General features: G+C 39.0%; 3 non-coding genes across 3 annotated transcripts; all 3 read left to right on the top strand.

The window, feature by feature from the left end:
- The first annotated feature begins 2,851 nt into the window (after nucleotides 1–2,851).
- LOC112788272 (small nucleolar RNA R71) lies at nucleotides 2,852–2,958 on the top strand. Its single transcript, XR_003195643.1, has one exon. It is a non-coding gene; the product is annotated as a small nucleolar RNA R71 (small nucleolar RNA).
- Nucleotides 2,959–29,523: 26,565 nt separating this feature from the next.
- Nucleotides 29,524–29,630, top strand: LOC112788598 (small nucleolar RNA R71). The gene has a single exon (XR_003195957.1). It is a non-coding gene; the product is annotated as a small nucleolar RNA R71 (small nucleolar RNA).
- An 18,409-nt stretch (nucleotides 29,631–48,039) lies between these two features.
- On the top strand, nucleotides 48,040–48,147 carry LOC112787940 (small nucleolar RNA R71). The gene has a single exon (XR_003195326.1). It is a non-coding gene; the product is annotated as a small nucleolar RNA R71 (small nucleolar RNA).
- Nucleotides 48,148–72,089: the final 23,942 nt, after the last annotated feature.

The raw sequence follows: 72,089 nt of genomic DNA, 5'->3' as shown, positions 1-72,089 counted from the left end.
CTCATCCTTGGTAATTGTTTTTCTTTATTTTTCTTTTTCTGTGCACTTATTTCTCACTTGTAGCTTAGTGTCATGTGTTGTAGCAGCTTCTTAGCTTATTTTCACTTAACACATATTCACCACAGACACTTGGCTCACAAGTCTTCTTAAGATATTGGTGCCCAGTACCTCTTTGGGTTACTAAATGCCTTGTAACTAGGTTGCTCTTGATAATGGACTTTTGGTTGATAATTGATACACGAAAACTTGTCTCTCAACAATTTCCCTCGGCAAGTATACCGAATTGTCGTCAAGTAAAAACTCACAATAGAGTGAGGTCGAATCCCACAGGGATTGATTGGTCAATCAACTTTAATTAGAGGAATGATCTAGTTGAGCTAAGCAAAATTCAATGTGAGAGTTGCAGGAAATTAATTGGCGGGAAAATAAATAGCAGAAAATGTAAATATTGGAAATAAAGAGCTGAATGTAAATGGCGGAAAGTAAATTGCAGAATGTTAAATGGGGATTTGGGAGGATGAGCATAAAAGTAAATTGCAGAAATTAAAGAGAATGGGTGAGATCAGAAATGGGAAAGTCATTGGGTTTAGGAGATGTTACATTCTCCGGATCAAGTTCATTTTCATCTCTTCCTCAATCAATGCATTCATTTATCTCCTTGGCAATCTTAAGTGATTGAATTCCAATTCCTTGGTAATTCAATCTCTCAAATCTTGATCAATAGTCAATTCCTTGGTCTAATTACTCATGAGAAGAGATGAAGTATGATCACTGATTATACCACATGTATTTCCAAATCAAAGTATTGGTAGGATTAAATGTCACTATATCCATCCAAACCCCAATTTGGTCCAACATGAGAAAGCATTTCTAGCATGATCTCTTCATTCCTCTTCCAAGGTTCCGAAGAGATCCAAGTATGAATAGCTTCTTTTCCAAGATAACTACCCAATTGGATGAAGATTGAAAGCTTTCTAGTAAAATCAAGAGAAAAGAAAGAGGAAGAATAATGAAAACTATTATTGATCCATCAAATTACAACAAAGCTCCCTAACCCAATGAAAGGGGTTTAGTTGTTCATAGCTCTGGGAATAGAAGACAAAGATGGAGAATGCATTCTGAAAGTAAAACTAGAAGTTGCAAAGAAAGTAAAATTATATAGATATTAGTTCTCCCAATCCAAAAGCTGTTTTCTAGTTCAAAACTACTCCTATATATACTACTCTTCTGATCTTCTAGTTGGCTCTTCAAGTCTTGGATATGGGTCTTTGGATCTTGAGTTTGAAGCAGTTTGGAATCTTCAGTAGGCTCAGCTTTACTTGCAGAGAAAGTGTGAAGTAGGCATAAATTTTAGCTAGGACGTTAGTGGTGTTAACGTTTAAGTGAAAATGTGGGTTTGAGAACGTTAGTGGTGTCCATCAATTTCCTACGAAACAAGAAAAAGTGTAATTATTAATTGTGTGGATAGTGGCGGCAAAATAAAAATGGGAACAATTACCACTCTTTTTTTTGTTTTTGTTTATAACTAACTAAGTAGTATTCATGAATGCCAACCAACTGATTAACTGAATATCCATGTATGCAACATTGGCAACACCAAACTTAGTTTGGTGCCATGTGGTGTAAAAGATTTGTTCAAGGCCCCTAAGATTGACATGATGTGGGTTACATTCATGTTCTCTTAGTGTGCCTTGAACACCAAACTTGTTCCTCACTATATGTTGCACACAATGATTCATTCAAGTGCATATCAAGTTGATTTAAATTTCATGAACCTTGATTTATTAACTATTTTTAAAAGCATGTAAAACATGGGTTGCCTCCCATGAAGCACTTCTTTAGCGTCACTAGCTTGACGTTCTGCCTTTATCAAGGTGGTTGGTAGTGCTTCAAGTCCTCCCCCCTTGCAGTAAATCTATCTCCATTGGCTTCATCAAGGATCTCCACATGTTCTAAGGAGAGGACTCTGTTGATGGTAAAAACTTTAGGTAGCTGAGATGGGATGGTGGGGAGATCGAGGGGAATGACTGGGAAGTAAACTGAGATTACTTTATTCCTTGGAGAGAAGTCCTCTGTAGGGATCTTCTTGTTCCTCCACCTCCTTGGTACCTTCTTCTTTGTTCCTTTTGATGTTGCCTTGCTCTTTGTGACCTCCTCTTTGAACACCTTGTTATCTTGAATCTCTTTGCATATGCTTTCAAGTATATTCTCAATCCTTGAGAGTCTATCTTCAGATGATGATGAGTTGAGGTTGGATGGGTGAGTTGGGTTATTTTGGTTTTGGTATGGATGTGGAGAGGTGTTGTTAGGGTGGTGTTGATATGATCTCTGTGTGGAATGTTGGTGAGCTGCATGGTTGTTAGGGTTGTGACGTCTCTGATCTTGGCTTTGATCTTGTTGATTTTCTCACCCAAAGTTTGGGTGATTCCTCCAACCAGGGTTGTAGGTCTTGGAGTATGGATCATGGGTCTGCTTGGGTGAGTTTCCAATGTAGTTGGCTTGTTCTTGCTCATCCTCTGCCTCTGCATTCACTCCCTCTTGGGTTGCTGATGAGGTGGTGATTACTGCAACTTGGTTCCTCTCCATCTTCTTGGTGAGGTCAGCCAGCTGCTTGGTGATAAGTTTGTTTTGGGCCAATAGTGCATCCATATTGTTTAGCTCCATCACTCCTCTAGTGTTGCCTCTTTCAGAAGCATAGAAATAGTCATTCTCTGCTACAGTCTCAATGACATCTATGGCTTCTTCAATGGACTTCTTCTTGTTCAGAGATCCCCCTGATGAGTGGTCTACTGCCTTCTTTGATTCATAAGAAAGGCCTTCATAGAAAATGTGCAGCTGCACCCATTCATTGAACATATCTGGTGGACACCTTCTTGTCAGGTCCTTAAACCTCTCCCATGCTTCATATAGAGTCTCACCATCTTGCTGCCTGAAGGTTTGCACCTCAGCTCTCAGCCTGTTGATCTGTTGAGGAGGATAGAATCTTGCCAAGAACTTGTTCACCACCTCTTTCCAGGTTGCTAAACTCTCCTTTGGGAAGGATTCCAGCCATTTAGATGCCTTGTCCTTGAGTGAGAAAGAGAACAGAAGTAGTCTATAGGTGTCAGGATGAACACCATTAGACTTCACAGTATCACATATCCTCAGGAAGGTGGTTAGATATTGACTGGGGTCTTCTTGGACACCTCCTCTAAATGAACAATTATTCTGAACAAGGGTAATAAGCTGTGGCTTTAGTTCAAAGTTGTTGGCATGTATGGTTGGCCTTTGGATGCTACTTCTGCAATTTCCTGGGTTTGGATTGATGTACGAACCCAGAACTCTTCTCTCTTGCCCAGCATGATTTGCTAGACCTTCTCTGCCATGGTTGTGAGCCTCTTCTTCATGATGGTTCTCCATATTCTCGTCCATATCTGGTTCAAAGTACTCCTCTTCTTCCTCAGCACCAACTACTCTCTTTCCTCTTGCTTCCCTCCTTAATCTAAGGAAGGTCCTCTTAGGATCAGAATCAAAGGAAGTTGAAGCCCCGCTTCTTCTCTCTGTCATACAACCAACAAGGCACAAGCAAGAAAATAGATGCAGAAAGTAATTTCTATAGAAATGCTGTTAGTGTGAGTGATGCAATATATCAAACAGTTAGTGGGTTAGTGGACTGAATTGTAAACAACTAAGAAAATGGGTAGGGGGAAGGGAAGAAAATAACTGAACAGAAAGTAAATTACTCAAATGAACTTAAATCAAACAAAAGAAAAAAATGCTCAATCTAGTTATCCTCCAATTTAATCATTGTTGATACAAAATCAATCCCCGGCAACGATGCCATAAACTTGATACACGAAAACTTGTCTCTCAACAATTTTCCTTCGGCAAGTATACCGAATTGTCGTCAAGTAAAAACTCACAATAGAGTGAGGTCGAATCCCACAGGGATTGATTGGTCAAGAAACTTTAATTAGAGGAATGTTCTAGTTGAGCGAAGCAGAATTTGATTTGAGATTTGCAGAAAATTAAATAGCGGGAAAGTAAATAGCAGAAAATGTAAATTGCTGGAAATAAAGAGCTGAATGTAAATGGCGGAAAGTAAATTGCAGAATCTTAAATGGGAATGGGGAAGATGCTCATAAAAGTAAATTACAGAAATTAAAGAGAATGGGTAATATCAGAAATGGGGAATTCATTGGGCTTAGGAGATATTGCATTCTCCGGATCAAGTTCATTTTCATGTCTTCCTCAATCAATGCGTTCATTGATCTCCTTGGCAATCTTAAGTGATCGAATTACAATTCCTTGTAATTCAATCTCTCAAATCTTGATCAATAGCCAATTCCTTGGTCAATTGCTCATGAGAAGAGATGAAGTATGGTCACTGATTATACCACATGCATTCCCAAATCAAGTGTTGGTAGAATTATAGTCACCATATCCATCCAACCCCAATTTGGTCCAACATGAGAAAGCATTTCTAGCATGATCTCTTCATTCCTCTTCCAAGGTTCAGAAGAGATCCAAGTATGAATAGCTTCTTTTCCAAGATAACTACCCAATTGGATGAAGATTGAAAGCTTTCTAGTAAAATCAAGAGAAAAGATAGAAGAAGAATAATAAAAACTAATATTAATCCATCAAATTACAACAAAGCTCCCTAACCCAATGAAAGGGGTTTAGTTGTTCGTAGCTCTGGAAATCGAAAACAAAGATGGAAAATACATTATAAAAAGTAAAACTAGAAGTGCCGAGAAAGTAAAATTATACAGAGAGTAGTTCTCCAATTTCCAACTCCCCCAAAAGGCTTCTTTTTAATTCAAAACTACCCCTATATATACTACTCTTCTGATCTTCTAGTTGGTTCTTCAAGTCTTGGATATGGGCCTTTGGATCTTGAGTTTGAAGCAGTTATCCTTTTCAGTGGGCTTAGCTTTACTTGCAGAGAGAAAGTGTGAAGTAGGCAGGGTGTTTAGCTTAGGACGTTAGTGGCGTTAACGTTAAGTGAGAGTGTGGGTTCGAGAATGTTAGTGAAAATCACCTTTTTCACTAACGTTCCTAACCCAGGGATGATCCATGTTAACTTCAACGTTAGTGGCACCAACGTGACTACTAACATTGCCTCTTGGTCCTTCGCACACGTTATTGGGACTCACCTTTTCCAGTAACGTTGAGAGTCCTCCCTTCCCTCTACGTTAGAGTCCACGTTAACTTGGTTAATGTGGCTCTTAACGTAGGCTTGCCAATCCTTCGAGAACGTTAGTGACACTTACCTTTGTCACTAACGTTCCAAGATGCCCCTACTTCCCACGTTAGAGTCCACGTTAACTAGGTTAACGTGGCTTCTAACGTGGTGTTGATAGCCATCTCCAACGTTATTGACAAAGGTGAGTGTCACTAACGTTGGCTCATCATCTCCTTTATCCACGTTAGCTTCCACGTTAACTAAGTTAACGTGGGAGCTAACGTTGCTCATAGTGGCTTGTGGTGGTACATCCCAACGTTAGTGACAAAGGTAGGTGTCACTAACGTTGGCGATCACTTGCTTTCTCCACATTAGCTTCCACGTTAACTAAGTTAACGTGGCAACTAACGTGGCTCATTGTGGCTTGGCCAACGTTAGTGACAAAGGTGAGTGTCACTAACGTTGGCTTCTCTTTTGCTTCCCAACGTTAGAGTCCACGTTAGTTCATGGGGTTTCATGCAGATCAATAGTAGCTCATTTATTACCTGCTGTTAAACAAACAATGTTTCCTCAAGGGTTCACTAAGTTGCTGCTACAATGCCTTGCTTTTTGCTTACTTCCCTTGTTAACTTTTTCATTCTTTCTTTTGCTTAGAGAGCTTATTACTCATTGAAAGCTTGGTGACAAATGTTGCAGTGGCCTTTGGCTTAATTTCACTCAACATTGCTTCACCACAGACACATGGCTCACATTTTCTTCCTAAGATCATTGATGCCCAGCATCTCTTTGGATTACTAAATGTTTTGTAGCTAGGTTGCTCTTTATTGTGGACTTTCAGTTGGCAATCCCAAATCAGTTGATCTAAGTGGCCAAGTTTTGAAATACTCCTTAGAACTTACTTGTCCAAGCATATCCCAGTACAAAAACACCACAGGCATGTGTCCTAGGGTCCAAGCTATTGGTGTCTAGCCTTATTTTCTGTTTCTTTGCCACTTTCTTTGGCTTTTTCTATTTCTTTTTCTTTCTGTTTTGGTTTATTTTCAAGGGATTTCCATTAGTTGAAGGATCATAGCAGCAAACTAGCTTAAGCTTCAAGTAACATGTCATTTTACAGCAATTATTTTGTGAGCTAACAATTGAATCAAACACATACCACCACTAACTTTCATTCTAACTTTTGCAACATTGAACAATTACTTTTCTAATTCAAATATCTCTCTTTTATTCAAACAGCAAGGGGAACAAAACAAAATACTCAAGCTAATGAAGGATGACAAGATTATGCAGATAGCTTTCTTGACAAACAATTCCACTTGCAACCAAATAAACACTGTAGCAAGACATACAAGAATTCCCCAAATTAAAGCACTTCCCAGCAACAAGGATTGAGTGTAAATACAACCTGTTGTGTTGCAGCTTTTCATTCTTCCTTCTGTTGTGTCCCTTTTGAGTCATAATGCAGACTGTCTCCAAATGTTGGCTTCTTTCCTGCATAATTCTCAAAAGTGGCTTGCTTCTCAAGCCCTTATGTAAATGGTTAATATGCATGAATTTAAGATGGCTTTCAAACTTATTTTGGTGTGGGAACACCAAACTTAATTCCGTGCCAATGCCTCTGATGCAACTAGTTAACGAATTATGAATTCTCTTTGTTATGGAGCTAAAATTAGAAAGCAACTAAATGGTTACATGATTTGTCTGATTGCTTGGAGCTAGCATTATGCAGGAAGTGAGAGTATGCTTTTTAGATAGAATGTTGGTGGAACACCAAACTTAGAATCCTTCATTCTCCCTTAAATTATTTTGGTGTACAACACCAAACTTAGATCCTTGCAATACAGACAAAACCACTTAACCTTTGTATTGAAATAGCTATGAAAAGAAAACTACCTCAAGTTGGGTTGCCTCCCAACAAGCGCTTCTTTATTGTCATTAGCTTGACATTTCATCCTTTGATCATGGGGGTTGAAAATCATAGTGCCTTAGCTTTTCTCCTCTTACTGTGAACTTCCTTCTGGTCTCCTCTTTGATGATCTCTAGGTGTTCAAGTGAAAGGACCCGGTTCACAGTGTAGTATTCAGATGATTATGGGGACACCTTCATTGGTTAGGTGTTTAACACTACTTTATCCCCTGGTGAAAAGCCTTCAGTAGGGATCTTCTTGTTTCTCCACCCTCTTGGCCTCTTCTTCTTTTCTTTCTCAAAAGATACTCCCTGCCTTGGTGGTTCCTTATCTGAGATGTTGAATTTCTCATCTGGAGGTTTTGGATCTAGTTTCTCCTTGATTTCTTTGGTTTGTTGCACCATCTCTACTGCTTTCAAGCATGGATTTAGAAGTCTTGGAGCTAACTCATTGACTACCTCCTTCAAACTTTGATCTCTGGCCTTATCCTTCATAGAATCTTTTTCTTGAATGGGCTCATGCAAGGTTTTAAAAACATGGAATGCTAGGTGCTCATCATGCACTCTCAGCAACAATTCCCCTTTTTTAACATCTATCAATGCTCTGTCCATAGCTAGGAAAGGCCTCCCCAGGATGATAGGAATGTTAGGGTCCTCTTCTATATCTGAGATAACAAAGTCAGCTGGGAGAAAGAATTTTTCCACTTTTACCAACACATTCTCCACAACTCCCAGTGCTTGCTTAATGGATTTGTCAGTCATTTGGAGAACTATTCGTGTGGGCTTCAGCTTAGAAATTTGAAGTTTCCTCATTAGAGACAAAGGCATCAAGTTTATGCTTGCACCAAGGTCACAGAATGACTTTTCAATTGTTATGTCTCCTATGGTGCAAGGTATATAAAAACTCCCAGGATCATCTTTCTTCTCTGGCAACTCTCTTTGGAGAATAGCACTACATTCCATTGTCATCTCAATAATTTGTCCTTCTTTTAGGGACTTTTTCTTTGTCAGCACTTCCTTCATAAATTTGGCATACACTGGCATCTGTTCACGTGCTTCTATGAAAGTAATATTGATGCTGAGTGTCTTGAATATATCCAGGAACTTTGAGTATTGCTTATCCTCATTCTCTTTTTTGAACCTCTGAGGGTATGGAAGTTTGGGGATATATGGCTTCACCCCTTCCTTCTTCTCTTGTAGCTGTGTTTCAAGGATGTTCTTATCTCTCTTTGAGCTTTTTGCATTCTTGGTCTTTCTCTCCTCTTCATTTCTCTCTTCTGTCTCTTCTTGTGGAACTTCTTTGTTGTGTTCTTCTTGATTGATGGCTTCCTTCTCCCTAGTCTTCTCACTTTCCACTATGATTGCTTTGCACTCCCCCCACTTTGTAGATTTTCCTTTGTTCCTTGGGTGGTCTTGAGTAGCAATAGGGGATGCATTTGATTGCTTCTCACCCATCTCTGTAATTCGTTTAGCCATTTGTTCCATATGCCTCTCAAGATTTTTGATTGAAGCTTCTTGGTTTTTTATTGAAGCTTCTTGGTTTTTGATTGAGGCTTCTTGGTTTTTACTTGTTATGGCTTGATCCTTCCGTGTTGCTTCCTGATCTTGTCTTGCCATCTCTTAATTTTTCATGAGTTTCTCCATCATTATCTCTAGACTAGAGATTCTTTGAGAGTCTGGATTTGGTTGTGGTTGTGTAAAGTGAGATGGTTATTGCTGAAAGTTGTTTGAAATATTTGCAGGATTATTTTGTTGGTGGAATGTGGATGTAGAAAGGCTATTTTGGTGGTTTTGTGAGTTGTTATGGGGTTAGTGATATGTGTTTTGTGAATTTTTGAATTGGCTGGTATTATTGGATGAATGGTTATGGTTGTTTGTGTTGCTGAGGCTGCCAGAGTTGAAGTCCCTTTGTCCTTGATTATGATGCTCACCTCGCCTTGAATTAGAATGAGTCCTCCAGGGTGTCTTGGGTGCATCACCATGAAAATTGTGTTGAAATGAACTTGAAGTGTTATTCATGCATTGCACCTGCTCCGGGCTTTGTTGCTCATAATTGAATGTCCCAAAACTTTCTTCAGATTGCTTCCACCCATGTGAGGTTTGAGATTGGCTTTGTGTATTTACTGCAGCGATTTGCAGTCCATCAATTTTTTTAGCCATCTGTTCAAATTGTTGCTGAATTTGTTGATGCATCACTTTGAAGATGGTATCCACACCTTCCAGCTCTAATACTCCTTTCCTTTGAGCTGGTTGGTGTTGTCTTTGATGAGCATAGAAATATTAATTGTTTGCCACTGTGTCTATGAGGTTTTGGGCTTCTTCAGCTGTCTTCATGAGTTGCATTGAGCCTCCTGCTGAATAGTCAAGTGCCTCTTGAGCTTTCATTGTCAGTCCTTCATAGAAATTTTGGAGTTTATCCTATTCATTAAACATCTCAGGAGGTCACTTCCTGATTAGAGCCTTGTATCTCTCCCATGCCTCATAGAGAGGTTCAGCATCCATCTGTGTGAATGTTTGTACTTCGGTCTTCAATCTAATAAACCTATGAGGCGGGTAAAATTTAGCAAGGAATTCGCTCACTAGATCTTCCCAATTGTTGATGCTATCTCTTGGAAATGATTCCAACAAATGAGTGGCCTTGTCTTTGAGGGAAAATGGAAATAGCAGCAATTTGTAACTATCAGGATGCACACCATTGGTCTTCACTGTGTTACATATCCTCAGGAAGGTGGATATATGCTGGTTTGGATCTTCCAAGGGGCCTCCTTGATGAGAGGAACTTTTGCGTGGTCTGGAAATTTGCGGATAAATCCTCGTTGCAAGTATAGTTTCTAAACCTTCAAAAGTCCTTTCATACAAACGTTTTGGGTGTCACAAGTAACAAACCCCTTTAGAAATTGTTAACCAAGTATTCAAACCTCGGGTCGTCTTCTCAAGGAACTACGAGGAAGTATGTTCTTATTATTGGCTATAAAGGTTGTAATCGGGGTTTAGAAGATGAGATGCAAGTAATTTTGAATGACAAGTAAAGTAAATGGCAATTAAAATAAATAAATACTGTAAAGCAGACTTTTGGCAAGGTAAGAGAAGTTAGAGGTCCAACGTAGTTATCTCTCTCAACTATTTCTTAAGAGAAGTCAGGGGACTAATTAAATTGACCTTTGAATCTTAATTATTTCTTAAGAAAAGGTTGGGATTACTTAAGTTCAGCTCAATTAGCAAGATAACGATTATTAATTATGTTGAGTTTAATAACTGTTGAGTTACTAAATTCTTAACCAGGACCAAAAGGGGAAAAAGTAAAATTGCTGAAATAATAAGAATGTCCTTAGATGGGAAGCAATGGTAACTTAAATCAAGAGAACAATCATAAACTGAAAATACCTCAATTATCATTAATTCAAATAACAGTCTGTAACATGGAAGAATTCATAGATCCAATTATAAAGGTAAATAGCCAACTCAGATACTGAAATAAATAAATAAAGTGAAAGGGAAGTTTAAAACAAAGAAATATAAAACATGGATTGAGAGTCACTCTTAAAACAAGAAGAAATCCTAAATCCTAAGAGAGAGAGAGAGAGGATCTCCCTCTCAACTAAATCTAAATCATTGAAAAATAAAATATCCGAGCTCTCTTTGAATGGGTGCATTCCCACACTTTATAACCTCTGGTCTATGCTGTCTGTACTTGGATCTGGGCCAAAAAGGGCTTCAGAAATCGCTATGAGCGTTTTCTACAATTTCTGGTGCGTGGCCTCTGTCACGCGTCCGCGTGGGTCTCGCGGTCGCGTCATTTGGAGCTTTTCCTTTGCATGCGGTCACGTCAGTCATGCGACTGCGTCATGTGCGTTCTGCTTAAGGCGCGCGGTCGCGTCAGTCATGCGGCCGCGTCGCTGCTGATTTGTGCTTGGCACGCGATCGCGTCGTCCATGTGATCGCGTGAATACCAGTTTCCTTCAAAGCTCTGTTTTGCCTTCTCCTTCCATTTTTGTATGTTTCCTTTTTCATCCTTTAAGTCATTCTGCCTTAAAAAACCTGAAACTACTCAACACACTAATCACGGCATCGAATGGAAATAAAGGTAATTAAAAATAATTAATTTTTAAAGCTTAGGAAACATGTTTTTCACAATATGACATAATAAGGAAGGGAAAGTAAAACCATGCAGTTAATGTGAATAACTAAGTGAAGGATTGTATAAATCACTCAAATTAAGCACAAAAGAACTCATGAAATATGGGTTTATCAACCTCCCCACACTTAAACACTAGCATGTCCTCATGCTAAATCCAAGATAAATAATTAAAGTTAAAGTGATGGAATGTCATGCAATGCAACCTAGTTTAAATGCAACTACCTAAATGAATGATGCATCATGCAACTCTAAATTATTCACTCATATATAAAGCTTACATGTAATTAAGTTGATTCACATTCTCAAGGAGTCATGTATATATGTATAGCCAATCCCTTAAATAATAAAGCATTTTAGCAAATGAGATGGGAAAGAAAACATTGTATAAACTTGCAAAACAATTAGTAAATTTAAGCATAGATATATGTTGATGAGTTATTGAACCCTCACTGGATTTTGTGTTTACTCTCTAGTCACTCAGTATTTGTTGGGTTTATTCACTCTATTTTTCTTTTTATTCTTACTTTCTATAACTTTGTTCTTCATCTAACCAATCAACAATTATAGAATATAGTCACACCAAAAAGTCATGAGGTCTTTAATTGAGGTTGTAATGGGGTCAAGGTAAGGGTAAGGATTTATGTATAGGGTCAAGTGAGCTAATAAGTGAATCCTTAATTAGACTAAGATCTCACCTATCATACATATTTAGTAAAACAAAATCTCTTTACCTATTTTCCCATATTATCCCACTTATTGTTACATGCTCATGTTTCACTTTTTTTTTATTCCATGTGCATTGCTTTTATTTTGCATTGGGGAATTTCTTTTGTATCCCCCTTTTATTTTAAATGCTAAAAAATAAAAAAATTTTTTCAAGGCACATGGCAATTAAATCACTTTGATTTTCTCATGAGCATGCTTCCCAAATTTTATTTTCTTCCTTTTAACTTTTCTACCTTTTGTTTCTATCATCCATGTTCCCAAAAGGTTTCCCACATTTAACTCTATTCATGATTTTCTATCTTAAGCTAACCAAGGATTCACTTGGGATTTTCTTTTGTTTTTCTGCTTAAGGCTAGTAATTTGGCTAAAATAGAATAAAGGGGTTTTAAAAGGCTCAAGGGGGCTAACAAGGGTGATGTAAAAAGGTAGGCTAATATGGGGCAAGTGAGCTGAAATCAAATGATGGCCTCAATCATTCTCTTGGTATGTATCTACATTCTATATTCTATAATTGGACATATAGATTAAAGCAAAGTAAAGAACATCAGAATGAAAAGAAATGAAACACACAGAAATGAAATTATGGTTTGAATGCAACCATACAATTAAGCTCAAGACTCACATGCTGTGTGTTCTCTAACTCAAGCATCATATATCATTTATATGTTGTATGCAGGTTTAGTTAAAAATTTCCATTATTCTCATAAAAAAATTTATTTAGGGTAGCTTTTAAAGTTTTAATGTTCCTCCTTGATGAAATGTTGTAAGCTTAACTACATCATGTAATGCTATATATAAAGTTTGTGGATTTAAATCTGATATGTTCAATTTCCTAGCTTACTTCCGTTTTATATTTTTCTATTTAAACTATACTATCTTATGCTAAAAAGGGTAAACTATACTAATTAATCCACTAATAAATCAGAATTGCAAACTAAACTAAATAACTAAAATAAACTAAATGGCTAAAATATGAACTAAAGATGCAAAATGCAGAAAATAGAGTAAAAATACATAAAAGCAATGTATAAGTACTCAGAAAATAACAGTAAAAAGAAAAATATAGAATAATATCCAAAATAAAAGAAAAAAAAAGATGTAGTGGTCCACCAAAATAAACGCCAGAGATGGCGACCTCCCCACACTTAAAAGGAAGCATTGTCCCCGATGCTCAATCAAGCCGGGTGTGAAGGAGTGTCATCACTGGTAGGGATGGTAGCTGGAGTCTCAGTGGTGGTGGGCTGAGGGTCTGGCTGCTGTGGAGGAAGTGCTGACTGGATCGGGATCTCAAGATCCGCAGCCTCAATCTGATGTGGGATCGCTGCCTGTGGTGCGGCTAGTGCTGCCTCTCCCTGGGGATGGGTCTCTGCCTCGGGCGCATCTGCCTCCTCCTCAGATGCCTCGGATGGTGTGTCAGGCTCGGAGGAGATGTCACCGGATCGTATCATCAGCTATAGGTGCTCATAGCGCCGCTTGTTGCGACGCTCCATCTGGTCAAGTCGTCGAAACAAGCGATGCACCAGATGATAGACAGGCTCTGTGGCAGGTGGAGGTGCAGTAGTGGTAGCAGGGGTAGGTGGTGCAGCAGTGGAGGAAGAGGGTCCAGCAGACGGTGGGGCTGACTCATCGGTAGTAGTGAATGGTGGTGGTCTGTGGCCCAGGGCTAAGAGGTTCTGACTGTGCGGAATGATCTTCCTGCAATCCGCCGCTGGTGGTCTCTCATCGGCAGCCTCCCATGGCACGTCAGCTCGACGGCCAAGCTGTGTAACTATATATGGAAAAGGGAGGGTGCCTCGGACGTGGACCCTGGCCATATAGTGTCAAATGAAACGTGGTAGATAAAGGTCCTTACCCTCCAGCACACACCAAGGAAGGGTGATCATAGCAGCCGGGATCTCCGTCTCGTGAGTACTCGGCATCACACAATTACTCAAGATCTGATGCCATAACCGAGCCTCATCATTTAAGTACGCTCTCTTGATCCCTCTAGGCATGGTAGTATCCTGACCCATCTCCCAAGGAACTGTCGGGTCGAGAGCTATCCGTAACTTCACGGCATCCCAATCAAACTGCATCTGACGCATGTCCTCCTCAGCCTTTGAATAACCATCAGGCTGATCGAACTTGGCTGGAAGCCGGAGAATGTCCTCTAAAGCCTCTTCAGTGACCAGAATTTGTTTTCCTCTCAGGTTCACTGCATCTAGGGTGGTGAGGTAGTAGTTGCAGTAGAATTCCCGGACCCAAGATGCGTTGACCTCTGTCAGTGTTCTCTCCAGAAAGAACCAGCCCCTTTGTTTGATTTGCTCAGTAGTGTACTGCTGGAGTGCTTTTGGAATCTTCAGAGTTCGCTCCAGGTATAGATTCCTGGAGTTTGCAAAAGCCGGGTACTTCAGCTCACAGTACCGGTTCGCAAATTTTATTGGATCATTTGCAGGGAGCAGCTGGTCAGCTTTCTCCTGCTGTGTGAAGTTCTTCTCCCGCCATGAAGAATCGTGCATTAGAGCAATGATGGACTGGGAGGAATCTCCTCTCTTATGCTTGCCAGTAGCCTTGCCTTTACCTTTCCTCTGTGAGGCAGACATCCTGAAAAACAGAAAACCAGGATATGGATAAAAATAGTAAAGCAAATAGGCAATTAAACAAAGGAAGCTCAAAGCGGCAAAGGATAAGTAAAGTAAGGAAAATGAGTAAATAAAATATGATTGAATTTATGTTAAATGGAAAAATAATCAATATGCCATGGTTAGAAAGTTAGAGGAAAGTGAAAATAATCAGAAAAGAGATCAAAAGGGTTAGTCTGGTTAGAATTTGAAAAAGAAATTAGTAAATTAAAATTAGTGAGTTAGTAAAGTGCGGGTTAAAGTAAGTGGCATAGAAAAATTCCATATAACAAGGATTCACAGGTGAGAATAAAAGTACTCATAATCGAACAAGGAAAACAGGGTGATGCTGATTCGAATAGAAATAAAGAAAGTAAAAATTGGAATCAGTGAATCACAAATGTAGTTTATGAACCAGGAAATCAAAGAGGATAAGAAAGTCTGCCATAGCATTCATGAAATAGTTTGGGTAAAGCAGTGTAAAACAGAGTTCAGAAATGCCAAACCAAAACATGAATGAAAACAATTTACAAAAAATTTGGGCAGCATTCCGGCTAAAATTGGATTGTCCCGGAAAATAAACAGCAAACATAGCAGTTCATATGAATTAAAAACTTGCTGCAGTTACCAGTAATGAATAGAAACAGGAAAATTTAGAGTAACAAGCAGCAATTGCAAGAAATCACAGCATATGAACGAGGTCACAGGAATAGCAGAATCGCAGTTATGATAAAACATAAACAGGAACAGTGCAAGTAAACAGACCTAGATCCACTAACCACAGCCTAAGCTACCTAACAACCTAAAAAATTCCACTACAACATGCATATCTATCTATCCTAATTATGAACAGAAACGGAAAAAAATTACAGAAAAATGACAAACGGATAAAAGGGGTTGCGTTTTGCGAAACCTGGTAGGCGGGAGGGGTGGAATGGGGAAGAAGGTGGCTGCGGCGGTGTCTAGTGCGGTGGCAGGGCACGGCGTCGCGGTGGCGGCTGAGGGAGAAAGGGGATAGGGTCTTAGGGTTAGGGATAGATGAAGGGAGGGTTGTGGGTGGGTGGCGGAGGAGGGGGGTGCGGCTGGAAGGCCGGCGGTGGTGGGCAGTGGTTCGGAGGGCAGTGGTGGAGAGGGGAGGAGAGAGGAAGAAGGAAGAAGAAGGGAGGGGAGGGGGTTGCAGCGGCGGTGTCTTGGACGGCGGCGGCGTCTGGGTGGTGGCGCGGTGGCGGCTGGGTAGTGCTGGAGGGAGAAGGAGGAAGAAGGAGCAGAGAGGGAGAAGAGGGTTGGGGGTGGGGCTGCGTGACTGATAGGGTTCGCATGGCTGGGGGGGTTATATTTTCGAATCCACGTGGGCGCGTGGGGCACACGGTCGCGTGGTTGGGGTGAAAATGGGAGTGACGCGATCGTGTAGGGCACGCGATCGCATGAGAGGGGGAAAAGAAGGGTGATGCGATCGCGTGGGTCGCGCGATCGCGTCGCTGGAATTCGTGCTGAACGCACGACTCTAGCGCCATTTTGGCGCAACTTTCTGTCTCCTTTTGGGGTGATGTGCAATCCATGCAACGCGATCGCGTCGCTCACGCGGTCGCGTGGGATTGGTATTGTGCAAGTGACGCGATCGCATGGGGCATGCGATCGCGTGGGCCAATTTTTGCAAAACGCACAAGGGCCGCACGATTCCAGCCTAACTTTCTATTCGTTGGATCCTTACGCCGATATATATATCACGCGGCTGCGTGGGTCACGCGGTCGCGCGGGTGGTGTTTTTCGCAGTATGACGCGATCGCATGGGGCATGCGGTCGCGTCATGCACCCTTTTTTTTATATGCATGAAAAATGTAGAATGCAATGATTAACATGAATGCTATGCATGATTCCAGGTTTAATAAGTTAAAATAAAAAAGGAAAAAATGAAAGCAATTAACAAGAAATAAATTGAAAAAGAAGTGACCATACCATGGTGGGTTGTCTCCCACCTAGCACTTTTAGTTAAAGTCCTTAAGTTGGACATTGGAGGAGGATCCTGTTATGGTGGTTTATGTTTAAATTCGTCTAAAAATCTCCACCAGTGCTTGGAATGCCAATAGCCTCCGGGGTCCCAAACTAAGCATGTGAAGCTTCTGAGCAGCTTCAAACAGATTGTTAGGCTCACGGGGTGACAAATGTCAGAATAAACTCCAGGATTCCAAGCCTTGCTTTTAAATCCGCCTCTGTCTTGATCTACATGTCTCCATCTGGGCGGTTTAAAAAGTAGAATCTCACCGTGGTGACCAAACGTTCTCCGTGATCCATGTAATTGAGCATGATACCAATCCGTGTACTTCGAGGTGAAGCGTGGAACCTTATTGAACCTTGTGCACCAGCTCTGAGTACGAGCCATTTCCCTCTTACTCTTAAAGCCGCAGAGAGCTCTAAGCTGGCCATCTGTTTCAAGCAAACCGTATTCAAGTGAATAAGTAAAGTTATAAGTTAAGCATTGTACCCACTTGAAGCTTGTATTAGGTGGTAATGGCCTTGGGATAGGTGTTTTTGGTCGTTCTGCTAGTTCCATTTCCTTGTGCTCTTCTGTAAATTCCTCCACTTCTTTGCAAAGATCTTCAATTGTATCTGCGTCCTGGTCAAAGTCTTCTATGTCTTCCTCATCACTTGAGTCATAGATTAGAGGTTGAGAGAAATCTACCTCTGCATCATCTTCATATTCACTTGGGGAAGATTCTTCGATCTCAGAGAATTCACTTGCGGATGCAAGTTCATCACCAAGAGAGCTAGACTTGTGACTATTATCATCAAAGGAAATTGCTTCTTGGATTTTTCCGTCTGATTCTTCATAAACGACTTGCCTTGGAGATTGTACAGTATCCTCCTTAGCATCAACTGTAGCATCTTGGACGGAGTTTTACTCAATTCTGGATTCCCATGGAAGTTCAGCATCTCCTATGTCTTCAACCAACTCTTCTTCTTGAACAAAGACAGTTTCTTCTAATTGTTCTAGTACAAATTCATTCTCTGTCTTGTCTACTGGGGTTTCTGGTATCTCCTTCGTGCTACGCTCTTCATTGGGCTGTCCACATGGAGCTGTGGCTGATCCTTGTGTATTTGAGTGCCTAGAAGACCATTGAATTATCACTTGCTCCAGTTGTTGAATGGTTGTTTGAAATTTTCTTACTGTTTCCTTTAGGCGATCCTCTGCTTCTCGGGTTGCTGGACTTGGACACGATACAAAGGAAAGTGGTGGTGATTGGGAGTTATTGGATTGGTATTGGGGTAAGGAAGGATCATATGGTGGCGAATGGTGAAGAGAAGCTTGTGAGTGTGGTGGTTCGAGGTTATGTTGAAAGGTTGGTTTATATGCACGGGGTGGGGCTTGTTGGTAGTTACAAGGTTGTCCACCATGTCTTTCAGCTGGGTATGCACTGTAGAATGGTCTTTGTCCAGGATATCTCGGAGGGTGTTGCTGCCAAAAGGGTTGATTAGATCCTCTTGGTCCCATCCATCCTTGATTGGTCTGACCTTGATGCACATTCCTGCTGTAACTTCTATTTCCTTTAACAATATTAGAACCAAACTCAAAGCAAGAGGGGTGAGAGTTCATAGTAGAAAATAAAGATAAAAAGGAAAAACAAAAATAAATAAGCAAACAAAAGAAAAATATTTACAATAACCAATAATAAGGCACACGTTAGCAGTTCCCCGGCAACGGCGCCATTTTGATGAGAGGAACTTTTGCGTGGTCTAGAAATTTGCGGATAAATCCTCGTTGCAAGTATAGTTTCTAAACCTTCAAAAGTCCTTTCGTACAAACGTTTTCGGTGTCACAAGTAACAAACCCCTTTAGAAATTGTTAACCGAGTATTCAAACCTCGGGTCGTCTTCTCAAGGAACTGTGAGGAAGTATGTTCTTATTATTGGCTATAAAGGATGTAATCGGGGTTTAGAAGATGAGAAGTAAGTAATTTTGAATGACAAGTAAAGTAGATGGCAATTAAAATAAATAAATACTGTAAAGCAGACTTTTGGCAAGGTAAGAGAAGTTGGAGGTCCAACGTAGTTATCTCTCTCAACTATAATGAAAGTTGAATCTAAACTCCACTTGATCAACCTTTACTAGGGCAAAGGAAAGTCAGGGGACTAATTAAATTGACCTTTGAATCCTAATTATTTCTTAAGAAAAGGTTGGGATTACTTAAGTTCAGCTCAATTAGCAAGATAACGATTATTAATTATGTTGAGTTTAATAACTGTTGAGTTACTAAATTCTTAACCAGGACCAAAAGGGGAAAAAGTAAAATTGCTGAAATAATAAGAATGTCCTTAGATGGGAAGCAATGGTAACTTAAATCATGAGAACAATCATAAATTGAAAATACCTCAATTATCATTAATTCAAATAACAGTCTGTAACATGGAAGAATTCATAGATCCAATTATAAAGGTAAATAGCCAACTCACATACTGAAATAAATAAATAAAATGAAAGGGAAGTTTAAAACAAAGAAATATAAAACCTGGATTGAGAGTCACTCTTAAAAGAAGAAGAAATCCTAAATCCTAAGAGAGAGAGAGAGAAGATATCCCTCTCAACTAAATCTAAATCATTGAAAAATAAAATATGCGAGCTCTCTTTGAATGGGTGCATTCCCACACTTTATAACCTCTGGTCTATGCTGTCTGTACTTGGATCTGGGCCAAAAAGGGCTTCAGAAATTGCTATGAGCGTTTTCTGCAATTTCTGGTGCGTGGCCTCTGTCACGCGGTCGCGTCATTTGGAGCTTTTCCTTGCCACGCGGTCGCGTCAGTCATGCGACCGCGTCATGTGCGTTCTGCTTAAGGCGCGCGGTCGCGTCAAGCATGCGACCGCGTCGCTGCTGATTCGTGCATGGCACGCGATCGCGTCGTCCATGCGATCGCGTGAATACCAGTTTCCTTCAAAGCTCCGTTTAGCCTTCTCCTTCCATTTTTGTATGTTTCCTTTTTCATTCTTTAAGTCATTCTGCCTTAGAAAACCTGAAACTACTCAACACACTAATCACGGCATCGAATGGAAATAAAGGTAATTAAAAATAATTAATTTTTAAAGCCTAGGAAACATGTTTTTCACAATATGACATAATAAGGAAGGGAAAGTAAAACCATGCAGTTAATGTGAATAAGTTGGTGAAGGATTGTACAAATCACTCAAATTAAGCACAAAAGAACTCATGAAATATGGGTTTATCACTCCTCCATAGGAATAGTTGTTCTTCACCAAGGTGATGAGTTGGGGCTTCAATTCAAAGTTACTTGCATCGACATTTGGGGTCAGGATGCTACTCCCACAATGCCTTGGATTAGCAAATGTATATGAAGCCAATACTCTCTTTTGGGGCTGACCATTGTCGTTGGCCACTCCCACTTGTGGATTTGTTGGATTTTCCTCCATTTCTTGGTTCTCTTCTCAACCTCCAAAGTGTTTCAGGATCAAAAGGTGTGGATTCATTGCTTTTTTCTCCTGACATAAACACAGAACCAGAAACCAGAATTATACACTCTATTGTTAGTGTGCTTAGAAAAAAGAAAAAGAAAATGCTTAATCTAGACCACCACCTTACTTAATCATTGTCAATCTAATCAATCCCCGGCAACAGCACCAAAAACTTGATTTGTGAAAAACGATCCAACACAAAACTTGCCGGCAAGTGTACTGGGTCGCATCAAGTAATAATAACTCACATGAGTGAGGTCGATCCCACAGGGATTGAAGGATTGAGCAATTTTAGTTTAGTGGTTGATTTAGTCAAGCGAATCAAATATTGATTTGAGTGGTTTGTAATTGACAGAAGCTAAATGGCATGAAATGTAAAGGGAGAGGGAGAATTGCAGTAAATTAAGGAGAGCAGAAAGTAAAAGTGCCAAATCTTAAAGAACAAGTAAATTAAATTGTAGAAACTTAGATTGCAAGAAATGTAAATAACTGAATCTTAAAGTGCAAGAAATATAAATTGCTCGAATTATAAAAGGAATTGGGAGCTGGGATTTGCAGAAATTAAACAAGCAAAAGTAAATTGCAACAAACAGAAGAGCAAAATATGAATTGAATTGAAGTAGATCTCAAACAGAAGAGTAAAAATGCTTGAATAATAAAAACAGACAGTGACTGATGCTTAGTTGCAGCAATTTAAAAGAATGTTGAAGATCTCAGGAGTGGAAGAGACTAGAAAACAAGTCTAGATCTCAAATCCTTCCTTGATCCAACAAGAACAATTCCAAAATGAAAATAGAAAAGTAAATTGCAGAAGAAGTAGAAAGATGGAAGCAGGAAACAGAATTGGAATTCAAATCTCAAATTCTAGAATTATGTAGAAAGTAAACAAGAGATCTCAAGATGAGATTGAAACAGAAGTTCTTGAATTCTCCACCCAAGATCCAAGATGAAAAGTAAAGAGTGCTCAAGCAAGAACAAGGAAGAAGAGAGATCAATTCTCCTTCCAAATTCTCCAATATCCAAGTTCAAAGTAAAAGCTCCAAATTACCAAAATGAAAATTAAAAGAAGCAAAAAGGTAAAAGTTTAAAAAATGAAGTAAAGGTACATTCTAAATCAAACTACCTTCGATTTATACACTTTCTATTCTTGGATTTAAGAATTTGGGTGGGCTTTTTAATTTGGTGAAGAGTTGTATTTAATTGGATTTTTTTAATTAAATTTCTAGCCCAAGTGTTGCTCCCAGGAGGATGCTCTGCTCTTGTGGGGAGCGGAGCATTGAGGCTTGTGCTGGAGCCCTTTGTTGCGTGCCAAGGCTTGGGACAATCAGGATAGCGTTCCGCTCTTGTGGGGAGTGGAGCATTGTGGCTTGTGTTGGAGTCTTGTGCGCACCAAGCTCCCTCTGCCCATGTCATGTTGCACAAGTAATGAGGAGTGTGGGAAAGTAGCGCTCTGCTCTTGGCAAGAGCGGAGCATCCCTTGCTTGTGTTGGGCCTTGCCTTGGTCCCTTGAAATATTTCGCATGCCAAGTCTTGGTCATCATCAGGGTAGCGCTCAAGTGGTGCTAAGAGCGTAGCTTCCTTGCTTTGTTAGTGAATCCTCCGTGTTTGAGACTTGCTGGGAGCATTTTGGCCAATTTTGGCTTATTTTCCTTGCAAGGAGCACTCCTTCCTTCCCTTGGGTCATGGGTTCAAACCTTGTAGCCTTCATTATCAAAATTTTTCTTTGAATTTTTCTTAGATGAAGCCCGATAATGCTCTCAAGGGGAGCGGAGCATCATTCTTCCCTCCTTTGTTTCTTGACTCCAAATTGTGCTCCGCTCTGAAGGAGAGCGTAGCATCCAAGCTTGCTTCCTTAGTTCTTTGTTATGCTCCCAGTAGAGTGTTGTGGCTTGCCTCCTTCATTGTGCCACACTTCTTTGTTGCTTTTACTACATTCTTTTCTTCCTTGGGCCACGCTTCTTAGGCCACGCTTTCTTGTTTTCTTTTTTTCTTCACCTACAAGTAATCAAAACAACAAATCAAAGTATCACCAAATTCACAAGATTTATAAATCATTTAAAAATCATTTAAATTTAGCTTAAACCTCATGATTTAGTATCAATTAAATAGTGGTTGATTGATTCAAAGAAACCATGCAATTCCATTCCAAAATACTTACTTATAATGCAAGAAAGTGCATGAAACCTAATAAAACTAAAGAAAAAGACTAGTAAAACTAGGCTAAGATGACTTGTCATCACACACATGTGAGAAACGCAAGGAAAACAGTCATTAAATTCTAATGATTTAAACTAAAGAGTAACTATTAATCAAGGGCACATTCGGACTTCCAATTGTTTTGCATTCCAAGTATATGGAGTTATGTAATAATACAACCTTTGGGTGGTGGCTTCTAGCTATCCTTTTGTCATCATCCATAGTTTTTTGCATCCTTCTTCACCTTCTTGGATGATAGTGCACCATTTCTCCAGAAGATTCCTGCAAAGTTGTTGGAAGTTGCTTGTTCCCAAAGCACTTGAGAAATAGTTAGCATGCATGTATGGATTGTGAATTTTTGAACTAAGTTTGGTGTGTGCACACCAAACTTAGTTCCTTGCCTAGTATGGCAGATTGAGTACATGCGGAGAACCTCATGTGTTGTTATTAACGAAATAACTATAAACTAGAAACTAAACTACTGTTAAGTGGTTTCCCTGATTGGTTGGAGCTAGCAATTTGCCATTGAAGGAGTGTAGTGTGATTCTAACTGAAATCTTTGGTGGAACACCAAACCTAGAATTACACATTCACTCTTGTATTGTTTTGGTGTGTAACACCAAACTTAGCTCCTCACGATACAGGGGAAACTACTTGTGATTTTTATTGAAATGACAATGAAAAGAAAACTACCTTAGGTTAGGTTGCCTCCTAACGAAGCGCTCTTTTGGCGTCGCTAGCTCGATGATTCCTCCATTAATTGAGATGATACTTCATTTTGGGGTTTTCCCCCATGTTGCCCATGTAGTGCTTCAGCCTTTGTCCGTTCACAGTGAAAGTCCTCTTCGAACTTTCCTCCATGATTTCTATGTGTCCATATGGTGAGACTTTTGTGACAAGAAAGGGTCCTGACCACCTTGACTTGAGTTTTCTAGGAAAAGTCTCAATTTGGAGTTGTAGAGGAGCACTTGCTGTCCTTTTTCGAAGCTCTTGGGTGTCAGATTGAGGTCATGTCTTCTCTTTGCCTTTTCTTTATAGATTTTGCATTTTCATAGGCTTGAGATCTGAACTCCTCCATTTCTTGCAGCTGGAAGAATCTTTTTTCACCAGCAGCAATGCTATCAAAATTTAGTAGCTTGAGAGCCCAAAGGGCTTTATGTTCTAGCTCCAGTGGTAAATGACAAGCTTTTCCATACACCAGTTGGTATGGGTGATGGGATATTTTCGCAGAGAAACGAATTTCTCCAAAACACCCAAATCTAACCGGCAAGTGCACCGGGTCGCATCAAGTAATAATAACTCACGTGAGTGAGGTCGATCCCACAGGGATTGAAGGATTGAGCAATTTTAGTTTGGTGGTTGATTTAGTCAAGCGAATCAAGATTTGGTTGAGAGATTTGTGATTTGCAGAATTGAAATTGCATAGAAAGTAAAGGAAATGGGTAAATTGCATGAAATTAAAGAGAACTGGAATTTAAAGTGCTGAATCTTAAAGAGCAAGAAATTAAATGGCAGAAACTTAGAACGCAAGAAATATAAATTGCAGAATCTAAAAGTGCAAGAAATGTAAATGGCTTGAATTGTAAAGGGAATTTGGAATTGGATTTGCAGAAATTAAACAAGGAAATGAAAAATTGCAACAAGCAGAGAAATAGAAGAAGACTTGGATTGAACCGGATCTTAAAACAGAAATGTAAATAAGCATGAAAACAGTAAACAGGGAATGGGAAATGGGAAATCCGGATCTCAGGACCCAAGAGACTAGATAACCAAGTCTAGATCTCAATGCCTTCCTAGATCCAACAAGCACAATTGCAAAGGAAATTGTAAATTGCACAGAAAGTAGATGAAGAACAATTAACCAAAACTGAAATTCAATTAAGCAAAAAATTAAACAAGATCCCAAGGTGAGATTGAAACAGAAGTTCTTCAATTCTCCACCCAAGATCCAAGACAAGAAAAGTAAAGAGTGCTGGGCAAGAACAAGGAAGAAGAGAGATCAATTCTCCTCCCAAATTCTCTTGAATTAAAACAACAATGCTAGAATGTAAAAGTGAGCTCTCAATCAAACCAGAAAAGAAAGCTCTTCTGAAAACTCAAAAAAGAAGCTCCTCTAAAACTTAAATTCTAATCTATTTGTACACTTTCTTCAAATGGTCTTCAAGCCTTCAATTGGGCCTTTGCTCTTGGTGGAATTGGGTTGAGAGAGGCCTTGGTTGATTGCTCTTGGAGTTTGGAGAAGAACCGAATTGAACCGGGTTGGAATCATGAAAGCTTGAGTGAAAGTTGGAGTAAAAGTTAGGGTCTAACTTTTGCTCCAACTTTTCACATCAGCACCCTTGTTTTGCTGATACCAACGTTCCTAACTTTTGCCCCAACGTTGGCCTCCCCTTAGTTATTCATGGCGCCAACGTTAGCCAGAAAGTTAGGGGCTAACGTTGGCGCAAACTTTTGCTAGCCCAGGGAGAGTTTTCCAGGCGCCAACGTTAGCCAAAAAGTTAGGGGCTAACGTTGGCGCAAACTTTTGGTGCATCCAGGGAGTGTTTTTCATGCCAAAAGTTAGCCAAAAAGTTAGGGGCTAACTTTTAGTCCAGCTTTTGCCCAAAAGTTAGCCAAAAAGTTAGGGGCTAACTTTTGCTCCAACTTTTGCCTAAAAGTTAGCCAAAGAGTTAGGGGCTAACTTTTGCTCCAGCTTTTGCCCAAAAGTTAGCCAAAAAGTTAGGGGCTAACTTTTGCTCCAACTTTTGCTTCCTGGTTCATAATTAATTCAAGACTCAAGTCATTCCTCCTAGCCATTCCTTCTTGCATCAACCTTTCTCCGAGCTTTCTTCACCTATCATTAATCAACCAAACACATCAAAGCTATGCTCAAAATCATGAGATATTCATTCTTTCATAATATATGACAATTATAGCATAAAACCTCATGAAATAGCATGAATTCATACATGGTTGATTAAATCAAAGGAAACATGAAAATCTACCCAATTGGCTTGCTTTTGGCTCAAGAAAGTGCATAATTCAATTGAAAACAAAAGAAAAAGGCTAGTGAAACTATGCTAAGATGACTTGTCATCAATGGGGACATTCCAAGAGGTGTTTTGAATTCCGTTCTGTATGCCCAAAGAGCATCATCTAGCTTCTTCGCCCAGTCTTTTCTTGATGCTCCTATAGTCTTCTCCAGAATCTTTTTTAACTCTTTGTTAGATATCTCGGTTTGCCCACTTGTTTGGGAGTGGTATGGTGTGGCAACCTTATGTTTCACCCCATATCGTAGGAGAAGAGATTCTAGTGGTCTGTTACAGAAATGGCTTCCTCCATCACTGATGAGTGCTCGTGGGACTCTGAACCGGCTAAAGATATTCTTTCTGAGGAAGTTTATGACCACCTTGTTATCATTTGTTGGGGTTGGAACAGCCTCTACCCACTTGGAAACGTAATCCACTGCTACCAAGATGTACTTGTTTGAATATGAGGTTGAAAAAGGTCCCATGGAATCGATTCCCCATACGTCAAACAGTTCCAGCTCTAAAATAAAATTCTGTGCCATCTCATTTCTTTTGGGTAGGTTGCCAGCTCTTTGGCATTCATTGCAGTTCTTTGCTACTTCCTTGGCATCCTTGAAAATGTTAGGCCAAAAGAATCCACTCTGTAATACCTTGGCTGCAGTTCTTTTCCCTCCAAAGTGGCCTTCATAGCATGAGCCATGGCAGCTTCATAGGACCTCTCTTCCCTCTTCTGAAACACATCTTCTCAGGATTCTACCTGAACACTTCTTGAAGAGATATGGCTCATCCCAGACAAAATATTTTGCATCATTGATGAGCTTTTTTTTTTTTGATGTTTGTTGATCTCTGGAGGTAAAGCCCCAGTTGCCTTGAAATTGGCAATGTTTGCGAACTAGGGTGCTTTGTGAATCGTCATTAACTACTCATCTGGGAAACATTCATTCACGCTTGTATCATGTGTTCCACCTTTGTCATGAGGGATCCTGGATAGGTGATCGGCTACCTTGATCTCCACTCCTTTCTTGTCTCTAATCTCAATATTGAATTCCTGCAACAATAAGATCCATCTTATCAGTATTGGTTTTGATTCCAGCTTGGCAAACAAATATTTAAATGCTGTATGGTCTGTGAAAACAATCACTTTGGCACCAATGAGGTATGATCTAAACTTGTCAAATACAAAAACTATTGCCAGCAACTCCTTTTCAGTAGTGGTATAATTTCTTTGAGTGTCATTGAGGACTTTGCTGGCATAGTATATCACATGGACTAAGTTATCTTTCCTCTGTCCTAACACTGCCCCAACTGCAAAATCAGATGCATCACACATCAATTCAAATGGTAAGTTCCAGTCAAGTGGAGAGATGATAGGGGCAGAGGACAGCCTCTTCTTTAAATTTTTGAATGCTAGCATGCATTTTTCATCAAAGACAAATGGTGTATCAGATATAAGGAGATTGCTTAGGGGCTTGGCTATCTTTGAAAAATCTTTAATAAACCTTCTGTAAAAACCAGCATGCCCCAGAAAATCTCCTAATTGCCTTGACATCACTTGGTGGGGGTAATTTTTCAATGAGTTCCACCTTAACTCTGTCTACCTCAATGCCTTGGTTAGAAACTTTATGGCCAAGAACTATTCCTCCTGTCACCATAAAGTGACATTTCTCCCAGTTCAAGACCAAGTTGGTTTCTTGACATCTTTTTAATACCAGGGCCAGGTGATTTAGGCAATTAGGGAAGAAATCTTCGAATACCGAAAAGTCATCCATAAAGACTTCAATGAATTTTTCTATCATATCTGAGAAAATGGAGAGCATGCAGCGTTAGAAAGTTACAGGTGCATTACATAGCCCAAATGGCATGCGCCTGTAGGCAAACACTCCATATGGGCAAGTGAATAAGGTTTTCTCTTAGTCTCTCGGATCAATCACTATTTGGTTATATCCTGAATAACCATCGAGAAAACAGTAATATGCTTGTCCTGCAAGTCTTTCCAGCATCTGATCCATAAAAGGAAGGGGAAAATGTTCTTTTCTTGTAGCTTCATTGAGTTTTCTGTAGTCTATGCACATCCGCCATCCTGTGACGGTCCTTGTAGGGATTAGTTCGTTCCTCTCATTGGGGACTACAGTGATTCCTCCCTTTTTTGGGACAACTTGCATGGGGCTGACCCATGGACTGTCGGAGATCGGGTAGATTACCCCTCCCTGCCATAACTTCATAACTTCTTTCTGTACCACTTCCTTCATGACTGGATTCAGCCTCTTTTGGGGTTGAATGGATGGGTTGGCATCATCTTCCAACAGTATCTTATGCATGCATATGGCCGAACTGATTCCTTTCAGGTCAGCGAGGGTCCATCCAATGGCCTCCTTATGCTTTCGTAATACTTGGAGTAATTCATCCTCTTGATCTCGGCTGAGGGATGAGTTTATGATCACTGGGTAACTTTCACTTTCTCCTAAGTATGCATATTTGAGAGTGGGTGGCAGTGCTTTGAGTTCAAGTTTGGGTGCTTCTATCTTTTCATTCTCTTCCTTTGGCGTACCCTGTATATGAATCTCTGCTGTTGCAGCCTCTTCACTAGATGTTGATTCCTCCTCTGTTAACCCTTCAAGTTCTTCCTTTTAAAAAATTTCCTGTACTGCATCTTCCAGTGAATCCAACCTCATACATTCTCCCAATGGTTCTGGTGGGTAACTCATGGCCATGAACACATTGAATGTCATCTTTTCATTATGTAATCTCAGAGTGAGTTCACCTTTTTAAACGTCGATGACAGCTCTAGCAGTGGCCAAGAACGGTCTCCTCAGGATGATGGAGGCTTTGGCTTCCTCCTGCATGTCCAGCACTACAAAGTCTGCTGGGAAGATGAATTCTCCTACCTTGACCAGCAAATCTTCTACTATGCCATGAGGAAACTTGAATGATCGGTCTGCCAGTTGTAGGGCCATTTTTGTTGGCTTAGCCTCCTCAATCCTCATTTTTCTCATCCTAGCTACTGACATCAGATTTATGCTGGCTCCTGAGTCACACAGAGCTTTCTCCGCTGTGATTTTCCCTATAATACAAGGGATCTGGAAACTCCCAGGATCCTTCAATTTCTGGGGTAGTTTGTACTGAATGATGGCACTACATTCTTCGGTTAGTATCACAGTCTCATTGCTCTTCCAGCTTCTCTTCTTAGTCATTAATTCCTTTAAAAACTTGGCATAGAGCGGCATTTGCTCTATTGCTTCAGCAAAGGGTATGTTGATTTGTAATTTCTTGAAGATTTCCAAAAATCTTAAGAACTGGTTGTCGTCCCCCTTCTTCCTTAATTGCTGAGGGTTTGGAGCCTTTGGGACGTCTGGCTTCAGCATTTCTCCTTTTTGCTGTGAACTGGGAATGGGAATTTAGACTTCATCTCGCTCCTATTTCCTTTCGATTGAGTTCTTCTCTTTTGAATTCTTAGGAATTTCTTTCAATTCCTTCCCACTTCTGAGGGTGATGGCCTGACATTCCTCTCTTGGGTTTGGATCGGTGTTGCTGCACAGGTTATGGCTGGGAATTTGCTTGAATAGGTAGCCAATTTGTGTCTTAAGTTTCTTGATGGCAGCATCTTGATTCTCCATATTGGACCGCACTTCCTCTCGGAACACTTTACTGTCCTGGACTTCCTTACATAGACTTCAAGTAGAGTCTCAATCCTTGAGAGTCTGTCTTCGGATGATGGTGGGTTGGAGTTGGAGTGATGAGAAGGGCCAGTCTGGCTTTGGTATGGATGTTGAGGTGTGTTATTGGGTAGGTGCTGATATGATCTCTGTGTGGAATGTTGGTGAGCCGCATTGTTGTTGGGGTTGTGACGTCTCTAATCTTGGCCTTGATATTGTTGGTTCCCCCACCCAAAGTTTGGGTGGTTCCTCTAACTAGGATTGTAAGTCTTGGAGTATGGATCATGTGCCTGCCTAGGTGAGTTTCCAATGTAGTTGGCTTGTTCCTGATCACCCTCTGCCTCTGCATTTACTCCTTCTTGAGTTGCTAATGAGGTGGTGATTGCTGCTACTTGGTTCCTCTCCATCTTCTTGGTAAGGTCAGCCAGCTGCCTGGTAATCAGCTTGTTCTGGGCCAGCAGTGTATCCACATTATTTAGCTCCATTACTCCTCTAATGTTGCCCCTTTCAAAGGCATAGAAGTAGTCATTCTCGGCTACAGTCTCAATGACATCTATGGCTTCTTCAATGGTTTTCTTCTTGTTCAGAGATCCCCCGAATGAGAGGTCTACTGCCTTCTTTGATTCGTAAGAAAGGCCTTCATAAAAAATGTGTAGCTATACCCATTCATTGAACATATCTGGTGGGCACCTTGTTGTCAGATCCTTAAACCTCTCCCATGCTTCATAGAGAGTCTCACCATCTTGTTGCCTGAAAGTTTGAACCTCATCTCTCAACCTGTTGATTCTTTGAGGATGATAGAATCTCGCCAAGAATTTATTCACCACATCTTCCCAGGTTGTTAAGCTCTCGTTCGAAAAGAATTCCAGCTATTTAGATGCCTTGTCCTTGAGTGAGAAGGGGAATAGGAGCAGTCTATAGGTGTCAGGATGAACACCATTAGACTTCACAGTATCACAAATCCTCAGGAAGGTGGTTAGATGTTGATTGGGGTCTTCTTGGACACCCCCTCCGAACGAACAGTTGTTCTGAACAAGGGTGATGAGTTGTGGCTTAAGTTCAAAGTTATTGGCATGTATGGTTGGCTTTTGGATGCTACTTCCACAGTTTCCTGGGTTTGGATTTATATAAGATCCCGGAACTCTTCTTTCTTGCCCAGCATGATGCACTGGGCCTTCTCTGTCATGGTTGTGAGCTTCTTCTTCATGATGATTCTCCATATTCTCATCCATGTCTGGTTCAAAATACTCCTCTTCTTCCCTCTTTAATCTAAGGAAGGTCCTCTCAGATTCAGAATCAAAGGAAGTTGAAGCCCCGCTTCTTCTACCTGTCATACAACTAACAAGGCAAAAGCAAGACGGGAGTAGATGCAGAGAGTATTCTTGTTAGAATTGCTGTTAGTGTGAGTGATACAATATATCAAACAGTTAGTGGGTTAGTGAACTGAATTGTAAACAACTAAGAAAAGGGTAGGGGAAAAGGAAGAAAATAGCTAAACTGAAAGTGAATTACTCAAATGAAATCAAAAAAATAAAAAAAAAGCTCAATCTAGTTATCCACCAATTTAATCATTGTTGATATAAAATCAATCCCCGGCAACGGCGCCATAAACTTGATGCACGGAAAGTTGTCTCTCAACAATTTCCCTCGGCAAGTATACCGAATTGTCGTCAAGTAAAAACTCACAATAGAGTGAGGTCGAATCCCACAGGGATTGATTGGTCAATCAACTTTAATTAGAGGAATGTTCTATTTGAGCTAAGCAAAATTCAATGTGAGAGTTGCAGGAAATTAAATGGCGGGAAAGTAAATAGCAGAAAATGTAAATACTGGAAATAAAGAGCTGAATGTAAATGGCAGAAAGTAAATTGCAGAATGTTTAATGGGGATTTGGGAGGATGAGCATAAAAGTAAATTTCAGAAATTAAAGAGAATGGGTGAGATCAGAAATGGGGAAGTCATTGGGTTTAGGAGATGTTGCATTCTCCGGATCAAGTTCATTTTCATCTCTTCCTCAATCAATGCATTCATTGATCTCCTTGGCAATCTTAAGTGATTGAATTACAATTCCTTGGTAATTCAATCTCTCAAATCTTGATCAATAGCCAATTCCTTGGTCTAATTGCTCATGAGAAGAGATGAAGTATGGTCACTGATTATACCACATGTATTTCCAAATCAAAGTATTGGTAGGATTATATGTCACTATATCCATCCAAACCCTAATTTGGTCCAACATGAGAAAGTTTTTCTAGCATGATCTCTTCATTCCTCTTCCAAGGTTCCGAAGAGATCCAAGTATGAATAGCTTCTTTTCCAAGATAACTAGCCAATTGGATGAAGATTGAAAGCTTTCTAGTAAAATCAAGAGAAAAGAAAGAGGAAGAATAATGAAAACTATTATTGATCCATCAAATTACAACAGAGCTCCCTAACCCAATGAAAGGGGTTTAGTTGTTCATAGCTCTGGGAATAGAAAACAATGATGGAGAATGCATTCTGAAAGTAAAACTAGAAGTTGCAGAAAAAGTAAAATTATACAGATAGTAGTTCTCCCAATCCAAAAGTTGTTTTCTAGTTCAAAACTACTCCTATATATACTACTCTTCTGATCTTCTAGTTGGCTCTTCAAGTCTTGGATATGGGCCTTTGGATCTTGAGTTTGAAGCAGTTTGGAATCTTCAGTGGGCTCAGCTTTACTTGCAGAGAAAGTATGAAGTAGGCATAGATTTTGGCTAGGACGTTAGTGGGGTTAACGTTTAAATGAAAATGTGGGTTTGAGAACGTTAGTGACAATCACCTTTTTCACTAATGTTTCTAGCCCAAGATGGTTCACGTTAACTTCAACGTTAGTGGCACTAACGTGACCACTAACGTTGCCTCTTGATCCTTCGCGAACGTTATTGGGGTTTACCTTTTTCACTAACGTTGCTCTTAACCCCCTTTTCTCACGTTAGAGTCCACGTTAGTATAACTAACGTGGCTCTTAACGTAGGCATGCCTTAGCCTCAAGAGCGTTAGTGACACTTACCTTTGTCACTAACGCTCCAAACACCCTTCTTCCCACGTTAGAGTTCACATTACTTAGGTTAACGTGACTTCTAACGTGGTAGTAATAGCCATCTCCAACGTTAGTGACAAAGGTGAGTGTCAGTAATGTTGGCTCATCATTCCTTTCCTCCATGTTAGCTTCCACGTTAATGCAATTAACGTGGCTACTAACGTGGTTAATAGTGGCTTAGTCCAACGTTAGTGACAAAGGTGAGTGTCACTAACGTTGGCACTTCTTTCCTTCCACCTTAGAGCTCACGTTAATGTACTTAACGTGACTCTTAACATGGCTAGGTGTGCCCCCTTTTCCAACGTTAGTGGCATTCACTTTTACCACTAACGTTGGAGCTTTACTTCTTTTCCACGTTAGCTTCCACGTTAACGTAGTTAACGTGGCAACTAACGTGGGCTATGATGGCTCACGCAGGCGTTATTGGCGATCACTTTTCTCATTAACGTTGCAAGCTATCCTCCATTCCACGTTAATGGTCATGTTAGTTAGACTAACGTGGCTATTAACGTGGCATCTTCCTTGCTTCCTTTGTCCTGAAATCAAGCAAATAAAGTGCATCAAAGCTAGGTTCTAACCCATGAGATCATGCATCATTTATTTTATCATTCAATTCATGCATAATTCTCATAAAATCATATAAAATTCACACTGTTTGCTTGAATCAAGATGTAAATGATTATTTATCCAAAACTTGCTTATTTCCTAAGAAACTGCATGAAACTACCCTAAAACAGTAAAGAAAAGGTCAGTGAAACTGGCCAAAATGCCCTGGCATCAATAATCCCGGATCAGTTAACCCAAGTTATCAAGTGTTAAGGCACTCCATGGAACCTAATCATCCAAGTAGATCCTAGTACAAAGACACCACAGGTATACGTCTTAAGGTCCAAGCTATTGGTGTCTAGCCTTGTTCTTTGTTTCTTCTATTTTTGTTGCCACTTTTGGCTTTTCTTTTCTTTCTTTTTATTTGTTTTCTTTCTTCCAAGGATTTTCAATTGCTAAGATTCATATACAGCAGCCAAATTTACACTAAAGAGAGACACTCTACCCTTTTATTCATTATTAGTGAGCTAGCTACAGCATCATACATACATACCACCACTCAATCTTTATTTTATTCCTTACCAAATGGAACAAATTTCACTTCTGTTCAAACATTTCTTTTATTTAATTAAAACAAGGGATCAAGCATACATCCAAGCAGGTGAAATTAACTAGGCACATAGACTAAAACACTTATTTGGAATTTAAAGACAAACAAACAAGCAAAATTCAAACACAGGCATACTAATCAGTAGAAGTACATTCAGACTTCTAATTCAAGTAATTCAAGTGAAAACAGTTAAGCGACAACACAACCTTTTGGGCTCTTTTTCATTGTTCCTCATCTTTCCTATCCTTGGTGTTCTTTTTGTCCCTGGATGTTGGTGCATAGTCTATCCTAAGGGTTGATTGTCTTCCTGCAAAACTTTTTTTTTGGAAGTTGCTTGTCCCTCAAGCACTTGAGAAATGGTTAGTCTGTATGTATGCTTATGATTTTTTGGACCTAAGTTGGTGTGTGAACACCAAACTTAGTTCCTTTCTTACAGCAAAATGAATACATACATGAAACATCAAGTGCTTCTAAAACTATGACCTGTGACTAAAATTGAAACAATTGTTAAGTAGTTTCCCTGATTATTTGGAGCTAGTGATCAAACTGAGGGTAGAAAGGTATTTCAATAATTGGTGGAACACCAAACTTAGCATCCCGCATTAACCCTTGAATTGTTTTGGTGTGCAACACCAAACTTAGCTCCTTGCAATGCAGAGAAACCTTCTTAACTCTTTTATTGACAAGCTATGAAAAGAAAATTACCTTTGGTGGTTGCCTCCCAACAAGCGCTCTTTTAACGTCACTAGCTTGACGTTCTCTCCATTAGTTGAGATGAAACTTCATCTTCGGGCCTTCTTACATACTGCCTAGGTAGTGTTTGAACCTTTTTCCATTCACAGTGAAGGTCCGCTTTGAGCTTTCTTCCATGATTTCTATGTGTCCATACGGAGAGACCTTGGTGACAAGAAAAGGTCTTGACCATCTTGACTTTAGCTTCCCAGGGAATAGCTTTAGCATGGAATTGTAGAGGAGCACTCTCTGCCCATCCTCGAAGCTTCTTGGTTCCAACTTTAGGTCATGTCTTTCTTTTGCCTTTTCTTTGTAAATTTTTGCAATTTCATAGGCCTGAGACCTGAGCTATTCTAGTTCTTGCAATTGCAAAAGCCTTCTTTCCCCAGCAGCAACATTATTGAAAGTCAGGTGCTTGAGAGCCCAGAATGCTTTGTGTTCAAGCTCCAGTGGTAGATGACAAGCTTTCCCATACACTAATTGATATGGAGACATCCTAATTGGTGTTTTGAAGGCTGTCCTATAGGCCCAAAGAGCATCATCCAACTTCTTGGACTAGTCTTTTCTTGAAGCTCCCATAGTCTTTTCCAAGATTTTTTTGAGCTCTCTGTTTGATATCTCTGTCTACCCACTTGTTTGGGGATGGTAGGGTGTGGCAACCTTGTGCTTCACTCCATACCTCAGGAGGAGACTTTCCAAAGGTCTGTTGGAAAAATGGCTTCCTCCATCACTGATAAGAGCTCTAGGTACCCCAAATCGGCTAAAGATATTCTTTATGAGAAAGTTTATCACCACCGTATTATCATTTGTTGGAGTTGCAATGGCTTCCACCTATTTTGAAACATAATCCACTGCCACCAAGATATATTTATTTGAGTATGAGGTTGGGAATGGTCCCATGAAATCAATCCCCCATACATCAAATAATTCAAGTTCTAAGATGAATTGTTGTGGCATTTCATTTCTTTTGGGTAGGTTCCCTATTCTCTGGCATTCATTGTAGTGCTGTATCATTTCTTTTGCATCGTTGAAAATTGTGGGCCAAAAGAATCCACATTGTAGTACTTTTGCTGTATTCCTTGCTACTCTAAAATGTCCCCTACAGCAAGAACCATGACAATTCCATAAGACTTCACTTCCTTCTTCCTCTGAGAAGCATCTTCTAAGTATTCCATCTGAACATTTCTTGAAAAGGTATGGTTCATCCCAGATGAAGTACTTGGCATCATTAATAAGCTTCCTCTTCTGGTGTTTGTTGAATTATGGGGGCACCTCCCTAGTGGCTTTAAAATTTGCAATGTCTACAAACCATGGTGCCTTGTGAACCAACATCAGTTGCTCATTAGGGAAACATTCATTTATATTCAAGATGTGTGTGTTTCCTTCTTCACGGGGAATCCTTGACAAGTGATCTGTCACCTTATTCTCCACTCCTTTCTTGTCCTTAATTTCAATGTTAAATTCCTACAGCAACAAAATCCATCTTATCAGCCTTGGTTTTGATTCATGCTTAGCAAGTAAATATTTCAATGCAGAATGATCAGTAAAAACAATCACTTTAGATCCTATGAGATATGATCTAAACTTATCAAATGCAAACACTATTGCCAGTAGTTGCTTTTCAGTAGTTGTGTAATTCCTTTGGGTTTCATTTAGGACTTTGATGCCAGGGCATTTCGGCCATTTTCACTGACCTTTTCTTTACTGTTTAAGGGTAGTTTCTTGCATTTTCTTAGGAAATAAGCAAGTTTTGGGTAGAATTTCACTTACATCTTGATTCAAGCAAACATTGTGAATTTTATATGATTTCATGAGAATTATGCATGAATTTAATGACAAATTGGATGATGTATGACTCATAACTTGGATTAGAGCTTTGATGCACTTTATTTGCTTGATTTCAGGACAAAGGAGGCAAGGAAAAGCCACGTTAGTAGCCACGTTAGTCTATCTAACGTGACCACTAACGTGGAATGGGATCTAGCTTGCAACGTTAATGAGAAACGTGATCGCCAAAAACGTCTTCGAAGCCATCATAGCCCACGTTAAATACCACATTAACTACATTAACGTGGTAGTTAACGTGGAGGAAAAGGAAGCTCCAAGCGTTAGTGGTAAAAGTGAGTGCCACTAACGCTCCAGAAAGGGCAATTGGCCACATTAAGAGTCACGTTAACTCAGTTCACATGAACTCTAACGTGGAAGAGAAAGATAATGCCAACGTTAGTGACACTCACCTTTATCACTAACGTTGGACTAAGCCCATATTGGCTACGTTAAGAGCCACGTTAACTTAGTTAACGTGAACTTTAACGTGGAAGGAGCAAGGAATCGCCAACATTAGTGACACTCACCTTTGTCACTAACGTTGGACTAAGCCACCATGAGCCACGTTAGTTACCACGTTAATTACATTAACGTGGAAGCTAACGTGAAGGAAAGGGATAATGAGCCAACGTTAGTGACACTCACCTTTGTCACTAACATTGGAGATGGCAATTAACACCACATTAGTGGTTACGTTAATGTAATTAACGTGAGGCACTAACGTGGAAAAAGGGGCATTTTGGAGCGTTAGTAAAAAAGGTAGGTGTCACTAACGCTCTCGAAGATTTGGCAAGCCTACGTTAAAGGTCACGTTAACTATACTAACGTGAACTCTAACGTAGGGAGAAAGGGGTACTCTCAACATTATTGGGAAAGGTAAACCCCAGTAACGTTTGCGAAGGGCCAAGAGGCAATGTTAGTGGTCACGTTAGTGCCACTAACGTTGAAGTTAACGTGGACCATTTTGGGTTAGGAACGTTAGTGAAAAAGGTGATTGTCACTAACGTTCTCGAGCCCACAGTTTCACTTAACGTTAACACCACTAATGCCCTAAGCTAAAGTCCATGCCTACTGCACACTTTCTCTGCAAGTGAAGCTGAGCCCACTAAAGTTGATAACTGCTTCAACTCAAGATCCAAAGGCCCATATCCAAGACTTGAAGAGCCAACTGGAAGATCAGAAGAGTAGTATATATAGGAGTAGTTTTGAACTAGAGAAGAGCTTTTGGATTGAGAGAACTACTCTCTGTATAATTTTACTTTCTATGCAACTTCTAGTTTTACTTTTAGAATGCATTCTCCATCTTTGTTTTCCATTTCCAGAGCCATGAACAACTAAACCCCTTTCATTGGGTTAGGGAGCTATGTTGTAATTTGATGGATCAATAATAGTTTTCATTATTCTTCTTCTTTCTTTTCTCTTGATTTTACTAGAAAGCTTTCAATCTTCATCCAATTGGGTAGTTGTCTTGGAAAAGAAGCTATTCATACTTGGATCTCTTCGGAACCTTGGAAAAGGAATGAAGAGATCATGCTAGAAATGCTTTCTCATGTTGGACCAAATTGGGGTTTGGATGGATATAGTGACATATAATCCTACCAACACTTTGATTTGGAAATACATGTGGTATAATTAGTGACCATACTTCATCTCTTCTCATGAGTAATTAGACCAAGGAATTGGCTATTGATCAAGATTTGAGAGATTGAATTACCAAGGAATTAGAGTTCAATCACTTAAGATTGCCAAGGAGATCAATGAATGCATTGATTGAGGAAGAGATGAAAATGAACTTGATCTGGAGAATGCAACATCTCCTAAACCCAATGAATCCCCTATTTCTGATCTTACCCATTCTCTTTAATTTCTGCAATTTACTTTCATGCTAAATTCCCCATTCCCCATTTAAGATTCTGCAATTTACCTTCCGCCATTTACATTCATCTCTTTATTTCCAGTATTTACATTTTCTGTTATTTACTTTTCCGCCATCTAATTTCCTGCAACTCTCATATTAAATTCTGCTTAGCTCAACTAGAACATTCCCCTAATTAAAGTTGATTGACCAATCAATCCCTGTGGGATTTGACCTCACTCTATTGTGAGTTTTTACTTGACGACAATTCGGTATACTTGCCGAGGAAAATTTGTTGAGAGACAAGTTTCTATGCATCAGACTTTACTGGCATAGTATATAACATGCACTAAATTGTCTTTCCTCTGTCCTAACACTGTCCTAATAGCAACATTTGATGCATCAAACATCAATTCAAAGGGTAGATCCCAGTTAGGTGGGACAATGATAGGTGCTGAGGAAAGCTTTTTCTTCAGAGTTTCAAAAGCTAGCATACAATTCTGATCAAATACAAAAGATGTATCAGAAACAAGTAAGTTACTCAAAGGCTTGGCTATTTTTGAAAAATCTCTGATAAACCTTCTGTAAAATCCAGCATGTCCTAGGAAACTCCTAGTTGCTTTGAAATTACTAGGTGGAGGTAATTTCTCAATTAATTTTACCTTAGCTCTGTCTATCTCAATGCCATGGTCAGAGACCTTATGACCAAGAACTATTCATTCTGTCACTATAAAATGGTATTTCTCCCAATTCAAAACCAGGTTGGTCTCTTGACATCTTTTCAATACCAAGGTGAGGTGATTTAGGAAATTAGGGAAGGAATCCCCAAATACTGAAAAGTCGTCCATAAAGACTTCAATGAATTTTTCAATCATGTCTGAAAAGATAGATAACATACAGCGTTGGAAAGTTGCAGGTGCATTGCATAGCCCAAATGGCATGTGCCTGTAAGCAAAGACTCCATATGGACAAGTGAATGATGTTTTCTCCTGGTCTCTTGGATCAACCACTATTTGATTGTATCCCGAATAGCCATCCATGAAGCAATAATATGCATATCCTGCAAGCCTTTCTAGCATTTGGTCCATGAAAGGGAGTGGGAAGTGATCTTTTCTTGTGGCTTCATTAAGCTTTCTATAATCAATGCACATCCTCCATCCTGGTACAGTTCTTGTATGGATGAGTTCATTCTTTTCATTGGGTACCACAGTGATGCCTCCCTTGTTAGGAACCACTTGGACAGGGCTCACCCATGGGCTATCTGAAATTAGGTAGATCACCCCTGCCTGCCAAAGCTTCATAACCTCCTTTTGCACCACTTCATTCATGACTGGATTCAATCTTTTTTGGGCTTGATTGGAGGGCTTAACATCTTCTTCTAACAGGATCTTGTGCATGCATATGGATGAGCTTATCCCTTTCAAATCAGCAAGGGTCCATCCGATGGCATCGTGATGCTTTTGCAGCACCTTTATTAACTCAATTTCCTATTCTTGACTGAGAGTAGAGTTGATGATTACTGGATAACTCTTATTACTTCCAAGGTATGCATACTTGAGAGTGGGGGGCAGTGCTTTCAGTTCAAGCTTGGGTGCTTCTTTCTCCTTTTTCCTTCCCTCTGGTGCGCTTGGGATGGGCATTTCAGCAGCTTTGATATCTGATGTGGGTGGAAACTGTCTCTCAATAAATTTCCTTCGGCAAGTGTACCGAATTTGTCGTCAAGTAAAAACTCACAATAGAGTGAGGTCGAATCCCACAGGGATTGATTGATCAAACAACTTTAATTAGAAGAATGTTCTAGTTGAGCAAATCCAGAATTTGGGTTGAGAGTTGCAGAAAATAAAATGGCGGGAATGTAAATAACAGAAAAGTAAATGCTAGAATTAAAGGACTGGAAGTAAATGACTGAAAGTAAATTGCAGAATTGTAAATGGGAATGGGGGATTTGCTCATAAAAGTAAATGGCAGAAATTAAAGAGAATGGGTAAGATCAGAGATGGGGAGTTCATTGGGCTTAGGAGATGTTGCAATTCTCCGGATCAAGTTCATTTTCATCTCTTCCTCAATCAACGTACTCATTAATCTCCTTGGCAATCTTAATTGATTGAATTACAAATTCAATCTCTCAAATCTTGATCAATAGCCAATTCCTTGGTCAATTGCTCATGAGAAGAGATGAAGTATGGTCACTCATTATACCACATGCATTTCCCAAATCAAGTATTGAGAGGGTTATAGTCACATACCCATCCAAACCCAATTTGGTCCAGCATGAGAAAGCATTTCTAGCTTGATCTCTTCATTCCTCTTTCAAGGTTCAGAAGAGATCCAAGTTTGAATAGCTTCTTTTCCAAGATAACTACCCAATTGGATGAAGATCGAAAGCTTTCAAGTAAAATCAAGAGAAAAGATAGAAGAAGAATAATGAAAATTAGTATTGATCCATCAAACTACAACAGAGCTCCCTAACCCAATGAAAGGGGTTTAGTTGTTCATAGCTCTAGAAAATGACAACAAAGATGGAGAATACATCATAAAATTAGAAAATGCAGAGAAGGTAAAATACAGAGAGTAGTTCTCTTTTCCCCCCAACTTCCAGAACTCATAAACAATTCAAAGCTACTCCTATATATACTACTTTTCTCAGCTTCTAGTTGTCTCTTCAAGTCTTGGCCCTTTGGATCTTGAGTTTGAAGCCGTTCTCTTCTTCATTTGGTTTGGGCTTGGCTTTACTTGCAGAGAAAAAATGTGAAGTGGGCAGAGACTTGAGCTCAGGACGTTAGGGGTGTTAACGTTTAGTGAAAATATGAGTTCGAGAACGTTAGTGACAATCAACTTTCTCACTAATGTTCCTAAGTAAAAGCCACGTTAACTTCAACGTTAGTGGCACAAACGTTGCCACTAACGTTGCCTCTAAGTCCTTCGCACACGTTATTAAGACTTAACATTCCCAATAACTTTGAAAAGCCCCCTTTGTTCCCACGTTAGAGCCCACGTTAACTTAGTTAACGTGGCTCTTTAACGTGGGCTTGCCATCCTTCGAGAACGTTAGTGACACTCAACATTGTTACTAACGTTCCAAGGTGCCCCTATGTCTCACATTAGAGTCCACGTTAACTAGGTTAACGTGGCTTCTAACGTGGCCATGCTTAGCCATCCCCAACGTTAGTGACAATGTTGAGTGTCACTAACGTTGGCCATTCTTTCACTCATCAACGTTAGCTTCCACGTTAACTAAGTTAACGTGGAGGTAAACGTGGCTCCTTGGGGGGTTGTGTTGTTGCTTCCAAAGTTAGTGACAATGTTGGGTGTCACTAACGTTGTCGACCACTCTTGCTTCTTACGTTAGCTCCCACGTTAAGCAAGTTAACGTGGGAGTTAACGTGGTATATTTCTCCTTAGGCCAACGTTAGTGACAATGTTGAATATCACTAACGTTGGTGTTTCTCCCCCTTCTAACGTTAGAGGCCACGTTAACTAAGTTAACGTGGACTCTAACGTGGCCACTTATGAGCATTTGCCAACGTTAGTGACAATGTTAAGTGTCACTAACGTTGGCTCAACTTCCCATCTCCACGTTAGAGTTCTCGTTAACTTAGTTAACGTGACTCTTAACGTGGTCAATGATGGCTTCGAGAGCGTTATTGGCAATCACTTTTCTCATTAACTTTGCAAGCAATAGAGTGCATCAAAGTTCTAGTCCAAGTCATGAGTAATGCAATATACAATTTGTCACTAAACTCATGCAAAATCCTCATGAAATAATGTAAAATGCACAATGTATGCTTGAATCAAGGTGTAAGTGAATATCTACCCAAAACTAGTTTATTTCCTAAGGGAATGCATGAAACTATCCTAAAAACAGTAAAGAAAAGGTTAGTGAAACTGGCCAATATGCCCTGGCATCACAACACCAAACTTAAAGCTTGCTTGTCCCTAAGCAAGTACTGGAACAAGAGAATGATGAATGGAATGCCAAGAGCAATGAGTCATTCTTGTGGAAGTCATATCACTGATTTTATGGTGGTTTCATGCATAGCAACTTAGGTTCATTCCTTTACTGGCTTTCAGACCGTTATCATGTCCTAAAACACTCACCTTGCTTACATCCCCTGAGACTTTTATTCATTGATCCCTTTATCGTCATTTCAGAGCTTATTGGTGTTCCTAGGCTAAGTGCTTTGTAAGGGAGCAACTTTTTAAGATAAGCTTTCAGCCAACACTCCCGAACCAGTTGGTTCAAGGTGCTAGGTGTTGAAGCACCCCTAAGGACTTACTCCCTCAAGTATCTCCCCATACATACACACCACAGGCATATAGTTCATTTATTTTCCTTCTTGAGACCTTGGTGTCTAGCACCTCTTTGGGTTACTAAATGCTCTGTGGTGAGGGTTACTCTTGATAGTGGACTTTCAGCTGATAATCCCGGGTTAGTTAACCCAAGTTACCAAGTGATAAAGCACCCCTAAGAGCTTATTCATCCAAGTAGATCCCTCACACAGGAACACCACAGACACATATCTTAAGATCAAAACCATTGGTGCCTAGCCTTATTGCTTGCTCTTTTTCTTTTGTTTTTCCACTTTCATTATTCTTTTCTCTTTCTCTTATTAGGATCTTGTCATATACTTAGTCTCATGAGTATATTCAAAGCAAAGTATTCAGGCCAGATAGTTGTCATCCCACCTTATGGTTGAACCAACTTAGCTAACTTATGATCATACCACAAACTCATGAATGTACTCCATAGTATGAACTCTACTCTGGTCTTTTGAAACATAAACATTTTCTCTTCATTTGATTCAAAAGGAACAAGCATACAAGTAAGTAAAGTAAGGATGCAGTGACATAAAGACTAGCACACAGAGACCTTCTTCAATACCAAAGACTTAAAAGATAGAATTGAAAAAGGTTTCAACTACGCGTAACTACAAATCAAAAGTGCATTCGGAGCAGATGTGCTGTTTTGGTTTTGATAGGCGTGTGGAGAAGTGTTGTTGTGGGGGTGTTGAGATGTCCTCTGTGTGAATTGTTGGTGAGCTGCATTGTTGTTGGAATTGTAACGTCTCTGGTCTTGGTTTTGATCTTGCTGACTTCCCCACCCAAAGTTTGGGTGGTTTCTCCATCCAGGGTTGTAGGTCTTGGAGTATGGATCATAGTTTTGCCTTGGTGAATTCCCAATGTAGTTGGCTTGCTCCTGACTACCCTCTGCTTCTTCATTCACTCCTTCTTGGGTTGTTGATGAAGTAGAGATTACTGCTACTTGGTTTCTCTCCATCTTCTTGGTGAGGTCAGCCAGCTGCTGGGTAATGAGCTTGTTTTGGGCCAACAGAGAATCTACATTGTTTAGCTCCATTACTCCTCTTGTGTTCCCTCTTTCGGAAGCATAGAAGTAGTCGTTCTCTGCTACTGTTTCAATAACATCTATGGCTTCCTCAATAGTTTTCTTCTTGTTCAAAGATCCTCCGGATGAATGGTCTACGGCCTTCTTTGACTAATAAGAAAGCCCTTCATAGAAAATGTGCAGCTGCACCCATTCGTTGAACATATCTGGTGGGCACCTCCTTGTTAGGTCTTTAAACCTCTCCCATGCTTCATATAGAGTCTCACCATCTTGTTGCCTGAAAGTTTGGACATCAGCTCTCAGCCTATTGATTCGTTGAGGAGGGTAAAATCTTGCTAAGAATTTGTTCACCACGTCTTCCCAAGTTGTCAAGCTTTCCCTTGGGTAAGATTCCAGCCACTTGGCTGCCTTGTCCTTAAGTGAGAATGGAAACAAGAGCAGTCTATAGGTGTCAGGATGAACACCATTAGACTTCACTGTGTCACATATCCTCAAGAAGGTGGTTAGATGTTGATTGGGGTCTTCTTGGACACGTCCTCTAAACGAACAGTTGTTCTGAACAAGGGTGATGAGCTGTGGTTTAAGTTCAAAGTTGTTGGCAAGGATTGTTGGCTTTTGGATGCTACTTCCACAATTGCCTGGATTTGGATTGATGTAAGAGCCCAAAACTCTTCTATCCTCCCCAGTATGATTTGCTCTACCTCCTCCCCCATGGTTGTGATCCTCTTCTTCATGATGGTTTTCCATGTTGTCTTCCATGTTTGGTTCAAAGAATTCCTCCTCTTCCTCAGCACCAACCACTTTCTTCCCTCTTGCCTCCCTCCTTAATCTAAGGAAGGTCCTCTCAGGTTCAGAATCGAAGGAAGTTGAAGCCCCGCTTCTTCTCCCTGTCATACAACCATCAAGTGCAAGCAAGAAAAGATATGTGCAGAAAGTATTTTTGTTAGAATTACTGTTAGTTGTGGGTGATGCAATATATCAAATAGTTAGTGGGTTAGTAAACAGAATTGAAAATAACAAAGAAAAACAAAAGAGTAGAGGGGGAAGGGAAGAAGTTTAACTAAAACATAAAGTAAATCACTCAAACAGAAAATGAAATTCACAAAACAAAAATGCTCAATCTAGTGATCTTCCAATTTAATCATTGTTGATGCACAATCAATCCCCGGCAACGGCGCCATAAACTTGATGCGGGAGAAAACTGTCTCTCAACAAATTTCCTTCGGCAAGTGTACCGAATTTGTCGTCAAGTAAAAACTCACAATAGAGTGAGGTCGAATCCCACAGGGATTGATTGATCAAGCAACTTTAATTAGAAGAATGTTCTAGTTGAGCGAATCCAGAATTTGGGTTGAGAGTTGCAGAAAATAAAATGGCAGGAACGTAAATAACAGAAAAGTAAATGCTAGAATTAAAGGACTGGAAGTAAATGACTGAAAGTAAATTGCAGAATTGTAAATGGGAATGGGGGATTTTCTCATAAAAGTAAATGGCAGAAATTAAAGAGAATGGGTAAGATCAGAGATGGGGAGTTCATTGGGCTTAGGAGATGTTGCAATTCTCCGGATCAAGTTCATTTTCATCTCTTCCTCAATCAATGCACTCATTGATCTCCTTGGCAATCTTAATTGATTGAATTACAAATTCAATCTCTCAAATCTTGATCAATAGCCAATTCCTTGGTCAATTGCTCATGAGAAGAGATGAAGTATGGTCACTCATTATACCACATGCATTTCCCAAATCAAGTATTGAGAGGGTTATAGTCACATACCCATCCAAACCCAATTTGGTCCAGCATGAGAAAGCATTTCTAGCTTGATCTCTTCATTCCTCTTTCAAGGTTCAGAAGAGATCCAAGTTTGAATAGCTTCTTTTCCAAGATAACTACCCAATTGGATGAAGATCGAAAGCTTTCAAGTAAAATCAAGAGAAAAGATAGAAGAAGAATAATGAAAATTAGTATTGATCCATCAAACTACAACAGAGCTCCCTAACCCAATGAAAGGGGTTTAGTTGTTCATAGCTCTAGAAAATGAAAACAAAGATGGAGAATAGATCATAAAACTAGAAAATGCAGAGAAGGTAAAATACAGAGAGTAGTTCTCTTTTCCCCCCAACTTCCAAAACTCTTAAACAATTCAAAGCTACTCCTATATATACTACTTTTCTCAGCTTCTAGTTGGCTCTTCAAGTCTTGGACCTTTGGATCTTGAGTTTGAAGCAGTTCTCTTCTTCATTTGGGCTTGGCTTTACTTGCAGAGAGAAAATGTGAAGTGGGCAGAGACTTGAGCTCAGGACGTTAAGGGTGTTAACGTTTAGTGAAAATATGAGTTCGAGAATGTTAGTGACAATCAACTTTCTCACTAACGTTCCTAAGTAAAAGCCACGTTAACTTCAACGTTAGTGGTACAAACGTTGCCACTAACGTTGCCTCTAAGTCCTTCGCACACATTATTGAGACTTAACATTCCCAATAACTTTGAAAAGCCCCCTTTGTTCCCACGTTAGAGCCCACGTTAACTTAGTTAACGTGGCTCTTTAACGTGGGCTTGCCATCCTTCGAGAACGTTAGTGACACTCAACATTGTCACTAATGTTCCAAGGTGCCCCTATGTCTCACGTTAGAGTCCACGTTAACTAGGTTAACGTGGGTTCTAACGTGGCCATGCTTAGCAATCCCCAACGTTAGTGACAATGTTAAGTGTCACTAACGTTGGCCATTCTTTCACTCATCAACGTTAGCTTCCATGTTAACTAAGTTAACGTGGAGGTTAACGTGGCTCCTTGGGGGGTTGTGTTGTTGCTTCCAATGTTAGTGACAATGTTGGGTGTCACTAACGTTGTCGACCACTCTTGCTTCTTACGTTAGCTCCCATGTTAACCAAGTTAACGTGGTATATTTCTCCTTAGGCCAACGTTAGTGACAATGTTGAATGTCACTAACGTTGGCGTTTCTCCCCCCTTCTAACGTTAGAGGCCATGTTAACTAAGTTAACGTGGACTCTAATGTGGCCACTTATGAGCATTTGCCAACGTTAGTGACAATGTTAAGTGTCACTAACGTTGGCTCAACTTCCCCTCTCTACGTTAGAGATCTCATTAACTTAGTTAACGTGACTCTTAACGTGGTCAATGATGGCTTCGAGAGAGTTATTGGCAATCACTTTTCTCATTAACTTTGCAAGTTACCTCCCATTCCTTGCTTCCTTTGGTCCTGAAATCAAGTAATAGAGTGCATCAAAGTTCTAGTCCAAGTCATGGGTAATGCAACATACAATTTGTTACTAAACTCATGCAAAATCCTCATGAAATAATGTAAAATGCACAATGTATGGTTGAATCAAGGTTTAAATGAATATCTACCCAAAACTAGCTTATTTCCTAAGGGAATTCATGAAACTATCCTAAAAATAGTAAAGAAAAGGTCAGTGAAACTGGCCAAGATGCCCTGGCATCAATATCAGCAACCTCAAATGTCTAGTGTGGAATCCTCTGCTGTTACTTCTTCAAGTGTTTCTTCAAATATTTCTTGTACCACAATGTCCACTGCATCCAACCTCATACATTCTCCTAGTGACTCCTGTGGGTAGCTCATGGCTTTGAACACATTAAACACCTGTTTTCTCATCATGTAACCTAAGGGTAAGTTCACCCTTTTAGACATCAGTGATGGCTCCAGCAGTAGCTAAAAATGGCCTTCCCAGTATTATTGAAGCTTTGGCTTCTTCCTCCATATCCAACACCACAAAGTCAGCAGGGAAGATGAAGTCTCCCAGTTACACCAACAAATCTTCTACTATTCCAAGAGGGAATTTGAATGATCGGTTTGCTAATTGGAGAGCTATTCTTGTTGGTTTGGCTTCCTCAATCTTCATTCTTTTCATCATTGTTAAGGACATCAAATTTATGCTGGCTCCCAAATCACATAAGGCTTTCTCCACTGTGATTTCTCCTATGATGCAGGGGATTTGGAAGCTCCCTGGGTCCTTCAATTTTTGAGGCAGTTTATGTTAGATGATAGCACTACATTCTTCAGTTAAAACCACAGTTTCATCATTCCTCTAACTTCTCTTCTTGGTCATCAATTCCTTCAGAAACTTAGCATAGAGTGGCATTTGCTCAAATGCTTTAGCGAAGGGAATGTTGATCTGCAGTCTCTTAAACACCTCTAGGAATCTGGAGAATTGGCTGTCTTTTGCATTTTTCATCAGCCGTTAAGGTTAAGGGGCCTTTGGGACATATGGCCTTAGGACTTCTTTTTCTTCCGATGGATTGGAAGCAGGTGTTTGTGCTTCTTTCTTGTCACTTGAACTTCCCTCTGGTTCCTCCTCTTGAGTTTCCTTTGAAGTCTCTTTCAATTCCCTTCCACTTCTGAGGGTAATAGCTTTGCATTCCTCTCCCGAAGTTGTCTTGGTGGTATTACAAGAACTGTGGCCAAGGGCTTGCTTGGACAAGTATCCAATTTATGCTTCAAGTTTCTGAATGGCAGCATCTTGATTTTGCAGATTAGATCTCACTTCCTCTTTAAAATTTTTCATGTCTTGAGACTCCTTACAAAGGTTGGTGAGCATAGCTTCAATCCTGGACAGCTTATCTTCAGATGGTGGATTGGAAATCGAGTGTTGAGGCTGATTGGCTTGGGTTTGATATGGTGGCTGAGAAGAATTATTGTATAGGTGTTGATATGATCTTGGATTGGATTGTTGGTAAGTGTACTAGTTGGGATTATGAGGTTTCTGATCTTGGCCTTGGTTTTGTTGGTTTCCCCACCCATAGTTTGGGTGGTTCCTCCAACCAGGGTTATAGGTTTTAGAATATGGATCATGAGCTTGCCTAGATGAAATCTTAAGGTAATTGGCTTCCTCCCAGTTAACTCCTTCCTCTGTGTCCAACTCTCGTGGAGGTGATGGTTGAGTATGGATGGCTGCAGCCTAATTTTTCTACATTTGCTTGGTCAAATTAGCCAGTTACTTAGTGATCATCTTATTCTGGGCCAGGATTGGATCCTCATGGTTTAGCTCTATAACTCCCCTGTTGTTGCTTCTGTCAGAGGCATAAAAATACTCATTGTCAGCCACTGTTTCTATGACATCAATGACTTCTTCAATGGTCTTCTTCTTGTTAAAGGAGCCTCCAGATGAGTGGTCTACAGCTTTCTTTGAATCATAGGAAAGCCTTTCATAAAAGATATGCAGTTGCACCCACTCATTAAACATATCAGGGAGGCATTTCCTTGTCAAATCTTTGAATCTCTCCCAGGCTTCATATAAGGTTTCACTATCCTACTGTCTGAATGTCTGCACTTCAGTTCTCAGTCTATTCACTCTTTGAGGAGGGTAGAACCTTGCTAAGAATCTATTCACCATATCTTCCCAGGTTGTCAACCTTTCTTTGGGAAATTATTCTAACCATTTTGATGCTTTGTCCCTCAAAGAGAATGGAAACAGTAGTAATCTATAGGTGTCAGGATGAACATCATTAGATTTAACTCTATCATAGATCCTTAGGAATGTACTGAGATGCAGATTAGGGTCTTCTTGGGCACTTCCTCCAAAAGAATAATTGTTCTGGACGAGAGTGATGAGCTAAGGCTTCAATTCAAAATTATTAGCATGGATAGTTGGGTTTTAAATGCTGCTACCACAGTTTCCCAGGTTTGGATTGATATAAGAGCCTAGAACTCTCCTCTCTTGTCCAACAGGGTTGGCTGCACCTCCTCTGGCATGATTATTCACCTCTCCTTCATGATGGTTTTTCATATCATCCTCCATGTTTATATCCAAGTCTTCCTCCTCTTCCTCTGCACCAATAGCCTTCTTTCATCTTGCTTCCCTTGTTAATTTTAGGAAGGTTCTCTTCAGTTCACTGTCAAAAGAGGTTGAGACCTCTCTTCTACCTGGCATACAAGTACCAAAACAAGCAGCAACCAGCAAGTGAAGATTTCACAGTTAATAAAAAAGTGTGGTTAGAGCAATTGAGGCAATTAATCAAACAGTTAATGAGTTAGTGGATTAGTTTTGCTGGAAAGTAAAGTAATAACGAAAAATAAAGAGAAATAACTAAAATTGCAGAAAGTAAATGTAACAGCAGAAATTGAAATTCAATTAACAAAAGAATAGAAAAATGCTCAATATAGTTATCCTCCAATTTAGTAATTGTCAATACAAAAACCAATCCCTGGCAACGGCGCCATAAACTTGATCTCCTGAAAACTGTCTCTCAACAATTTTCTACCGGCAAGTGCACCGAATTGTCGTCAAGTAAAAACTCACTGTAGAGTGAGGTCGAATCCCACAGGGATTGGTTGGTTGATCAATGTTAATTGGAGAATTGTTCTAGTTGAACGAGATCAGAATTAAATTGATGTTGCAGAATGTAAATTAGCGGGAAACTTAAATTGCAAGAAATTAAAGGAACAGAAATTAAAGCGCAGAATAAAAAGAACAGAAACTTAAATTGCAAGTAATTAAAGGGCAGAAGCTTAAACTGCAAGAAAATAAATGGGAACGGGGAAATTGAGCAACAAATTAAAGACATAATGTAAAAGAATTGGTAGATCAGAGATTGGAAAGCTCATTGGGGTCAGGAGATGTTATAATTCTCCATATCAAATTCATTTTCATCTCTTCCTCAATCAATGCATTCATTGATCTCCTTGACAATATTAGGTGATTAGATCCCATTTCTTTGGCAATCCAATCTCTCTAAGCATGAACAATTGCCCAATTCCTTGATTTAAGTGCTCATGGGAAGAGATGAGGTATGGTCACTAATTATACCACACACATTCATAGATCAAAGTGTTGGTAGGATTACATGTCACGATATCCATCCAAACCCCAATCTAATCCAATGTGAGAAAGCATTTCTAGCACGATATCCTCATTCCTCTTCCAAGGTTTAGAGAGGATCCAATTATGGATAGCTTCTTTCCCAAGACAACTATCCACTAGGATAAAAACGAAAGCTTTCCAACAAGATCAAGAGAAAAGAAAGAAGAAGAAGCATGAAAACTAATATTGATCCATTGAATTACACAGAGCTCCTTAACCCAATAAAAGGGGTTTAGTTGTTCATAGCTCTCAAAATAGAAATTGAATCTGGAAAATACATTACAGAATTGAAAAGTTACAGAAAGAGGGAAATCGGGCAGAGTTCCAATACAGTATGTCAGCACCCCTACTTAACTTAAATTCTAAAATATTTATACACTTTATTTGTTGATCTTCAGTCTCTGAATTGGGCTCCTTACCTTAGTTGAAATGGGTTGAAGTTGCTCCAATTGGCTTCCCTTGCTGTTGAGAAGAGATCTGCTTGAATTGCAATGTTCTGATGCTCAAGTTGGAGTCCACGTTTGATGGCCAACGTTGAGTCAAACATCATTCAGAGAAATTGAGTTTTGGACATTTTGAGCAATGTTTGACTCAACGTTGGAGTGCAAACATTTTCTTGTCCATGCATACGCCTGACATACGTGTGCGCGTGGATGGTGTTAATTACCATCTCACGCGTATGCGCTGCCTATGCGTGTGTGCGTTTGGGGCCAAAATGCTCATCTACGCGTGCTCGTATCCTACGCGTGCACATGGATGAAAATTCCCAAACTTCAACTTTTAAAACGTTTTCGAAGATGTTGGCATCAGCGTTGGATAAACAACGCTACCTCCAATGTTGATACATCCACGCGTGCGCGCCATATACGCGTGTGCGTGGATTGCCAATTTTTACGCTCACACGTAAGCGTAGCATACGCGTGCGCGTTGATGCGCTTTTTCAAAATATGGTTTTGGAGCTCAGATCGCGCACGTTGGCCTCAACGTTGGACTGGCAACGTTCCCTCCAATGTTGGCCTATCCACACGTGCGCGTTACCTACGTGTGCGCGTGGATTGTCAAGAATTCGCAATCTATGCGTGCCCGTTTAGCATGCGTACCCGTCGCCAAAGTTTTTCTAATTTTCCAGAAAGCATTTTGTGTCCACCGTTGGAGGTAACGTTGGCTCACCAACGTTCCCTCCAACGTGAGTATTAGATAATTATGTAGAAGCTCCCCTGTTTCATTCCTCTCAATGTTTGAGGCAACGTTGGTGGTCCAACTTGGCCACCAATGTTGCTTTCTCTTCATCCTTTCCATGGCCATTCTTCAACCTCCTCCCATGCATTTCTTCACCTGTCATTAACCAATACATGCATCAAAGCCTTGCTAAAGTCATGAGAAATCTCATCATTCTTAGCACACAAGTAATTATGGCATAGTCCTCATGAAATTGCATCAAATTAACCATGGTTGAATGAATCTAGGCATACATGAATTTTTAACCCAATTGCTTACTTATAGCTCAAGTAAGTGCTTAAAACCTAATGAAAGCAAAAGAAAAAGGCTAGTGAAACTAGCCTAAGATGCCTTGGCATCATAACACCAAACTTAAATCTTGATTGTCCCCAAGCAAGCAATGAATTATTGAGAAGAATGAATGAAACAGAAGGTAATACATATCCATATCAACAAGTCATTAACATTAATTCATGGGGTTTTATGCAGAGAATGTTGCAGCTCACTTTTTATTGATCCTTAGGTAGGGAATGTCTCTTTTAAGCATCAACTAACATACTGCTATGACCTCTTATTATTCACTCATCCTTGGTAATTGCTTTTCTTTGTTTTTCTTTTTCTGTGCACATATTTCTAACTTGTAGCTTAGTGTCATGTGTTGTAGCAGCTTCTTAGCTTATTTTCACTTAACACATATTCACCACAGACACTTGGCTCACAATTCTTCTTAAGACATTGGTGCCCAGCACCTCTTTGGGTTACTAAATGCCTTGTAACTAGGTTGCTCTTGATAATGGACTTTTGGTTGATAATCCCGGATTAGTTAACCCAAGTTATCAAGTGTTAAGGCACTCCACAGAATCTAATCATCCAAGCAGATCCTAGTACAATGACACCACAGGCATATGTCTTAAGGTCCAAACTATTGGTGTCTAGCCTTATTCTTTGTTTCTTCTATTTTTGTTGCCACTTTTGGCTTTTCTTTTCTTTCTTTATATTTGTTTTCTTTCATTCAAGGATTTCTAATTGCTAAGATTCATAGACAGCAGCCAAATTTACACTAAAGAGAGACACTCTACCCTTTTATTCCTTATTAGTGAGCTAGCTACACCATCAGACATACATACCACCACTCAATCTTTATTTTATTCCTTACCAAATGGAACAAATTTTACTTCTATTCAAACATTTCTTTTATTTAATTAAAACAAGGGAACAAGCATACATCCAAGCAAGTGAAATTAACCAAGCACTTAGACTAAAACACTTATTTGGAATTTAAAGACAAACAAACAAATAGAATTCAAACCCATGCATACTAATCAGCAGAGGTACATTCAGACTTCCAATTCAAGCAATTCAAGTGAAAGCAGTTAAGCGACAACACAACCTTTTTGCCTCTTTTTCATTGTTCTTCATCTTTCATAGCCTTGGTGTTCTTTTCGTCCTTGGATGTTGGTGTTGCATAGTCTATCCTAAGAGTTGATTGCCTTCCTACAAAACTTTTTTTTTTTTGGAAGTTGCTTGTCCCTCAAGCACTTGAGAAATGGTTAGTCTGTATGTATGCTTATGATTTTCTGGGCCTAAGTTGGTGTGTGAATACCAAACTTAGTTCCTTTTTTACAGCAAAATGAATGCATACATGAAACATCAAGTGCTTCTAAAACTATGACCTGTGACTAAAATTGAAATAGTTGTTAAGTAGTTTCCCTGATTGTTTAGAGCTAGTGATCAAACTGAGAGTAGAAATGTATTTTTATAATTAGTGAAACACCAAACTTAGCATCCCGCATTCACCCTTGAATTGTTTTGGTGTGCAACACTAAACTTAGCTCCTTGCAATGCAGAGAAATCTTCTTAACTCTTTTATTGACAACATATGAAAAGAAAATTACCTTTGATTAGGTTGCCTCCCAACAAGTGCTCTTTTAACATCACGAGCTTGACGTTCTCTCCATTAGTTGAGCTGATACTTCATCTTGGGGCCTTCTCCCATACTGCCTAGGTAGTGTTTGAGCTTTTGTCCATTTACAGTGAAGGTCCGCTTTGAGCTTTCTTCCATGATTTCTGTGTGTCCATGCGGAGAGACCTTGGTGACAAGAAAAGGTCCTGACCATCTTGACTTTAGCCTCCCTTGGAATTGTAGAGGAGCACTCTCTGCCCTTTCTCGAAGCTTCTTGGCGCCAAATTTAGGTCATGTCTTTCTTTTGCCTTTTCTTTATAAATTTTTGCATTTTCATAGGCCTGAGACCTGAACTCTTCTAGTTCTTGCAATTGCAAAAGCCTTCTTTCCCCAGCAATAGCATTATTGAAATTCAGTAGCTTGAGAGCCCAGAATGCTTTGTGTTCAAGCTCCAATGGTAGATGACAAGCTTTCCCATACACCAATTGATATGGTGACATCCCAATTGGTGTTTTGAAGGCTTTCCTATAGGCCCAAAGAGCATCGTCCAACTTCTTGGACCAGTCTTTTCTTGAAGCTCCCACAGTCTTTTTCAAGATTCTTTTGAGCTCTCTGTTTGATATCTCTATCTGCCCACTTGTTTGGGGATGGTAGGGTGTGACAACCTTGTGCTTCACTCCATACCTTAGGAGGAGACTTTCTAATGGTCTGTTGCAAAAATGGCTTCCTCCATCACTGATAAGAGCTCTAGGTACCCCAAGTCGGCTAAAGATATTTTTTTATGAGAAAGTTTATCACCAACGTATTATCATTTGTTGGAGTTTCAATGGCTTCCACCCATTTTGGTTTATAGTCCTAAAGTTGGATTTGGTGAGGAGATCCTTGTTAGGGCGGCTTATGTTTCCACTTCTCCTTGAATCTCCAACCAAGTTTGCTCTTGATTTGACATCCGGGGTTCCAAATGAATTGTGTCAAACTCTTAAGAGACTTCAAGCTAGCAACTAGGATCCTTAATTGTTGATTCTTGAAATTAATACCCGGATCCCATAATTGAGTTCCTTTATCACCATTGACATGCTTGTGCACTCTCCGGAATCCACTAAATTGACTCTTGCACGAAAATTGAGATCCAAATGTTGATTTGGTTTCTTCGATGAACTTTCCATTTTCTTGCCAAATAACATTCTTCTCTTCACCATCCACTACTCCAAAAAGGGTTTGAAGTTGACGATCCGTCCCTAAGAAGGCATATTGATGCGGGCCTATAAACATTATTGGAGAAGTCTTCACCCGCTCAACTCGTTCTTGCACAACTATCTTTACTTCTTGGTGAATAGAATCTTCCTCAACCTCCTCTAAACCTTCCTCATCATCACTAAAGTAAAACATTGGAGGTTGTGTGAAGTCCACATCAACATCTCCTTCCAAATCCAATAAGGGAGGCTTATGAAGGTCATTGGCGGGGTTGACCAAGTTGGACAAAAAATCTTGAATGATGGAATCCTCTTGATCTCTCCTTACCAACTCTTCAATTATCTCCTCTTGTGCTTCATGTTATGACTTGATATCTTCTACTTGGTTTTGCAATTCTTCGCTCACTTCACACTTGTCACTTGGTTCTACACATTCATCCACTAGAATTTCTCGTTCATGGCGTGAACGCAATGAAGCTAACCAGTCAAGAGTTTCCGCTACTGTAGACATGACTTGCTCTTGCTTCTTCCGAAACTCTTGTTGTTCTTGAATGAGCATGAAAAGTACTTCTTGTGTGGCTTGATCTATATGTGAACATGAAGATTGAGGTGATGAAGATTGACAATTAAACTCATGAGGGTAAGGGTTTTGGTTTGTTTTGTAGTGAGGTGATGGTGTATAGAATTGGTGACTAGAAAAGTAAGTGTTTGGATTCCATTCGGGTGCATTATGGTGATGGTGTGAAAAAGTCATAAAGAGAATATAAACAAAAACTTACTAACAAAAGCAACCGAAAAGTGCTATTTACACTATTAACATATTTACAACAACCAAAAGATATAACACTATTTGCATCCCGGGCATCGGCACCAAAAACTTGATAGTGACGACTATAGTCGATCTAGAAATTTCACCAAATATGGATTCTCGCTGCAAATATAGTATAGACCAACAAATAATCCTCAATCAAAGTTTAATTCAAATCAAAATAATAACCGAGATCAAGAGTACTTCAACCTCAAGTCGTTCTCCCTAGGAATGCAATCGAAATGTTACTTCCTTAGTTGTTAAGACAAAAGGGGGTTTTGTAATCAAGAAATGAAATATTAAAAGAACTAAGCAATCAAAGAACTAAGGAATGATTAAAATTGTAATTAATGCAATTGAAGCGAATGTAAGCTCAAAACTAGTGAAAATGCTATAAATGCATGAAAAACCTTGACTTGGGAATGAGGGTCTAAGAATCCTATCATTGCCATAACCACAACTATGGTAATTATGATGAGTCAAACTCGCTTAGTTAACCCCAAACATCAAGGAGTAAGTCAAGCAAGCATAATTGACCTTAATCCATAAGTCCTAGCCAACTTACCAAACTAGTTGACAAAAGGCTAGCGTCAATGGAACCAAGAGTCAACTAACTACCCAAGAATTACCACTAAATGTCAGACATTATGACTCTAGTATCCTAGGAACTCAAATCACAAGCCAGTATAGGAAAATCTGCTCAAAATCTAAAGTTGGCATTTTCACAAACACCTTGTATGCATAAAAGTAAAACATGGGAAATTGCAAGGGAAATTAGAAAATTATAACCAACTATCAACAAAACCAAATGTAGACAAGCAATCAAACATAAAGGAAGCATGAAACATAAAATTCATTGATCAAAACTTCAAGAAATTCAAAATTGCAAATATGAACAATGTAACTTGAACCAAAGGAAATGGAAGTGAAAGTGCTATAATTAAAGATGAAATTGAGAGTACTTACAATTAGAGAGGAAAATCCAAAATCAAAGCTTGCTATAAAATGCTACGAAGAAAATTGATAAACCCTAAGAGAAAAATCCACTCTACTCCTACTCCTACTCCTAATTACTCTTTAAAACTATCTAAGTGAGCTCTTCTCATCATATGTGTTGAATTCCCCTTCATATAGCACTCCAATTCAGCATCCAAGCCTTCTAAAATGGCCCAAAAGGCCTCAGAAAATGCGCTGCACGTGTTTCATTAATGAAATCACATGTTGGGTCCTATGTGGATGCACAGATGTGTGCGTCTGCACACTTGGCTAAATGTTGACCTGTGTGTACGCACAGGTGCTCGTGTGCACGCACACTTCGCTATGTGTGCTTTTCTTTGTTTTCTTCATGTTTTCTCCCTTGTACATGCTTTCTTCCACTTTTGGCTATCCATTCTTGCCTCCAAGGCCTGAAATCACTCAGCAAACATGTCATGGCATCAAATGGAATAAAAGTGGAATTAAATTGCTCATTTCAAGCACAAAATTGCATGTTTTCACATTTAGGATCAAATTGGGAACAAAACAAAAAAGTATGCTATTTTGGTGCTTAAGTATGAGTTCATGTGCTAGAATCCATTCAAAATATACCATCAAATATGGACTCATCAATTCTCCTACACTTAAACAATAGCATGTCCTCATGCTAAACCAACAAGGAGAATGATCAAAAAAGGGGTAATCAACTTATTAAATGTAACTACCTATATGCATGTAAGTATACTATATACTATCTATACCTATATATCTATCTATAGTTTCTATATGAAATTGGTGAAGACAAACAATTAAATTCCCAAGCAAGTATAGACAAATAATGCAAAGCAAGGAAATAATCCATTGCAACCAAAAATCTAAAGAATTGATTCAACTCATCAAATTGAAGTAACTTGCAAGAATACATGATAAAAGGCATGGAAACATAGAGTTGAGTAATTGAACCCTCACTAGGTGTGTGTATACACTCCAATCACTCGGTATCTAAGGGTCAATTCACTCAAGTCTCCTCTAATCATGTTTTCAAGGATTTGCTTTTCATCTAACAATCAACAACAAGTGATGTATGAATGCAATCATCATGAGGACTTATTAAGGTTCTAATGGGGTTAGGGTCAAGGTGGGATAGATATGGCTAAGTGGACTAAAATGATTGAATCCTTGATTAGTTTAAGTATCCAACTCAACCTATATCAACCAAATCAAAATAAAATGCAATCCTAACCTTCCATCATTTCTTTTTCACAAACACTCATGTATGATTTATCATTCACATCACATATGCATTTCTCATTCATTTCCCTTCACTTAGGGGTAAATTTCATCCCCTTTTCAGCATGAATTTTTTTATGGAAATAAAATGCATATGGTTTTAGTAGTTCATACACGATTGTTCTCATTTTCCAAAATTTCCAATAAATTACCCAAAAATGCACAATTTAATTTACTACCAATGTTTCCCAAAATTCCCCCACACTTAATTGAAACATACTTCTTCAACCTAAGCTAATTAAGGATGTGATCCAAGGTAAGTCATAGTTTTCTGCTTAAGGTTGTGATGTGCTAATATCAAGAATAATGGGGTAAATAAATATCAAAGGGGGTTAACAAGGGTAGATACAAAGGGTAGGCAATATGGGTAAAGTAAGCGTTTATCAAAGATGGCCTCAATCATGCTCAATGCAATTCAAAACATCAATCATTGGACATAAAAAATTAAGCAAAACCAAGATTACAATCATTGAAGAGATACTACACACAATAAACAAAATTAGTGGTTAAAATGTGTAACCACTCAATATAGCTCAAAAACTCACAAGGTATTTGTTCTTTACTCTTCTATGTTCCATAAAGAATTCATTCAAGCAAGTTTGAAACAATTTTCTCAATCAATTCAATAGAATGCCCTTGAAACAAAATTTTTGAAAAATTTGTTGTTTTTTTTTTACCAAAATTTATTTCCTATATGTATGTATGTTGTGATGGATGCAAAATTTTTCAAAATTTCCTAGTTCTTTCCTAATTTTTAACAAGCAAAAAGTAACATGAACAATTAGGATAAAAATAAACTAGGCATATGCTATTCACATAATCCAATCACAATCCATATCTATACTATATACCAAGCAAAACAAGCTCAGAACATATATATACCATAATTAAAATGCAATACTAAAGATGGCTAGAAACAACTAATATATATATGTATATATGTATATATATATATATATATATATATATATATATATATATATATATATATACCAAAGGTACTAAACAGTAGCAAAAGGTAAAGTGCTGTAAATATCTACAAAGGCAGAATACAACTGAAATAAACTAAATGAAAAGTGTTCAGGAGAGAATGTTTACACCAAAAATATCGTAGATCCTCCCTCACACTTAAATCATGCACTGTCCTCAGTGCCAAAAGAATCAAAGGGGGGATCAACCATGAGAAGCTCCACCGTCAGATGGTGGTGGGTAGTGATGACGGTGATACACAATGATGGCTCTGGATGTCTCTGTGGTAGTCTAAGCTGCCGGCTCCTTAACTGCCTGGTCAGTTGGCTCTGCTGCCATCTCTACTATCTGTTCGGCTCCAGCTGCCGACTCCTCAAGTCTAGGCTCCTCAACTCGCTGAACTATAGCCTCCTCAACTGTGGGTTTCACCGGTCTCTGCTCAGGGGTCCCAACTGCCTAGCCAGCTTCAGCTGCTAGCTCCTCGGTCTTAGCCTCTGGCTCTGGTGTATCTGGAGGAGGTGGCCCAAGGTCTATACCCTCAAACTTCGCCTCTATCCACTGGAAGCGGTGAGCGTTGCGGTACTCAAAACGGTAGAGGAGCTGAATGATCTCCAAATCCAGCTCATAGGGTGTTTGTAGTCGGGGTGTAGGTGCGAGAGCTGTGGGAGGTGCTGATGGCTCTGCTACGGATGATGGATCAATGGTCTTTCTCTTCTTCTGAGGCAGTTCATCATAGTCGACGTATGGTAGGAATGGTTGCTTGTTGATGAAGACAGACATCCGGTCTGTTGGGCGTCTCTCCACTCCAAACAAAGCGGCTAATTTGGTGATCAACGATGCGAAGGGAATGTTGTATTTCTGCTGTTGGTTCACCTTCCGCATCGAATCTCTAGTTAGGGGAAGAACAGAGATCTTCTTCCCCTCCAGAATAGCCCAAAGCAAAACCGCCACACAGACTCTGATATGCGTGACATGCGTGCTCAGTAGAATATAGTCGGCAATGATCTGCTGCCAGATCCTTGTCTCAAGATTGAGATCAGTGCATGCGATGCTAATTGGAACCGAGTTCTCCCCTCAGCTGTACTCCCATCTGGCCTCAGGCAAGCCAATCTTTTGCAGAACCATATCAAAAGAAAGTTTGCCCGTTGTCAATTCTTTCAATATTTAAGGATAAGCGTCACGAGCCGGAGGAATATGCGGAATATCTAAGAGGGCCTCTAAAGCAGTATCAGAGGTGTCAGGTGTGACAACTCTTAGAAAAAATAGTTGGGGCATCCCTCTTTAGGAAATTTTCGTAGAATTCCTTGACCTGGTGTTCATTAACTTTCACAGGATCGAATTCTACGAATTTCCAATTGCAAAAGTTTAATCAATTAAGATTCTGATCCGTATATTTCTCGGGCAAGTTCAGCTTTCTCTTGTAGTGAAAGGCTCACTTTTCTAATTATTTGTACTATTCTTGGGCTTCTACATTAATGAATGTGTCTGGTTGGTTACTCGGAGGCACAGGAGGAGAATGAGCCAAAGGATTGGCTTTCTCCTTTCCTTTGCGAGCCATCCTGAAAAAGACAAAAACAAAGTACAACTCAGGTGAAACAGATAAGAATCACAGAAAGAAGAAGAATATAATCAAACAGTTCAAGTAAGAGCCAATAAGATAAACAAATACTCAATTTAGGGGAAAACATGTAAAAAGCGGTTGAATGCTCAAAAGGAGATGTATTTTCCCAAAATCAAGCAACCTAAGTAACAAATGAAGGAATGAACAAAAATTAGAGCACACATATGACTTAAGTGTACAATGCAAGTGAATTAACTTGAAAGAAATTGATTATTGCAATTTGCACTTGAAATTGGAAGACTTAGCAAAAATTGGCATAAAAGAAATAATCAATGCAATAGTGGGAATATGCATTTATTCATGTTGAGAGGATAAGAAATGATCACACATACATAATTTCTTGTCCAAAGCAATACTCGATTGAGAAACAGAATGCATTGCTTAAAAACATAAAGGAATAAGTGGCTATGTATATGGTCATTGATGTTAAAAACACATGAATAAGCATTTAATCAACTCACTCAAAAATCAATGTATGTACTACTACAAATGGCACCAAACAGAATTAAAAATGTACAGGTCTAAGACTACTTTGGTGTTTGAGAAAAAAGAAAAGAGCAGTCAGTACAAAATGCAGCTAATTAGCATGTAAGAACCGGAAAAAACTATTTTTATAAAAATAACAATTTTAAGTGCTAGAGATAGATTCAAAATTTAGAAGTTTTAATTTGAAAATATAAATGTGAAATTTGATTCCAGTGAATTTTTCTGAGTTGGAAAATGTTTGTTTTTCAGATTTTTGTAAAAAATGCGTACTGGCGCTTAAGTTGGGAGTACCGGCTCTAGTCTGTCCAGTATCGTGTATTTTGGGAGAATAATATTTTGAAAAAATTGATTTATTATTTTGAAAGGATAAAAATAATTTAGAATTGAAAACTGGACACTAATCTTAATGATTTTTGGCCCAAAGTGGGCCAAACGGGTTAAAACCACTAACGGGTTGGACTGGGCCCAAACCGGGCCCAAGGCCCAACATATATAAGTTCATTAATGAGCATTTCAGCTCATTTGATGCAAAAAGAGAGAGAGGGGCACGGTTTAGAAGAAAGGAGGAGAAGAAGCCATTGTTACTATTCACCTCTACCTTCCGGGAGCCATAACTTGAGCTACGGAACTCCAATTGATGAGTCGTCTACGGCCGCGCGAAGCTCTTGATGAGCTCTTTATTTCTATTAATGTTGTTTCGGTAAGAGCTTGCAACCCAAGCACCAGTTTCCTGCCCTAACTTTCTGCGTATTTTTGGGTTTGGTTTTTGAGCAAGTTTTCTGGTTTGGGTTGTTTAGGTGATCTCTAGTAGCGGGTAATTGTTGAAAATTGCCCCAATCCTCTTTGGACAAGGTAAAGTGCTCATAAACACTTGTGGTGTTATATGTTGTGGTTTCTAGGTTTTGATTTTGGTTATATATATGATGTTAGATTGAGTTTTGGGTGTTTGTTGGAGTTGGTTGAGGCTTTGGATCAAGCTTGGTGGCTTCATTTTAGTGTTTGGTGCGTTTCGGAATCGGACAAGGTATGGTTTCAGTTTCTTTTGTGTAATATATAATGTTTCTGGACACTTAATCTAGTTGACCATAAGATAGGATTGAATGATATTGGTGTATGAATAATTGTATGCGAATTGGTGAAATTGTTGGTTATATTAGATTATTATGGTTGAAGATGATTATTAGGAATTGTTGGTGTTAATGAGTATTGATGATTGGTATTGTTGATGAGGGTTGTTGATATGGTTGATGAGTAATGATGAATATTGATGTTGTTGGTAATTGAAGGTGAGAGTTGAGATTGTTGATAAATAATATGAATTATGATTCTGGATGAGTAATGTTATTGATATTGAGAATGATTGGGGTTGAATGGGGTTAACTCATGATGATTGTTAGTGATATGATGATGATGGGTGATAGTGTGGGTTGAGAATAGTCTTTGTATGATAACGTTGATGTTTGAGGTTGATTATATAATAATGTCTTGGTGGAGGATTGATTATAATGTTATATATTTGATATTTGAGGTTGAGAATAATGAAGTGTGAAGAAAAATTTGGTATAAATGATGGAATGGGATGCAAAGGGTGAGTTATGATGTAATTCAGAGTTTATTATGGCTTTGGGTTGATTTTGGTTGAGGATTATGGAAAGTTGAGATTTGTGTGAGTTTTGGTAAAAAGGGAATTTTGGATGAACTTTGTCTGATCATAACTTATGCCTCGGTTTTCAAAAATTGTTGAAACGTATTTAGAATTAAAGTTCATTGAAAAGTCTTCAAATTGATATAAAGTTTGTAAAATTTAGAATTTTTTAGAGGAAGTTATGATCATTCAAAGTTTGGTGTCAAAATCTGAAATTCTACAGAGTTGCAGAATTTTGTAATTTCTGGTATGTGCGCACGCACAGCCTTGTGCGCACCTGTGCATCCGCACACGTAGGGAAAGGGTTCCTGTTTTTAGCGCCATCACAGCTTATGCGCGCACATAACCAAGGAGGGTTTACAACCTGTGCGTATGCATAGCCCTGTGCGCACGCACACGTTGGGAAGGTTAGTTTGTTGAGGGCACTAGCACAGACTTGTGAATTTTTGTATCTGTGCATACGCATACCTCTATGCGTACGCACACATTTTGAAACATCTCCTGGGCATGTGATGCCAAGGCATCTTAAGCTAGTTTCACTAGCCTTTTTCTTTGTTTTTCATTAGGTTTCATGCATTTCTTAGGCAATAAGTAAGTATTTGGATGAGAATTTCATGCATGCCTTGATTCAATTAAACATTGTTATTTTGATGCATTTTCATAAGAATTTTGCTATGTTTACTTGTTGATTATGAATGATGCAAATTCTTTGATTTATTTGTTTGGTTTATGATAGGAGAAAAGAAGCAGAGAAGAGAAGGAACAATAAAAGAGGGCAATGCAACTTTCTGCAAGTTTTTGGTGCCAACGTTGGAGAGAACATTGGTAGTCCAGTGTTACCTCCAACGTATTTCAATACAGTGTGCTTTCTGGAAATTGGAAAAATTTGGTGCGACGTATACGCGTGGGTGACGCGCACGCGTCGATTGTGGCATTTTGATAATCCATGCGTACGCGTGGCTGACGCACACGCGTGGAAGGCCAACGTTGGAGGGAGCGTTTGTGGTCCAACGCTGAGGCCAACGAACGCAATGAGACTCCCAAAACTAGAAGTGGGAAAATTTGAGGTGACGCTTATGCGTCTATGATGCGTACGCGTGGATACGAATTTTCGCCTTGCAGGCGAACGCCTGAGCGACGCATACGCCTCGAAATTGGTTTTACGCGAACGCGTGGGCTACGGACCCGCGTGGAATGGCAATTTTGACCATCCACGCATACGCGTGGGTCATGCGCACGCGTGGATGCGCGAAGGTAGGTGCACCAACGTTGAGTCAAACTTTGCTCAAAACGTCCAGAATGCATTTTTCTGAAGCAACGTTTGACCCAACGTTTTTATACCAACGTGATCACCAACGTTAAGATAATTTCATTCGAGAATGCACTCATACAGAATATGAAATTTAGTAGCCAATACCCATCACTAAAGAATCACTCCTAAATGCTTCAGCTAAGGCCCACGTCTAATTACTTGATCCAATTGAAGATGAGAAAGAAGAGTATAAATAGAAGGATTGTTGAAGACTGAAGGGAGCTCTCTGGGAGGCCCTGAGGGGCTCTGGGAGTTCAGAATTCTGTTATTTCTCTTCTGCACTTTTTCCGTTTTTAGTTTTATGTACTTTCTTTTCTTTTACTTTCTAGCTAGGCTTTATTTTCCTGCACTCTTCTTCCTCTGTAAATTGAATAGAGGTATGAACAACTAAATCCCTTTCTTTGGGTTAGGGAGCTTTGTATAATTCAATGGATCAATATTAGTTTTCAATTTTCTTCTTCTTCCTTTTCTCTTGATTTTGCTAGAAAGCTTTCGTTCTTCATCCTATTGGATAGTTATCTTGGGAAAGAAGCTATTCATAATTGGATCTCCTTTGAATCTTGGAAGAGGAATGAGGAGATCATGCTAGAAATACTTTCTCACATTTAGATGGATATCGTGACATGTGATCCTACCAACACTTGGATCTATGAATATGTGTGGTATAATCAGTGACCATACTTTATCTCTTCCCATGAGCACTTAAATAAATGAATTGGGAAATTATTCATGCTTAGAGAGATTAGATTTCAAAGGAATTGGGATCTGATCACCTAAGATTGCCAAGGAGATCAATGAATGCATTGATTGAGGAATAGATGAAAATGAATTTGATCCGGAGAATTATAACATCTCCTGACCCCAATGAGCTTTCCCATCTCTGATCTACCCATTCTTTTATATTCTTCTTTTTTAATTTCATGCTAAATCCCCATTCCTTTTTAATTACTTACAATTTAAGTTTTTGTTCTTTATATTCTGCAATTTAATTTCTGTTCTTTTAATTTCTTGCAATTTAAGTTTTCCACCAATTTTACTTTTTGCAATCCCAATTTAATTCTGATTTCGCTCAACCAGAACAATTCTCCAATTAATATTGATCAACCAACCAATCCCTGTGGGATTTGACCTCACTCTATAGTGAGTTTTTACTTGAAGACAAATCTGGTGCACGTGCCGGTAGAAAATTGTTGAGAGACAGTTTTTGAGTGAATCAGTGATGCGGGCAGAGATTGGCGAATTAAAAATTGTTAATTTATATACGTTGCAAGTATAGTTCTTAACTCGCCAGAAATCTGCCTATCAATTTAGAAAGGTGTCACAGAAAATTGAAATTAAAATACTGGGAGTATGAATCCCAGGTCGTCTCCCAACGAATTGCAGAAAAGTGTACTATTTTATTAATCAGATGTTTTCAAAAAGGTTTGAGTTGAGTAAACAGGAAATTAAATTGGTGAATTTGAATAATGTAAATAAAAGCCTTGACTGGGAGTTGATTAGTTGGAATCCCTATTATTGTTGGAATACTCTCAAGATTAATTGACAATTAAAGGTTGTCCTGTTTAGTTATCCTTTACTAGGTAAGGGAAAGTCAAACAAGTTGGAATGCTATGTCTGTTCACAAGTTGCAATCCACTTAATTAAAAGAGATTGGTGTTAGTGACTAGAAGGCAATCCAACCATAAACCCAATTACAATTTTTCTTTCAAGCTTTCAAACTCAAAGGTTCCTTTCAATCAACTCCCCATCAAGTTAGGGAACTACTCGCTCATTGTGAATATAAAATTCATAGCATATGAAAAGGAATTAAGGAAAGACATCGTAAATAAAAATTGAAATAGTCAATTAAAAATAAAAGTGATCCTTGTATTAAATAATCCTAAAAATATTCCAATGGTAAAATTAAACAAAGCAAAAGACATGGAAGAGTAAAGCCAAGTAAAGAAAACGAACTAGAATGATGAAGTCTTGATGAGGTAATAGCTCTTCTCAATATCTCAATGCAAAAGCGAGAGAAAATTAAAATCCTAAGAACTATGAATGTACAGAGAGAAAACCTAGCGGAGGAATAAAAACTAGATCTAAAACTAAAACTGTGTAGAATGAATGTTGTCGTTGGTTTTCGCATGTTCTCCGGCTCTAGTCTGTTGTTCTGGGCCGAAAACTGGGTCAAAATAGGGTCCAAAATCGCCCCCAGTGAATTCTGCAGATTATGCGGATCGCGCACGTCACGCGATCGCGTTGCTCATGCGGACACGTCATTCGCGTTGTTCCATGCCGCGCGGTCGCGTCATCCACACCTCCGTGTCGCTTGTGCTTCTCCATTCCGCGCAGTCGCGTGATCCATGCAGCTGCGTCACTGCGATTTCTCCTCTTCCGCGCAGTCGCGTGAGCCATGCGGCCGCGTCACTTCTCGCTGGTTGTCTCCTCAATTTCTTGTGTTCCTTCCATTTTTGCTAGCTTCCTTTCCAATCTCCAACTCATTCATGCCCTATAAAGCCTGAAACGCTTAACACACAGATCACGACATCGAATGGAATAAAGGAGAAGTAAAATGTATAATTAAAAGTCTCTAGGAAGCAGTTTTCAATCATGTAATAATTTCAGGAAGGAAATATAAATGCATGCTATCATTATACAGTAAGACAGATAAAGGTGCAAGAAGATAGCTCATGAAAGCAGGGAACATGGAAATTCAAGCATTGAACCCTCACTGATGATGTATGTACGCTCTAATCTCTCTAGTGTATAGGGTAATCACTCTATCCTTCTCTAATCATGCTCTCTAACTTTTGTTTTTCTCCTAACCAATCAACAATAGTTAATATACCAATGCAAACATCATGAGGTCTTTTCAAGGTTGTAATGGGGCCAAGGTAGGGGTAGGGATACATATATGGTTAAGTGAGCTTATAAATTGAATCTTTAATTAACCCAAGCTTTAACCCAACCTATATATATTTAATGTAACCTTAGAATTCATACCTAGCTACCCAGAATTCCCATTTTCATTCCATACTCATGTATCAACTTTTTATTTTACTTTTATCATATGTGCATTGATCTTTGAATTCTTAATTCAGCATTGGGGTGATTTTGTCCCCTTATTTATTTATTGATATTGTTTTTTTTTTTTATAAACATAGCTTATCAATACACATAGATTTTTAATTCTTATAGTTTCACATGAGTAGTTATCCAAATTCCCATTGTATTATCATGACACATTCCCTTAATAACTTTTGTTCCCACAATTTCCCATATTTAACTAGCACACACAATTCTATCTTAAGCTAACCAAAGATTCAATTTGGGGTATACAATTGTTTTTCCGCTTAAGGCTAGTAATGTGGTGAAATATAGAACAAACGGGATTTAAAGGCTCAAAGTGGTTAACAAAGGTAATTGAAAAGGGTAGGCTTAATTTGGATAAGTGAGTTTAAATAAAAAATGGCCTCAATCATATGCAAGCATACAAATATAATAAATATTGGACATATAGGATTAAACAAAATATATATTACAATCATAGAGAAGTAAACACACAAGAATAAAATATTTATGGTTAAATAATGTAACCATGCATAAAGGCTCAAATCTTCACAGGTTGTGTGTTCTTTAGCTCAAAAATCATGTTCCAAATACAACTTCAAGCAGATTTATCATAAAAAAATTTTCAAAATTAGTGAAATTTTGTTCCAAAGATAGAGTCTTAGAAGAAACTTATTTTCTTTATAATCAAGTAGAACATGCATGCAACTAACCTATTACTATGCAATTTATCCTATTCTATAAAAGAAAGAAAATCTAACTAAAATATCCTAATTTATTGGTGCTAGGGAAGAGAAATTACCTCCGGAAGTCAGGTACTGACCGACCTCCCCACACTTAAGGCTTTGCACCATCCTCGGTGCCATCTGTCAGGAACAGGGGTGGGCTGGTGGCAGTATCTCCACATTCGGGACCATCATGGCTCCCTGTGCTGGTAAAGGAAGTGGAGTCCGGGGTGTCTGAGTCCTTGAAGTGTCCCTTGAGTAACTCCTTGAGGTGTTTGAATCGGCGCTCGTTACGGCGCTCTCTTAACTTCGCTTTTTGTTCTTGCCGATCCAACCTTTCGATTATCTGCTGGAGCCGTGCGCTACAAGAAAAATACCTATTCAGCCACACTTTTTTTAAGCTACATTTGAAAAGCGTAGCCTATTCTATGAATAGACTACGCTTTTCTCCGTGTTGCCTATTTATAAGAGAAAAAGATACACAATTATGGCATCATTTAAAAAGTGTAGCCTTAGGTATTATAGAAATCACTTATAAAGCGTAGCCTTATCTTAAAAGCTATGGACTCACTCTTTACATCAAATAAAGCGTTTTTGAAGTGTAGCCTGTTTGTCATGTTTCAGGTGCGCTTTTAACATGTTGTCTAATATAAAAAAACCAGATAAACACTTAATAAAAATTTTTTGCCCTCTTCGTATACATTCAGCTTCACTCACACACTCTCATCCTCCCTTAACTCACACACACGAAAGAGAAAAACTCAGAAAGGGGGAGCACAGGAAGAAGAGAAGAAGAGAGGAGAGGGGAAGGAAGGAAAGAAAGGACGACACCGCCTAGGGCTCCGCCGCCATCGTTTTCGTTATCGAGCGCCAGTGAAAGAGAGCTCGAGGAAGAGAGAAAACGCGAGGGAGTAGAGAAGAAGGGGGTGCTCGGTCGCCGCTGAAACTCCACCGCCACTGCTAGGGCTTGTTGCCTTCGCTGTTCTGCCACCGTCGGACTGCTGTTCCGCCGCCAAGGAGCTCGAAGGGAGTATCCCGTGTCACCAGGTAAATTCTCTGTTCTGTATCAGTTTGTTTTGAATAAATTTATTAGTCCTTATCAGTTTGTTTTGAATAAATTTTCTAACAAAAAAAAATTATATGCATATATAGTTTGATTTCCACATTGAAATATTCAGTGATACCTTATAAACGGGACCAAAACCTCCTTCCCCTAATTTGCAAGAATTTAAAAAGTTATTAGTGCTCTGTCGAATCCAAATCAGAGGAACGGTAGGAAAGTCAGCATTCAATGTTTCGTGTCTTTGACCTTCTTGAGAGTTATACTGTATTGATATAGGAGTGTCCTCTGGCAATAATACATCTACAGATAAAAAAACTTTGTTATATGAGTTTATAACGTTTATTGATATAGGCAAGTACTTAAAATGAGCTTAGAGAACTTAATAGTGTTAGTTACCATTGTTTATTTGATTCTTCCGCCATAATAAGTAGACGCCAGAAATTAGTAGCACTACTGGCACCAACACACACGCTATGATGATGATCACAGTTTTTGTCTTGCTTGAATTGTTCTTGGCTGCAATAATAGCATAGGTCAACAAGTTGAATTTAATTGCTCATATATATCCATATATATAGAGGAATATATACTCTACAAGTAATTAATAAAAATAATTAGTTACCTGAATTAGGCAAAGGAGAAGATCCTTGAATCTTGTAGAACATATAATCATTATACCTTGTCAAACAGCTTGGAGATCCAACTTGCCATCCAACTTTTGCAACACAGCATTTAGGAACTTGATCCAACATAGCATTCAAACACTGCCTACACTTGTCACTAGTAAGGTCCCTAGTACACTGCACCAATCCATACCTTTTCCCTAATGAACCACCAGCATTGAACTCACCCACTGCATACAACAGGTAATTGCTCTCTGCAGTAGCATTCTTTATCAAGCTCTGCATATAAGTCTCTGCTTTCTGGAGTTCTTGTGTGCTGTTGGTGCTGTTCTTGGTCCCAAGAGTTTGCCATGATGGAGTCATTATAAGGTTACCATGGAAGTCATGGTTAGAGTATCTGAGTATGCAGTAGTTATACCATATCACTGCTGATGACCTGTTTGGGCAGTGCTGGAGAATGTCTGAAGCTGCGGTGGAGAGGCAAAACTGGCAGCTTGTAGGTTCATTTCTAAAATTGAGGCAATTTATCGTCTCTGGATGGCTGATGGTCCTAACAATTTCTTGGTATGCTTGTTTAATTTCAAGTTTCGGGATTTAAATTTAAGAAATAACTTTCCTTTTAAATAAATTATATGTTTGATTTGGATTATCTCGTGGTAAATACAGTTTGTTTAGTTGCTGCAAGTATGAATATTGAAATCTTTAATAGCAGTTCTAAGATATTATCAGTTTAGTATACCAAGTGTGTTTTCCTATTCTTTACATTTCTATTAATGGAATTTTACTGTTTTCTTTGATTCTAGGCTGTTGAGTGCTGTTGCAATTGCTATGTCAAATAGTTTAAGAGACTATGGTGGGTTTCTTTCCTCTCTAATTGCTCAAGATCTCTTCACTTGTCCATCTTAAATGAAGTGATCTGACTTTTTAACTTGCTTCTAACTTTATACCCATGTCAAATGGGAAGCAGCCCAGTATTTCTTTCTACACTCCATGTGATGGAATCTATCTTTCTAGCTAGAACGAGTTCTTATGGATTTTGTGCTGGAATTGTAGATTTTCTGTTCTTGGTATTAGATTTCTTTGTTTTCTCTTTTCAAATAGGATATTGTTCAAAGCTTATTTTTGGTTTTATAATGTAACTGTTTAGGATGCTGGTTTCAATCGTAATCATTCCAGTGAAGTTTCTTCTCCAGTTGCTGGGTACCTTCTAGGTTATATGGACTATCAAGTAGGAATGAGACCATAGATCCCTGTTGAGAGAAAATGGGCTCTCGGGATTCAGGTGCAGTGTTTTACTTGGCTATTTAGTAGTATTTACACAACTGGATTCAGTGATATGGAGTTTCTATTTCGCTTGTTTTATTCAATTGATGCCGTCAATAAAAAATGAATTAATGATGATTTCTTGCTGTTAGAGGAAATAATAGTTTTATCAATGTCTGCGATTGTCTAACTGGTTCCAGATCTCTGGTTAGTTTAGGGAATTAGAATTGCTAATTAAATGTGTTCCTTATACAATTCATTGCTTGTTGGCTTGAAGGGTTATCGGTCACAAATCCAAAAGGGTTGAAAGAATCAGAATGTAAATCTTCTTTGTCCTTTTCATTGGAGGAGCTGCTACTACTACTGCTACTGCTACTGCTACCTCTCACTCTCACTGTTCTTCTTCTTGTGTTGTGTCCTTCTCCTTCTGTAACTGTAATAATACTTATTGGAGGAAACAGAACAAGAATGAGAAGAAGACAGCAAGGTTGAGGGTGGGAGAGAACACTGAAGAAAACACCATTGCTATTTTGGTATTATGAACTTATGATCAGTACCAATATTTTTCTCTTTTTAGTATCGTTAGCTTCTCTGGGTATGATTTTCTTAATGCAAATTCTGAATCTCTTAATGCACATTGTTTAGGTTTTTCAATGCGTATATATTTTGGTAATGTCCTAACCTACTTCAGAAAAGTTTCTAAGTGACATTCTAAATTATTGGTAATGTCCTAACCTACTTCAGCATTTAGGTCTTGACTATTAATTGTAGTACTGCACTGAGTTATTAACCTTAATCCTATTACACTCTTCAATGTTGTTGCCGTAACTGTGCCTTTCTTTCTTTGATTTTCACATATGAATAGTATGTTAATATTGTTTAGCTTTGAAGATTGAAACTCTGAGCGATTCCTAATTTTATTTGTATCACTGCTGCAGGCCATGCAATTCTGATATTTTGAAAACTGGTGCATTCTCCCAAAATCCTGCACTTGTTCTTGCCCCAGTTGTCCCAAGGTATGCCCTTGTTACTGTTGTACAAAGTTCTTTTGGAGAAGTGCTTTCTGCTATTTCTGTTGTTAGTATTTCAAATTATATTATATTACTTGCTCAATTTGCAATTCTGATATAGTTAGAGTATAAACAGTTATGATTGCTAAGATTTAGTGCTCATTTATTTTAATGTCTTTGTCAAGTTTGTCAATGTTGTTGATTAGTATTTGTCTTTTGCTTCACTTCTTATCATGCTTTCAAATTAAGGAATTAAGTTGCATAGGCTTCTATTTTATTTTCTCTATTTTCAGTTTCTATTTGGCGCAAAAGTGCATGGTGTTGCTCTGTATTTGTACAATTGTTGCTTTTTACAATTGATTTTACACTGCCAAGTACCTAGAATTTATGACTTTGATTTAAGAACCCTTGTGGTTTGGTACAAAATGGCGCATTTCTTTTTGCTAAATGTCTTTTTATTGTTTTCAGATAAATAGCAATGAGTATATTTGGTGGAAGGCTAATGCTAGAGAGACAAAGGAAGAACTAATTAATAGAGGGCCTAAGTTCCTAGACTAGTATATTTCTGTTCACGAAAACAATTATATAAAGAACAGTGTATTATAGATGTGCTAAGGGATAACTCTATTTATTTTGTAGAAGCTAATTTAATTTTACTTATCTTCTTTTTATTTTAATATGAGATGTATGAATATTCAAAATTATGATCATTCTAATACTTTTGGTTCATTATAAATATATTTGTTTAAGGATAATTTTTATTATTTGAAGAATATTATATAGTATTATTGTGTACTTATTTTTATTTTATAGCATTTGACTAATTTAATTTAAAATGAAAGATTATATATAATCATATTACTAAATATTAGGTTATAGAAAAAAACTATTAGAATATATATATGTAGAAAATTTAAAAAAAAATAATGAGGGACCTAAGGCTACACTTATATAGAGTAGTTATGGTATACAATGTGGCTACGCTTTACAAGTGGTGTAGTAGCGTTGAAAAGTGTAGCCTATTCTGGTAAAAACGAAAGCTGAAAAGCGTAGCCTTTGGTCCTGGACAGCATCACTTGAAAAGCGTACCCTATTCCCAAACACTAAAAGCGTAGCCTTTGGTGCAGAAAAGCGTAGCCTTTGAGAATAGGCAACGGCCGAATAGGAATCACCCCAAAAAGCGTAGCCGTAGCCCAAAAAGCGTAGCCGTAGCCTAAGGCATCATTTTTTTTCACTTTTGGCTACACTTTTCAAGTGTACCTGAATGGGTGT

Source organism: Arachis hypogaea, chromosome 20, assembly GCF_003086295.3.
Source record: "Arachis hypogaea cultivar Tifrunner chromosome 20, arahy.Tifrunner.gnm2.J5K5, whole genome shotgun sequence".
NCBI classification, from domain to species: Eukaryota; Viridiplantae; Streptophyta; class Magnoliopsida; order Fabales; family Fabaceae; genus Arachis; species Arachis hypogaea.
The sequence above is the reverse complement of the archived record's forward strand: the minus strand, read 5'-3'. Positions and strand labels throughout refer to the sequence as shown.